Genomic DNA, 61,749 nt, shown 5'->3' with positions numbered 1-61,749 from the left:
CACACACACACACACACACACACACACTTTAAACTGATTTTGCATTGAACAGCCTTTCAGATAGAGGACTGTCTCTGTATAGTTGGACACACGGCCACCCTAATTCCTGCACTGTGCTGAATTAATAGGTGGAATAGAGCTGTAATGTATTTATTTATACACTTACGACTTGCCTTTCAGCCCACATAGCACCTGCAGCTGACTTATCCACACCTCTGACTGCTGCTGCTTTGGCACAAGGAGGTCTCCTCATCTCCTGAACTTTGAAATAAACTCCAAAAGGCTGGTTCATGCGAATTGGCTCCCCACTGCTAGGAAGGTGTTGATTATGACCGATAAAGCCCTAAACGGCTTGGGTCCTGGCTGCCTGAACGAGCGCTTACGTCCGTATATGCCCGACCGCCCTTTGAGATCTGCGGGAGAGTCCCTTCCCGGGAACCCTCCATGAAAGAAATTAGGAGAGTAAGTACTCGGAGGAGGGCTTTCTCTGCGGTGGCGCCCAACCTATGGAATTCACTCCCCAAAGAGGTCCGCCTGGCACCGTTGTTACTGGTTTTTCGGCGCCAGGTAAAGACCTTTTTATTTAAACATCATTTTAATTGTTAAAATATATGATCTGGCCAGGGCAACTTCTTCTTCCTTCTCTTTTCTCCTCCTATATTCTTTATTTACTTATTTTATACTGTTAATTTTAATTTTATATTATTATGTTTGTATCTCAGTGTATTTTTTTGTATTTTTGTATTTAATGGTAATTTATTATGTTCTATTGTATTTCAATGTATTTTATTGTGTTGTAAGCCGCCCCGAGGCTTCGGCAAGGGGCGGCATAGAAATGTTATAATAATAATAACAACAACAACAACAACTTTGAATTTTGTTTCTGACTTACAGGGCATTAGCTGTCCCACCCAATCTTATGTTGTTATCATTTCCTGAACCTCTTCATCCAAGTCGTTAATAAAAATGTTGAAGCGCACTGGTCCCAGGACTGAGCCCTGCAGTATCACATTCATTCCCTCTCTGCAGCCCGAGAAGATGCCACTGATGAACACTCCTTGAGATTGATTCTGTAGCATAGTCTGGATCCATCTGGTGGCTGTTCCATCTCGTCCATTTTTAGTTAGTTCGCAGAATGCCATGGAGCATGTTGTTAAAAGCTCTGTTGAAGCCAAGACGGATTATGCCCACAGCTTTCCCAGTCCGCAAAAGTGGTTACCCAATCAAAACAAGAGATCAGATTAGTCTGCTAATATGTGTTCTTGCAGAATTCATGCTGACTTCTAGTACTTACTCCATTGTTAAGTGCTTACGGACTGACTTATTATCTGCTCTAGAATTTTGATGGGATTGGTGTCAGATAGACTGGTCTGTAGTTAGGATCCTCTTTTTTGCCCTTTTTAATGATAGAGACACTAGCCCATCTTCAACCGTCTTGCACATCCCATCCTCCATGATTTCTCAAATATAATAAGACAGTGGTTTTGAGAGTTCTTCTGCCAGTTCCTTTGAGACTCTAGGATGCTGCGGAATTGAACTAATTCAAAGAAATTAGGTTCCTTGACCATTTATTTATTAATGTCAAGCTTCAATCCTGACCTTACAGTTTGTACTTAATTTCTGCCTGGGTGGTCATAGACCAGCTGTTGGGAAAAGACTGAACCAAAGTAGGAATTTAACATTTTCACCTTTGTCATTAGGAAGTTTCCTCACTGTCAGAGCAATATGGAGCTACCAGCTTCATCTTCCTGTATTTCTGTACAGGGATAAATAGTTTTAGCAAATATTGCACGTCCTCTTCCTTTCTTCTGTTCTTTTTGAGAGACTAAGAGAACTGGGCATGTTCAGCCTTGAGAAGAAAAGACTGAGGGGGGACATGCTTTCCCTCTATAAGTACCTCAAAGGGTGTCACAAAGAGGAAGATCAAGATCTCTTCTTGCTGATGCCAGAGTGTAGGACACGGATAATCAATTCAAGTTGCGACAACCCAGATTCAGGCTGAACATCCGGAGACACTTCCTCACTGTCAGAGCAATATGACAGTGGAACCAGGTGCCTAGAGAGGTGGGGGCCTCTCCCACACTGGAGACATTCTAGGTGAAATTGGACTGTCATCTGAGTGGGATGGTGTGACACGGGTGTCCTGCAACAGCAGGGGGTTGGACCTGATGGCCTTCATGGCCCCTTCCAACTCTACTCTTTAATTCTAATTTATACTCTTCACAGACAACCCAGGGCTGCAGTTGACAAAAGCTTATACCATCATAACTTTGGTTGGTTTTGCAGGAACGGAATAATAAAGTTTCCTCTCTGGATATGGAATGTATTAGTTGCCCTTTAATCATTGTGTTAGATTTATGCATGCATTTTCTCCATTTTTTTCACTTTATATTTTAAATAGGGGAACTAGAATAGTAAAATTTTCAGTCTTGGATCAGGGAATCCCAAGTCTGAATCTTGGTGCCCTTGTCAGTCTCACATCCTAAACATTTGACAAGGTGTTGTGAAAGTAAAATGAGAATATAAGGAAAGCAGGATAAAAAATTAATAAACCCTTGAGTTTTTTCTCCAGCAATTATTTGTACATTGTATACAAATTATATGTGTTTTCTACACACCTATTCATTCATTCATACAATTAGAGCAATGTATAATTGTTTATTGCATAGATTCAGGGACTGAATCTTTGGCTCTGGCTAAATGAGTATCCATCACACAAGTACGCAATATTTTGCACACGTGGCATCTTATCCTCAAGATCCAATCAAGGCACTGCTTATTCTGTGAACATGTCTCCTGATGCCAAGCTCCACCTGAATCCTTCACCTTCCCACCCCGACTTCACCTGCCTCTTGCATTACATGGCCTTTAGCTACCCTAAACTCCCCAAAGCGGTAGTATCAGATATACTTAACAGAATACATTGTGTGCAAACTACTCAGATGATCTCGATCAAGAGCACCTATATCTCACCTGGGTCTTCTGTGCCCTTTATGATGAAGTCTAGGGTGTATTTAGCTAGGTCACATGAAACTAATTCTGTGGAGCCTACAGCTTTTGAAAGTACTGTAGAGATTTTCTCAGGAAGGGCTAAATACAAGGGCACATGCCGCAGTTCAAAGATGAGGGTTCCAATCTTTTCCCTCTTTGCGGCAAGAGGCTCCATTGAGCCTGATCAGGATAGCCTCTATTAACTCTGGAGAAAGAAACCTACAGATGAACAACACTTTTGTAAAACATCTGTTTATTCACACTTTTTCAGGGTAAGGAGGAGCCATCATAGGACGAATGAGGCAGTCCAAGGCCATGGAATGTCCAGTGACGCCTTCCAGCTGCCTGCAAAACTCAGGTTGCAGGAGCGAATAGTTCCAGAACCAACATAACGTAAGTAGGTACGGCTTTTAGGGAAATGCCTCATCCCATCAGATTTACTTTGAAAGCCACAAGTCCACATGCCTCAGCACCTTTCAGGAATCCTTACTGGATAGAAAAAAAGCTGGCCTTGTTTTTCATTATGGTCTTTTGTCATTTGCAGCCAACTTGGCCATCAATGGCAACTGCAAAGCCACCACACCAGACAGCCAAAGCCAAGACGTTGACCATGCCCCGTCGCATAGTGAAAGCCGACACGGGGAAGGCTTTTTCCATATAGCATTCATTTGCCCATTGCAGACAAAGAGCCGAAGAAGAGGCTCTTCTGAAGAGGCAGCTGAAGAGGCTCCCAGGTGGAATCCCACACTTTGGCAGGGGGGCAGGGAAGAACCCACTAAAGGCCAGGTGTGGCTGTATCATTTTGGAAAAAGCCAAACACCCAACCCTTCCCTCTGTTTCTAATGTTCAGGCTGTATGTGCCATTGGTTTCCATAGGTGAAATGGCACCCGCCATGCAGAAGAGAGAGGTATCAGCAGGCTTAGGATAATCCCAAGGATTCCAGAAGCAACAAAAAAGCTCTAGGAAAGAATGCCCTCAGTTCATGGGGGGAAGAACCCCGAGAACAGCCCAGTGAGACTGAGCATGCTCGGTAGCCACGGACTGCTCGTGGAATGCTGGGGAGAATGGGAGGGACTGGCTGGATGCCTGAGCCGGACCCAGGACCATCCCCAGGCCTCTGTGGCAGCTCCTCACTTGTGCGGTGAGCCCCTTGCGGGAGGGGGAACTGCTCCAAGCCCCGCCTGTGGGCTTCCCAGAACCATCTGGCTGGCTGGTCCAGTAAGCAGGGCAGGGCGTTCCCTGGTCCAATGCATCCAGCCTCTTCTTAAGACTGCACAGTCTCCGTGGGGATTGAGCAGAGCAACACTCACCACTTACCCAGGTGAGGCCATCCCTAGGCTAGAACAGGCTGCAGAACCAATTTCAGCTCGAGGGCCTAATTCCATTTTGGGAAAGCTCTTGGGTGCAGCGTTCCAGGACCAGGCAGGATCAAAGCAGCACGGTCAAATTATAACTTGAAGCTCTTTCGGCCAGCAACTGACCTTTAGGGGAGGGGGGAAACCTTGCAAAACTGCCTGGAAACCACCAAACAGGTGGAGGAAAAGAGATGCTGCCAGAGAAAGAGGAAATGGCCATCTGGACAACCTGGGTGGCTGGAGAGAAATCCTAGATTGCCCCCTGCAAGCTGGGCAGGAGTTCTGCATCCCTGGGCTAGAATGACAGGAACAGAAGAAGCTGCCTGGTTCCTCCAGCTCAGTACCGCCTGCACCAAATTGCAGCTCCCACAATCTCCAGCCAGCATAAGCACTGGAGGTGCTGATGGGAGTTTCAGTCCAATTCTTCTGGAGGACACCAGGTTGGGGAAGGCTTGTTTACAGACAGGTTGGAGCTCTCCGGAGGTTTTCGGAGTCCTTTCCCAGCCTTGTGAGAAGGTGCCAGGGTTGAAACATGGGACCTTCTGCATGCAGAACTCCTGGCCTGGCACTCTGCTATAATCCACTCGTGAATGGATGGCCTGCCCTATCCCAAAAGCTCAAGGTGGGTGAAAGCAGTAATATGACAACTACGCAAGGTCCTAGTTACAATAAATTAAGCTGCCTTTTGCACCCAGATCCCCAACCACCGGGCAGCACCGTGATTTGAGCTATGGTTGCCCAGCATTCCTGCTTGTGTACCTGTATGATCATTAAAGGTCTGGATCCCTAATCTTGAGAAGCTGGCTCTCTGCACAATCCGGCTGCCAGAGCAGAGCAAGGGTTGCTTAGCCAGGAAACTCAGGGCAGGTTCAGCCTCCCAAGGAGCACCTGCAGTGGGTCACTCAGTGGCCAGCACGCTTTGCCGAAGGGAGCCTGCCTGCCTGCCTGCCGGCTGCGTCGTGCGCATGGCTGGGTGCCCTGCATCAGGCCGGAGCTCGGCGCTTGTGCTCCCCCTTAGTCAGGAGCGGGGCGTGTATTTCTTCTCCCTTGCGTGAGTCCTCTGGTGGATAGTGAGGTTTGAGGCCCGGCTGAAGCGCTTCCCACACTGCGGGCAGGGATAGGGCTTCTCCCGAGTGTGGCCCCTCTGGTGAATGGTGAGGGTCGTGCTCCGCGTGAAGCTTTTCCCGCAGTCGACGCAGCGGTAGGGCTTCTCCCCGGTGTGGGTTCTCTGGTGCGCGATCAGGTTGGAGTAGTCGCTGAAGCCCTTGGCACAGTACGCGCAGCTGTAGGGCTTCTCCCCGGTGTGCAGGCGGTGGTGTGTGATGAGGACCCCGAACTGCCGGAAGGTTTTCCCACACTCGGGGCACGGGTAGCATTTCTCGTTCCTCTTCCGGACGGCTGCTTCTCCGCAGCCGCGCTTGGGCCAAGCGGACTGACTGCTGCTCTTTGCCAGATGGTACCCCTGTTGCCCCTTGAGCGTGAAGGGGGTCTGGCTCGCCCCTCTCTGCTCACAGCTCTGGGAAGCCACACCTTCTGGCCTTTGCAGTCTTGGGCCGGGCAGTTCCACCATCTCAGGATGGCTCTGCTGAGGATTCTCTAGCTTAATTTCATCCAACAGGGTCATGTCTACTGGAATGACAAGCGAAGTTGGGAAAAGAGGTGGCAGGAGATGGACAGTAAGATGTTTAACATCACGAAGGGAGTGGGGCAACTTGCGTCTTGGCCTACAGCTCTCATCAGATTCAACCAGCATAGTCACTGGTGAGGGATCATGGGAACTGCAGAGCGAAACACCTGGATGAAATGAACGCAAATGAACCGCCACTGGCTCGCACCCCCCCGCCTGCCCCTGACATCCAAGGGGGCAACCGGTCGTTCAGGAGGTGAAGCAAATCCAGTTCTGCCCCACGCCTCCTTCCCGGAACAGGAAGCCGCCAAGATGCTCCCCTTAACAGAGATCCCAGCATTCTCAGCTGCACCTGGTCATATGCAGTTCCTCTGTTTGCAAATTTGGCTACATCACAGGCATGGGGACTAGAAATTTGGATCTTGCCCTTGTCTGTTAAATCTCCAAATTTATTATTTTCCGTTTCCTTTAGAATACCCTATTAGATTGTTTCGGTGTCCTCAAACGTTCCTATATCCCCCGGCCTTGCAGCTGCGCAGTATCTGCACTGCAGTGAAAAGGACGGGGTGCCAACCTGCAGTGATGCCAGCCTCCTCCTCCTCCTCCTTGATCCTCCTGGGGATGGTGGCAGTAACCCCTGGGAAGTCCACCGGCGACTCCTGGGAATACACTGAGGTTCTCTTGAAGGCCGTCAGCTCCTGAAACACCAAGAGGCTCAATCAGCACCTGCTGCTCCAGTGGCAAGAGCAAGGTGCAAAGGGATTCTGCCCAGTTCTTTACACAGGCAATGCCAGGATTCTCATCCAAAGGCTAAATAAAAATTTCCCAGGCCTTCCAAACTTACAGATGCAGAGAAAAATAAGAACTGGGGCAACATAAGCTTCACAGTCCATATGTAAGGAACAGTGGCACCCTGCTATGGTAGATTATTCATTCACCTACTTAGCATTACATATACATCCTGACTTTTTTTCTCTTGTGAAGAAGCAAAGGCAACATACCTGGTGTCCCCCCCCCACTCACATTTAATTCTCACAACAACCCTGTGAGGTAGGTGCTACAGAGTCAGTACCAGGCCCCAAGTCACGCTTTGCGCTTCACGGCTGAGTGGAGACTAGAAGATGGGCCACCCAAGCTCTTAGGCCAAAACTGCAGCCCCTGCTCCACTCTGTCTCCGTGGCGGAGCTCTGTGCTTTCCCTTCCTGAAGAAATGGCATGCATGTTCTTAATACGCTGTTTTGAAGCAAAGCGAGAAAGTTTTTAATTAAGTTGCCACACAGGAAGGAACGTTGCCCTGGGCAGGGAGGTGGGAGTGACTGGTGAGGGGAGACAGCTGAAAAAAAATTCATGCTGGCTTCCAGGCAGTATCATGCTGGCTTCCAGGCGTAGGAAGACAGGAAGGAAAACATCCAAGAGCTGCAGGGAAAGCTTTCCAATTAACTGTATAGGGGGAAACAATTTGCAAGGCCCTTCATTAGCTGTCCGGTCTTCAGGTGGAACCTCAGATGGAAACTGATTACCTGCAGCTTTCAAGATGCCCCTGACCCCTTCCCCAGTCCAGCCCTTTTCCCCACCCACTGATTGTTTGATGTTTTTCTGGGTCGAGTGCTGCTTTTCTAAAGTTTGGTTACTGGCAGTAAGAGCTTTAGTTGAAACAGACTGGGTATTTTTGGTTGTATTCTTTGTGCCTTTAGCTCTACCCACGACTGAAATGCTTCCCCGGCAGCTTCTCCAATGCAATAACTGGTCCCTGGCCTAAAACCTGGCGAAACACCCCTGCACTAGCCCCAACACCTGCAGTTTTTAATTTTCCCAAGGTAGGGGCAGGCATGAACCTGTAGATTAGAAGGTCTGTCCAAAATGCCTCCTTTTACTTCTTCATCAGATACACGGCGCTTTTCAGAAGTGTTTCTCTGCAATCAGGAGAAGTAAAGGGCATATATTACAATGAAAGCAGAAACCTTTGCTTTATTCCTTTAATAGTATTCATATGGCACTGTCCATTAAAAAAAAGCTCCCAACCTGCTCCTCAAAGTGGTTTACAATGAACTGTAAAAGAATACGTCTTCATAAAAGAACACCAATATTATGGGTGCAACCCTATTCATGGCTGACCAGGGAAGGCTGCGGGTTGAAGGACTCTCTGGTCCTTCTAAGTATGCATCAAATTAAGTCCTAAGGTAAGCAAACAACGAACACAGAGTGAAAATAGACAGCATGACTTGGAGAATATTTCATGACCTAAATTAAGTGTCTGTTATTCTGACTGAGCAGGGCCCAATTCTAGCCAGTGTCAGGAGATTTAGTTCATCTTCCATCATCCCTCACTACCCCTGCTCAGTCTACACAAACTCACTTGTCCATAAAACAATTATCACAAGTGAGGCCTGCAACAAAATGTTGCAGCATGGAGTGCTCCTGTGCAGCGTTCAGCCAGGAGTCTCCATTCCATTTGCAGTCCCACGGCCCCAGCACTGACCTAGCAGTCCATGGCAACTGAGCACCATCCCTAGGGTGCTTTGAGTGTCCCCTACTGCACTTTTCTCCCAGGGTGCTGTGTGTGTGTGTGTGTGTGTGTGGGTGGGTGGGTGGGTGGGTGTGGAGGGGGGGGACGACGCCTGGAAACCTTCGAGTTCCCTCTCACATACGCAGCCGTTTATGATACAAAAGGAGTCAGACTCACCTCCAAAATCTGAAAATTAAAGAGAGTCACCATGTTAGCCACTCTCAGGAAATCAAGTACCTGAATGAACTGTGCTGCAGCGGTTTCCCTCCTGTCTTCCTGAGGAGGGTGGATCAGTGCGGACTGAAACGAGGATGCTATTCTGTAGCCTGAGCACAAGAGGGAAAGATTAGGCTTTAGTTTTAAGAGCAGAGTGGGGAAAGAATGGCTGATTGCCGTGGCTTGTAGACGGGACAGGTATTCGACTCAGCACAAGGGGTCAAAATGAGGCATCTGCTGAAAAGAGAAGCTATGTGGTTTGCCAGGTGAAGTGAGGCCCTTGGTTTGCACTTGCATTTGGGAACTTGTCTGTAACTCATTAAGCCCAATTCACCTCAAGAGGTCAGAATGAGACCTGGTATGCCCATTCTGGACAGAATTCAACATTTCAAATGCCAGCTCCACCCCCTTTCCCTCTGCTACACTTTCAGTGAAGCGGGGACAGAAAATCCAAACTAAAGCTCTCTTCAGTATTTCCTCTGTGTATGCGCGCCCACATGCATCTTATACACAAGATATCAGAATGGAGAGTTTATGTGCAGGGCAACATAAAGCTTCCTCTGCATGAACCCAAATGTAACCCAGCAGCCCACTTCCAAGAAGGGCTGCAAAGACGCAAAGCAGAACATCTCCCTTGGAGAAAGACTTTGTCGTGTGGCAAAATTCAGGGATAACCCACAGCACTTGGCTGTTTTAAAGCAGCTATTCCCATCATGGCATCTTCCACGTGTGCTGGACTATAACTCACATCATTCCCCAGCCAGATTCCTTGATAAGGTGGGCCCAGCCTATCTTGGTCTCTCAATTCTGCTCTTTCTACTTGTTTAAAATCCCCTTTCTTGATGACAAAGTCTGGTTCTAATAATTGCTCTGGCTAGAGGTTGAAATGGGGAAAGTGATAGAACTGTTAGCCTAAGAGCTTCCTTTCCCATCAGGCAGCCCCCCTGAGACTCTCCCCCTTTCTGTGAGACCCTGTAAGGCTCAAGGGCCTGGAAAAGAGAAGGATTTGGCTCGGAGAAGCCTATGATGCCAGCGACAGCGACAGCTTTAAAAGCCTGTAGGAAGTGTGAAACTCTGAAATGAGGCAAGCTTGCCACTTTAAATTCACACAGACTTGAACTTCAGGAGGTGAAGATTTAGAACTTGCAAAGATCAGTAGTGTGTTCGTTCCCCATCCAAAGGGCGCAGCTTTGTGACACAGTCCGCACTCTGTGTGCGGAAGGTCTCCAGTTCAGTCCCTGGCATCCCTGGGAGTGCTGGAAAAGACCCCTGTCTGAGACCCATTGCTGCCAGTCAGTGTTGACAGTACTGGGCTAGATGGACCAGTGCTCTTGACTTGGTAAAAAGGCATCTGCCTATGAAGACAAGGAGCAAACAAAACAGACAAACAAAAACAAATATTGGGATGGCAGGGTGATCATCTTCCTTCACCATTTCTCTTTAGGGTGATCTCTCCATTGTCCCAGAGACAGTCACGTACCATTTCCATCCATTTCCAGCCGGAGATCCTCTGGGATAAAAAGAAGAAAGCCAAGAAGGAGAGGTTTCAGGTGCCTCATACTGGAAGGTGGATGCCCAAACCCTCCATTACTAAACTCATTATCCAGAAGGCCACACAATCCTAGTGGCCTTCCGATCCAGCTAGGGTTGGCCCAAGACATTTTGCTGCCTGAGGCAAAATACAATATGGCGCCCTTCTCCATTCCATCTGCTGAAGCGGACCGAATTGACAGTCAATGCTTATTGCAACCCGGGTAACTGGATCACCCTCGACACCATCTCTTAATTGCCGCCTTTCCTTTAGGATTTGAAGGGCTTGGACAAGTCACACCCAGGATGGACAACGCGTGGCCTACAGGCTGCACGACCAACGGGGTGGGGGTTGAGTGGCCCTGCTGGGTGCATCCCACAGTGGATTCCAGAGGGCGGCAACGCTTTGGCCAACCCACTGAAGTTGCCCATTTTGTCTCCGTGACTGTACGCAGCTCTGATGTACCTTGTCACTTCAGCACCAGGCAAAGACTTTTTTTTTATTTTTGGAGTGTTTTAATAGCTGATAGTTTTAATTCAATTTTTAATTCTAATTTTAAGTTGGTATTTTAATTTATGAATTTTAAAATTGTACTTGGTATTTTAAATATAACATGTGTCTAATCTGGCCACTGTGTGAGGTCAACACAGTTGGTGTCCCTGCTGATGGGATTGATGGTTTTATTTATTTAATTTGTTTATAAAGGTGATGGATTTTTAGGCTTTGATTGATTGTATTTTAATTACTGTCAGCCATCTAGAGAGCCATGTGGCTATTGTGATGGTCTATAAAAGCATGAAATAATTAATAAATGAATAACCTTCTTTGTATGTTGCATAGGGAAGAATTGGACCCCCAAAAGTGATGATGTATAAATAATAGAAATCAATGAATCCCCCAGTGAATGAATAAATATAAAATTTATACCCAGCGAGATGGGTGAGTTAGCAAGGCTTCTCCTTACCTTTCAGCTGCAGCAATGCATCCTGTAGGACAGCCCGTTTCTGGGAGAAGTTGCTGAGCCTCCGCTTGAGCTCTGCCACAGTGAGGTCGATCTGGAATACTCCATCCTCCACACTGGGCAGCAGGAGGGAGGGACGCAAGAGAGAGAAGCAGGATAATCGCAAACCTCATCATCCACGTCTCTGCTTATGACAAACCCAGAAGAGCAGAAGGACTAGACCGAGACTTACCTGCCCCCAGTGCTTCCAACACCCTGGGAGGAAAAAGAAAAAGACAGAAGTGGTGTGTGCTTGTCCAGGCTCACCAGGGAGACCAGCTCTGCTGAGAACCCACAAATATGGGCTCTCTGGTGGTCGCTCAACAAAGCAGTCATTAGATCATCGTTAAACATTGCAGCAAATGCTCCAACACGGAGGGAGGCAGCCTGCAGCCCACACGTGGCCTTTAGCTTCTGCTTCTCTCTGCTGCCCACTCCTGACAGTCCCGGTATGTTCATGCTGCTACCCTGAGTACAAGGCAGAGAATCAGTGGTGGATGAACAGTTGCACACTTGCACGCACATGGCTGGACAGATTGCGTGTGTGTCTGTAAAACACACAAAGTGAACGAGTGGGAGAAAGAGTCCAGGAGACAAGAAGGAAGGTCCTAATCGACTTCTGGCTCCATCCTCATCCCACCCCCTAACAAGGGGCATGAATCAGACACACATGCAATCTGTCCTGAATCCAGAAATGCTGCCCTCCTCTGTTCCAGAAAAGCTCAGCCACAATAGCTTACAGTACAAATATGGCTTGTGTCTAATATTTTATTGGCATCACCCTGGCACCTTGACAAAAGAGTCCACCTTCTTCCAAGGAAAGGCAGCAAGAGGAAGAGGCTTGAAGGCTGCCAGGCAACAGCACTGGGGTTATTACCTAATGCTCTATGCAGAAGTATTTTCCTCTGAAACAAGGCAAGTATGACTACCTGTTTCCTCCCTGAGGCACCTTGACGTACAAACCGCTTGGCTAATAGCTCGCTACAAGAAGCTGGTGAGCTGAAGACTGTGGCTCAGTGGCAGAGCAAATGACTGCATGCAGAAGGTCCAGGTTCAATTCCCGGCATCTCTGGGTCAGGCTAAGGGGGAACAGTGCTGGAACCCCAGGCGACAAAATGGCAGGCACGTGTCTACAATTCTGCAGAGGGCAGGTTCCTATATTCCCATGTTATGTTCTTCCTTGAAAAAAAGCTGGCTCAACAAAAGCGGCCCCGCCTCCTCCTGTGCTGTTAACAGTAAATGGGATCTGCAGAAATCGGCTGCTGAAACCAAAGGATTACATGCTAAACAGTGCAGATTAAATGGCTATCAAGCAGCAGACTCAGGGGCTGCTCCAAAAGCTGGTAGCTGGGATCCTTGGGTGAAAGAACCCGTGGCCTGACAGATGCTGTCACACTACAACACCCATCAGGCCCAGCCAGCCTGTCCAATGGCCAGGGATCATGGGAGGGCTGTAGGCCGACATCATCAGGAGGAGCAAAAGTGACCTCCCCATGAGCTACGCAGCCTCACCTGCAAGGACTGGTCCAACGGATGCTCTCTCCCTTGCTCCCCAAGCAGCTCCGGCAGCAGGGGACCCTCGCTGGCCACTCTGGAGACTTGCCCGTAGCACGCCTGCACAATCTCTCTCTTGAGCGCCTCCAAATGGTTCATCCAGTGCCTTTCCCACTCTGCCAAGTACTGGCGCAGCTCCTTCCATTCCCATAGAACCTCTTGTTCTTCTGCCTCCATCTGCTTCTGCAGGTAATAGTCAAGCAAAACAAATCAAGCCAGGAACAAAGGCTGCGATCCTGAAGGGTCCAGGGTGCCAATGTTTTTTCATGACCTGGCTTTCCTGCCTTAAACAGCTGCCCAGTGAGCAGAAATTCAGCAGCTAAAGTGCTTAAGAACATGAGAAGAGCTGGATCAGACCAAGGTCCACCTTGCCCAGCATCCTGTTCACACAGTGGCCATCAAAAGGCGCACGGGAAACGCACAAGCAGAACATGAGCACAACCACACCTGGGCACTCATGCCTCCCAGCTGCTGCCACACAGAGACACGCTGCCTCTGATCCTGGAAGGAGCAAACAGTAATCAGGACTAAAAGTGTATCCTCCATGAATTTGTCTGGTCCCTCTTTTATCTAGGTTGGTGACTATACCTTGGCAGAACAAATTAAATAGTTTAACCATGTGCTGTGTGAAGAAATCCTTCCTTTTATCTATCCTGACCCTCCCATCAACCAGCTTCATGGGATGACATTGGACTCTAATATGATGAAAGAGGGAGAAAAATGTCTCCCTAGCCACTTATTTCACACCACACACAATTTTTAAACCTTTATCAAGTCTCCTCTTACTCTTCCTTTTTCCTGCTCTGAACAACCCCAGCTTTTCTAACTTTTCCTCACAGAGGAGTGGTCATTTAGTTGCCTTCTTCTGCACCTTTTTGTATGCAGCGTATCCCTTTTTAGATGCAGCAAGCAGAACTATAGACAACATTCCAAGAATGATTACACCACAGATTTGTATAAAGGCAGGATGATACGGCAGCTTTATTTCCAATTCCCTTCCTAATCATGCCCAATTTTTTAATAGGATTTCTCTTAACCTGAGAAATTTCCTAACCTGAGAAGAGACTGACCTGGGACAGCTACATGGTCAACAAACTAGGGCCAAGAGGGGCCAAATTCAGGCAAATCTGCACTCGACCAAAGGAGCCCACTTAGGCGACCTTGGGCCAGCCACTCTCTCAACCGCACGAGTGTTGTTGCAAGGTATTATATGTTGCCCAGAGTTTTTTGATAAATGGTGGGACAAACATATACATTAAAAGCAAATAAACAAGGACAGAGAAGTTCTGCAAGGGGTGGGAAATTACAACACTGGTTTACCTACCAGCAGCTCTTCCCTTTGCTTCTCTTCGTTAGTCTTGGCTTCTTCCTCTTTCCTCAAGGCAGCCTCGTGCTCCAGTGGTTTACCCTGGAAGAAACGGGGTGTTATTTTTTGTAGGCAGCTGCCTTTAGTACAGCGGCAGGCACCTCAGGCCCAGGGGCCCAATCCAGCACTCCTGGGGTTCCAATCCAGCGGTACAGGATTGTTCAGATGGCCATGCCCCCACCCCCCCAGGTCCTGCCCCCTTTCCCTACCATTGAATCATTTGATGGTTTCTGAGCTCTTGGGTATTTACCCCAAGCTAAAAGGTTGTAATGCCTCTCCAAAGGTTTAGTTGTTGGCAAAGGGAGCTTTAAGCTAAAATAGGCTGGCGGTTTTGTGCCCACCCTCTTGCCTTTGGTGCGGGTTCCTTTGCCGCGAGCCCTGCCACTCACAGGAAGGCAGCCCCAAGGACTGACTGTTGAAAACTGAAAATAAAATGTGGCCCTCAGTGAAAGAGGTTGCCCACTCCTAAAGATGGTAACCCTTGTTTCTCCCTTGAGAATCTCCACCTGCACATGGCTACACTTCATTTTCTAATAAGAGCTCTAGGAGCAAGCTACTCTGTTTTGTTTTCCTAGTGTGATGGCAACTCGGGATGTAAGAAGTTGCAGGTTTCAGTTGTCCTCACGCTTCGTTTGTCGCTGCTGCCTGGAATACACAATTTAGGCTGCCATCCCTCCTTACCTGGGAGTAAGTCCCACTGGAAAGAAGATGACTTAATTTGGCAGAGACATGCATAAGGACTGCACTATTAGACATCCTGTAATCATGGGCCCTGGTTTATTGTTTAAGTGAGACCTTGCTGCAACTTCCAGCATGAAGCAGCTCAAGGCAAACTAATTAGTCTTTGACTTACTAATCAATGGAAGTACAAGGAGCAGCCAGGAGAAATTCCCCATAGACCATTAGTTCAAACCCCACATGTACCTACTGAATTAATTCTAAGCAATATCTAAGCCACACCTACACAACCAACTAACACTTCTGCTGTTTGGTTGTGTATGTAGCATCAATCCTAAGAACTGCTGTACAGAGAACTTCTGCACTCTACAATCCAAGTAGCTCACCAACGCCACCTCTGCCAGGAAATGGCTCTCGGGGAGCGATGGGCTTTTCCCACCTGACTGGTCCTGAGATCTTCTGAAAGCAAGGCCTGTGTGCTAAGCTATCTGCATGGAGCCATGGCCCTTTCCCGGTGGGAAAAAGGGAATTGCAGCACAAATGCTTTTCAAAACATGCATGTTTTGGAGCTCTCTTTAGAGTTATGAAACAATCTCCTCAAGGCTTGACCTGCTGAGGTGCAGGCACCAGGCTAAGGTTTTTCTTTTCAGGGATGGGGGACACATGGCCCTCCCACACCTGGAAGGCCACACCTGCCCAGCCCTGGCTTCAGAGGGACTGAGTTTAGTGCTGCTCTTAATGATGACAGAAGGATGATGCATGTGTCCCCCATTCACCTTGATTTGTTATGGCTTGTTCCGTTTGGTTTGTAAAATCCCAATTTAGCAGCTGGATTCAAATGCTTACATATAAAAGAAATCAGGAATTTGAAATCTCAGCTTCCAATATGAGCTATGAACGCACTACTTGTCTTTTATGACATTTATATCCTGCCTGTTTTCCTCTTGCAAGGAACCCAAGGTAGCTCCATGGCCATCCTCCTCTCTATTTTTCTTCTCACAACAACCCTGTGAGGTAATTAGACGGAAAGTCAGTGCCTGGCCAAAGTCACCAGGTGGGCTCCCAGTGAGCAGGGACTAGAACTCAGATCTTCAGAGTGTGAGACCAGCTCTAACCACTACATCAGACTATGCAGCCATTCACTTTTCACACGCTTTAGACACTTATAGACAAGCCTCGCCTAGCCTGGTGTCCTCCAGACACTTTGGAAGGGAAGAACATCTGAGTCTTCATCAATGGGAAGTAATGCCGGTAGTCACAGTCCAAAGTACCAGATGAGCGCTAGGCTTGGGAAGGATGTTTCCACCCTACTTTCCACCAGTTATAAAATGTGCAGCACTGGTCTCCCTATAAGTATTGCCGTGATAAATTGATGGTTATCACTACAAATGGCAGTGAACTCTAAGAAAGTTTAGAAGATATTGCATGTGTTTTGAAAATAAGAATGCAAGCGATTTTCTGTATGTTTAGACAGGGATGGCTGGGGAAGGATGGGAATTATAGGGCTTTTTTCCATTTAGTACTGAACTCTAAAAATATCTTTGCTAGTGGATCTAAACTTTATTGATCTGTTTCTCAAGCAGAAATTAAAGTCTTGGTTTTATAGCAGGCTATGAAAACTATATTCTTGGTTTTACAGAAATATTTTTCACGACTGCTAAAAAGTTTGAGGTTTGCTTATTTTTTAAAAGGCAGCTGGGAACTTCAGCATTCCTGGTGAATATTACAACCTTATAAACTACCCAGTTTCATTAAGCCCAGAAATATGCAAATGTAGGCGAGCCAAGGAAAAAGCATCACCAAGACAGAACAACCTGGCGCCTTCCAGAAGGGCTGGACTACAGCCCCCATCACCATCCTCGTGGCTATGCCGACGGGAGTGATGGGTGCTGTAGTCCCACCCAACCAGAGGGCCCCAGCTCGGAAAAGGCTGCCATAGGATTAGAAATACGTCCCGCCAGTCAACCCACTTCACCCCCCGCCCCCGCAAACCCAACTTCCATCCATCAATTAATCCCATTCCGGAGTATCTTTCCTGCTCACAGACATTCCCCAAAACACCCCCGCTGCCGTTCCCACGATCGGGGCCGAACCAGGCGCAATGCTGGACGCGGATCCTCCTTGCCAGGGTCTCCGTCCCTCCGCGCCGCCGCCCGGACCGGGGGCCGAGTCGGGCAGCGTCCCGCCCTGCCCGCGGACGCGCTGCGCGAGGCTGCCCAGCAGCGCGTTGGGCTGGAGCAGCCGCTGCAGCGGGAGCGGCTCCAGGCACTGCGGGCAGCGCAGGCTCCCCTCCAGCCGCCCCCAGCACTTGGCCACGCAGTCCCGGCAGAGGTTGTGCCCGCAGCCGGAGACCATCACCGGGTCCCGGAACAGGCCCAAGCAAACGGGGCAAGAGAGCGCTTCCCGCAGGCCTCCTCCGGCATCACCAGCCATGGCTACTGCTGGCACCGCTTGGCGAGGCACAAAAGGATCAATAGACACCGGGGGTGGGATTTTGGGGAAGGGGGCGCGTCTTCCTCGTAGCCTCGCCCATTCCTTTGGAGCTGGGGTTACAAGGGGTTTGCGGACAGGCGCGGCGTTGCTGTTTTCTTGCGCCGACGCGTCAAGAACTTTCACAGAGCGAGAGAAAGGGGCCTGCATGGATCAAACATGTTTAACGAAACAGCAACAGTGATTAGGATCCTGATCGTGATCCAGCTGCGGCTATGTAAAAAAAAGCTCCTTGGTTATGCCGTAGAGAAGGTGGGCAGAAGGTGGAGCACCAAACATTTTGGACTTCAATTCCCAGGAACCCCTCCCAGCATGCCCCGTGTTCAGGAATGCTGGGAGTTGAAGTCCAAAACATCTGGAAATCTATTTCTACCCACCCCTGTTCTAGACAGCAGCCTTCAACAGCCTGGTGCTCTCCAGATGTGTTAAGAGCACTACTGGGAGAAGGCTGAAGTCTACTACACCAGCACCCTTCCCCCAGGGACGATTCTGTTTATTCTCCATGAGAAACTTTCAGAAGGCAGTATCGGATCCGTTGTTAATTAAAAGCCTCACCAAGCCCCCTGAAAAAATGTTTACCTTGCTTTAAAAAACAGAAAATTAGGGGACTCTGAAAAGCAATGTAGGAAGAAATAACATGTCTTGGAAAAGAAATGGCCTTACAGCCCCATGCCTCATCTTTTAACCAGATCCATTCAGCTCCATGCGCTCCCCCCCTCCCCCCGCCCCTGGTGGCTATTTGCCCTCTTTAGAGCAGAAGCAGGCAGCCTTCAGGCTTGTGGGATCTGATTGTTCACCTCCACACTATAATTCTGTGGTCCACCAACCCCAGCCAGACACCTGATGCTGACAGAGTGTAGAATCATAGAATAGTAGTGTTAGAAGGGGCCAGAGGACCATCAAGTCCAGCCCCCTGTTCCGTGCAGGACTCCAAGTTAAGCCACCCCTCTCAGATGGCAATTATCTGTGGCACCCCAAGAAATGGCATACGTGCACATCTGCTTTTGAGCTTACAGAAGCCATGGCTTCTAACACAATTCTCTAAACTAGCCAGCAGAGCTGAACAAAGACATGGTCAAAATTGATACTCCTGATTTATAGATGATGACTTCTGAGGCTGAGACATAATCCATTAATTTAGCACATTTGTAGCCGTGGCAGATATTTTTTTCTTTAAGGTTTACTTGATCATAGTGAAGTGCATCTGACATCCCTGGAGATCTATTACAGCAAAACATCCAAAAGGTTACCGTCAATCCTGATCTATCTTTCCTGAGTTAAAGAAATGCGCATAGCTGCTGTGCTTAGGGGTTTGAGAATTTTCTTCCAAGCAAGATAAATGTACTTTGCTCTTCTTTAATTGCACTTTGCAATGTCACAATCACATTTTCTTAGGAAGGCTTTGAAGCTGCAAACTATTCTAGTTTTGCAGGTGTTATTCCCCCTCTGCAGGATTTCTAAACTTAGTGTTTCATAATTTCACTACTTGTATTGAACCATTTTTATTATAACAATGAAGTCTGGTTTTGTTGGGAGAGGACACAGCTCGAGTACAGGTGCTTTGCAAGCAGGAGGTCCCAGTTTCATTTGCCAGCATCTCCAGGTGGGGCTGGGAGAATCCCTGCTTGAAACTCTACAGAGGTGCTGCCAGGCAGTATTGACAAAATTGGGCCAGACAGACCAAGAGCCTCACTGCAGAGTGTGGCAGCATCCTACCTTCTAGCAAGAAAAACCAGAGAGAGCATGTACAGTCCAAAGAGCATTTGCAGTTCATTCTGACATACAGGAAATCCATGCAAGTAGCCCCCAGAGAGACTCCAAAAATGGAGTTTTTCTTTACACTTTTATAACCTGTAACAAGATTCTTTTATAACCTATCCACTACACAGTTTGGAGGAAGGGTGGTGGATTAGGTGGGGGATCGGGTAGGCAATTTGCTATAGACACATGAGAGTGAAGCAACAGGGGTGAATGTGATTAAGACACACAAAACAAAAAGAAGAACCTTCCGGGCAGGCAAACAATTAGCATATCTAAGAGTGTACTGAACATGACAGAAAACTATTAGCAGTTCTTTATTTATTAGATTTCTATCCTGCTTTTTCTTTTTTTTTTTCTTGCACTGGACTCAGAGTGGCTTCCATCATTCTCCTCCTCCTGCTCTCAATCTTATCCCCACAACAGCAACCCTGTGAGGTAGGTAGGGCTGGGAGTCTGTGACTGGCCCAAAGTCACCCGGTTGGCTCCCTGGCCGAGTGGGGACTGGAATCCGGATCACCTGAGTCCCAGTCCCACTTTCATGACCCCCACACCACACTGGCTCACATTTCTAAGGTATGCATGGGGAGCAAGACTTGTGACATGGATTCCTATTCAGATCAGGAATCCCATCTTAAGTCTAAAGCTGTTCTTACGACATAAGGCTTATAGCAGCTATATTATGGCAGGGCTTTCACTCATTTTGTCCTGACAGTTCCTATGCTGTTTATTAATTATTCTTCTTTTATTCTTGTACTGTTCTTTTATTTCTTCTCCTGTTTCATTAAGCAATCCTATGCTTATCTGCTCTAAAGAAAACCCTGTAGAGTTCACCTTTCCACCAAAAATGGCACCCAAGGAGGCTCCCAGGCAAAAGTATATAGAATTACAGTTTTATCCTTGTTAGTTGACATGAAGGGGGGGGGGGTCTCTGGCTCTTCAAATGGACTGCAATCCTCATTAGGTCAGGCCAGCATCTGGAGAACCACAGGGTTTCTAGCCCTGTTTTTTTTAGAAAAGATGAGACAGAATTTTGAAGAACAAATGAATATTGCATAACATCTCAGTATGCTCAGGAAAGAATTCTTGGATAAGGGGAAGGTACAGAAAATGGCAATGACATAATAATAATAATAATAATAATAATAATAATAATAATAATAATATAAAACCACCTTCCATATATGGAAATCATAGATCAGGCTTCCCCAACCTACTTCCCTCCAGATGTTCTAAACGACAAATCCTAGCATTCCTGCCCAGTGGAAGTGATGGCGTCAATGCAGACTGAGAGCTCCCAAGGTGGGAAATGCTAGGCTAAAGCATTTGAGTTGGTGCCGTTTTTTCCAATTTAGAACACAACTAAGGGCACAATCATATTCAAGTTTAGTCAGGAAAAAAGCTTTCGGCTCCCAGCATGCCCCAGTCAGTCTAGTATTGCTAACTCGAGCATGCTGGAAGTTGTATTCCTTATTATTCATTGAAATCATTATAATTAATAGTATTTATTGTAGCAGTTGTATTTAGTATTGTAGGCCTTTTAATGCTGAAATGTGCATTGGATTGCATCTCAAGGCTTGCTTACCTAGAAGCAAGTTCCATTGATCTTCATGGGTTTTACTTCACAGTAGATGTTTATAGGATTCTACTGGAAGGAGAGGCGGTATGATAAAAGTTTATATATTATTATTATTATTATTATTATTATTATTATTATTATTATTATAACAACATTTCTATGCCGCCCCTTGCCGAAGCCTCAGGGCGGCTTACAACACAATAAAATACATTGAAATACAATAGAACATAATAAATTACCACAAAATACAAAAATACAAAAAATACACTGAGATAGAAACATAATAATATAAAATTAAAATTAACAGTATAAAATAAGTAAATAAAGAATATAGGAGGAGAAAAGAGAAGGAAGAAGAAGTTGCCCTGGCCAGATCATTTATTTTAACAACTAAAATGATGAAAATGAAGGAAGGATTTCTCCCTCTCTACACTGGGGATCATCCATTTAAATCACTTGGCAGGAGATACAGGACAAAAGCAAGAAAGGTTTTCTTCCCTCCATGACAATACGGATTTTGCTGCAGTGATGGCAATGGGATTTGGCAAATTAATGGAGGGCTGCTTGATAGAGCTATCAGCCATAATTATTAAATGGAACGTCCAGTGTCAGAGGCAGTAGTTTTGGAAGACCAGCAATGGCCAGGCAGGCTATTGTCCTCCTGGCTTACATGTGGGACATTCATTCTTATAAAAGCACTTACCATCTTGCTATAAATTTAACAGCAAAAGCTGTAGAGAAAACCAAGAGTGCCATCTGTTGGTTTCTTATTGTTATATGCCATTAAGTCATCTTTGACTTTTGGAAACCCTATGAATAAGTATCCTTGAAGATGACCAGTCCTTGACAGCCCTGCTCAGCTCTTGCAAACTCAAGGCTGGGGCTTCTTTCATGGATTTGAGCATCTCACATTTGATCTTGAGTGATCAAGCATCTCACATCTGATTTGATATGCATGTCAGGATGGCCGAGTGGTCTAAGGCGCCAGACTCAAGGCTTGTACCTTCCCTGCTCTGGGTGTTCTGGTCTCCGAATGGAGGCGTGGGTTCAAATCCCACTTCTGACAAATCACATTTTAGGTTGAAATTTTTTATTTAAATAAAAACGTACTACAAAAATCACATTTTAGGGCTTCTATCAACATGTAAATAGCAAGAGGAAGGGGAGACAGGCAGTGGGACCACTTAATAAGGAGGAAGGGCATCCAGTGACTGATGTGAGGGAACAGGCACAGATGCTAAATGATTATTTTGCCTCTGTGCTCTCCCCAGTGCAGGGTGGGGGAAATCTGCATAGGAGATCAGATGAGACCAGGGGCACAGATTAGAATCACCCCCCTAGAAGTCGAGGAGCTCCTCAGGGCACTGGATGTTACAAAGGCACCGGACCCTGATGGGTTACACCCGAGAGTACTTTGGGAGTTGGCAGGGGTTCTCTCATGCCCGCTGGCCTCAAACCATTTTTGAGGTCTGGTGGAGAATGGGTGAAGATCCAGAGGACTGGAGGGTGGTGTCAGTAGAGGGAACATGGGGAATTACAGACCAGTTAGCCTTATGTCCATTGTAGGAGAAACAATGGAAAAGTTCATAATCAAGAGATCTACTAACCCTAAATAGGGAAGGGAGGCCACACAACACACCTTCTGCAAAAACAGCTCCCACCAGATGAACCTTCTGGAATTCTATGACAAGGTTACGAGGTGGCTAGACAGAGGGGATGCAGTGGATGTGGTTTACCCGGATTTCAGCAAGACCTTTGACAAAGTGCCCCATGATATCCTGGTTGAGAAACTGAGGAGTTTTGAGATAGACCAATGCACTGTCCGGTGGATTAGGGCATGGTTGACTGACTGAAAGCAGAGGGTAACCATTAGTGGGGAATCACCAGGTTGGCGGCCAGTGACAAGCGGGGTCCCCCAGGGCTCTGTCCTGGGGCTGATCCTGTTTAATCTTTTCATCAATGACATGGAAGAAGGGGTGAACAGTCTGCTGATCAAATTTGCAGATGATACTAAAATAGGGGCAGTGGCCACAACTGAGGAGCAGGTACTCCAGATCCAAAAGGATCAGGACAGACTATGGAAGTGGGCAGGAGACAACAGGATGGTGTTCAGTGTGGATAATGCAAGGGCTTGCACTTGGGGCATAGGAAAGGGTGTCATAAGTACAGGTTAGGGGACAAGTGGCTGGAGAGCAGCACTTGTGAAAGGGATCAGCACACAGGGGAAGGAGGCAGCACAAACTTGTAACATGAGCCAAACTGTTCGCATTTATACCATTTCAGGAAACGTGTCAATTTCAATTCTGAAATTACATTTTTTTCAGTATTTCCAAATTTTACCACTGCCCACACTGCTGCTTTTCTGCCATACTCCAAAATGCCCCTTCCATTTATTTTATTTTATTGGCTCTCTGTCACCTGGCAAAGACCTTTTTATTTTAACAGACTTTTAAACTTCATGTTCAACTTACATTATAAAGTTGCATTTTAAAGCTTTTTTAAAAAATCAGTGGAAGTTTATTTTGTCCATGAGGCTGATGATTCTAATTGACCAGGCAGTGATGCTTCAAAAAAAATGTCTTTCTTTGCATGTAATGTTTCCTAAAATGCTTCTTTGGGCTATCTGTTTTGGTAAACCAGAGATGTGGTTGTTTCAAGCAGCTCTTAAGGAAGCATTAGAAATAAGTGAAGACTTTTCCTTTAGGGTAAAGGACAAAACTAATACATTGAATTGAACCCAAAAATGAATAAATACCCAATGGAACTGATTCAGAAAGCAAATCTGAGTGCCTTGCTCAGGGGTTCCCAAAATGGTGTTCATGGATACCCATAATTTTTGTTCTTTTCTAAAAGATATGTACACCGATTTGTATGACATGTATACAACTTTCTAGCATTTATAAATAGACTTCAAGAATAGACAAAATACTAAAATAAGTATCAGTTTGAAGCTGGTTTCTATATACCACCTGTTCAAATACTGAAAGGTCCTCAGTCTGTTGTTTTATAGGAGGTGAGTGCTTATCCATCCAGTCTTGTGATATCAATCTTTTACTTGTGAAAAGGGTACAGAGAATCAATTTGTAGACCATTTGATAATTTCCTTGAAGCAGATAAATACTTTAAAAGACTGTGTAAAACAGTTAATATGTTTTTAAACCCATTCTAGCACAAAATGTATCTGTATAATAATCTCCCCTCAAAAAGGAACAACTAGAGAACATTGTCAGAATGTATGTTTAAAAGTGGCATTAGATGTACTGTACCACCATCAATTAGCTGAATCAGACAATCCCTTATTAAAGTACACTGTGTACAATAGACACAAAAGCTTTTGCTGAGTAGGACACAGCCTAAGTTCCATAGACCTAGGCCTAGACCTTACAGGTAGAAACCAAAGTGGCAATCCACTGATAGGCATTTTTGTAGTGATGCTCACAACAGTTTCTCAAATTCCCAAATATGTCCATGGATTCCAAAACTTTGGGGACTGGTGGCCTGGATTATCCTTCTATAGAGGTTAGCTATCAATGGCTATTAGTCATCATGGCTGTCTATAGTCCAAGTGTCAGAGGCTCCAAGTAGCGGTTGCTGGGGAATCCAAGCAGGAGGGTATTACTGCGCTCGTGTCCTGCTTGTGAGCTTCCAAGCAGCATCGGTTGGCCCCTCCAAGAGCAGAAGGTTAGACTAGATGGCCTTCGCTCTGATCCACACAACTCCACTTCTCTTAGTCTTAGTTTCCAAACCATCTTCAAGGATAGCCACATGTATAGCGGCTACTACTCTATCCTGGACTAGACCAGACCAAGGCATGGATTGTGGCAGCAGTCAAGCATTCCCCACTCCGGCTGCAGCTGCTGAAGCAGCTAAATCCAGCACTGGGTCCAAGAACCAGTTCCAATTCCTCAGAAGCAGAGAGAAGGAAACAGAGGCCCCCCCTTCATCTCCATTTTATCTACCAGCCCCAGTTAATCCCATGCCACTGTGTTTGATAAAATTTGCAACAACATTTTATGCAATATTGGTGGCTGTCTCTATAGCGTCACTACAGCTAAAAAAAAAAAAAAAAAAAACTCCTTTATCACAAAGTTAGATTTCAGCACTCTCCCAGATAAAGACAAAAAATACCTCAGTTGTGTTTCTGTGTCCAGCACTGACCACAATGAATTCTGATGCAAAGAACTCTTGGCTTCCCCTCAGCCTCCCTGCTCCCACTCAGTCTTTCCACAGATTGGCCATCTGATTTTTCTCTTAGCTCCTTGGATGCCTCTCCTCCCCTCGATGCTGTTAGGGCTCTAGCTCCAGGGCCGCCAGACACTGTTCTTCCATTTCACTTCAATGTAAATGGGTGCTGGCCCCACCCTTTACATCCTGTTCCCATGCCGGGTATTGGGGCCGAAAGCCTGAAGTGGGAGAACTGGCTGTCTGCACACGGGCTTTCAAGGTTGATGGGGGAGTTGCACTCTCTTTGCACTGGGGGAGTTGAGCTTCTTTCTCCCCCAAGGCCAAATTGCCTTTGGGCAGAGCCAATTTTACCTTGAAGCTCTTACTGCCAGTTATGAAGCCTTTGCAAGGCATTTCAACCTTTTAGAATAGAAAGAGGGCATACAAATGACTCGTGACCTGGGAAAGAGGATGTGGCCTTCTCCACATATTTGTAGGGACCCCTGTCGGGCCAAATTTGGCCTGCAAGTCAAATTTCCATTCTGCATTTCTGCTGTAAATGCATGGAAAATGCTTGAGTCCCACTGAGTGGATGGCGGAGCGCATGGCCAGCAAGTCACAGATCAGCAGGGATGGGGCCAGCAAGCCCTGCCCTGCCCTCCCCATCCCGCAGTGGCCATGACTTGGGGAGAGAAGAGCTAGAGGGGTCTGCACTTGCACTGAACACCATTGGACGAGACAAAACTACACCAAGATAGTTGTGGTGGTCCACACGGAAGAACCCACCCAACCTCAGTTCATTGTTACAAACTTTTCATTGGTTAGGATTTAACCCTGCTCTATGCACTTAGCAGAAGGAGGTGGCAGATGCTGAGGGGGATAAAACGGACAGCATGACGCCAGAATGAGAGCAGGGAACGCTCCTTATACTGAGAACTCACTGCAAATAGAAAGTCAGCACGAAAGGTAGGGTTAGAACCATTCCTCTGATGTGCCAGTTTATCGATGGACAAGGAGTCTATTGAACGCAGGTGGGCATTTGAAGATGGTCTTATTCTACTACCTAACCTGGCACTGTCCATTCTCCTTCAGTACTTCACTGCATGTGGAATCTAAATATTGGATTCAATATAAGAAAGTAAGCAAAGAAGGGATTTGAGGAATCCTATTGCTGTTTCCAAAATTTCTGCTTTGCTTGCTTTGGAATCATAGAGTTGGAGGGACCTCAAAAGTTCCTTGGATTTTATTTATTTTTATTTAAAATTTTTATATCCAGCCCTTGTCTTGAATAATATTACTCTTATTCTTTATTATCAACACTGGCTGGTTTTGGCCTGTAAAGCCCTGAATAGTTTGGGACCATATAATCTGAAGATCTGCCTTATACAATCCAAACATTAAGATTAGCATTGGAGATTCTATGCCCTGGCACTACTTAGAGCCCTTGGATGTGGGATTGGTTTTCTTGGCGGTGTCCACAAAGTGACTCTTTTCTTTAGAGAGATCATATACCTTTACCACTACTTAATTTGGGGGGAAAAACCTTAAAAACTATCATGTTGTGCCTCCGGTGCTTATAAACCATTAGTCATTGATGCTACTGCTATGCTGTGTGTATATTTTATTGTATATTTATACCTTTGTGACTTCCTAAACTGTCTTGCAAAAGAAATGTAGGACATTCACTTACGCTTCTTGTCCACTTGAACTCATTCTCTGGTAGAATGAGTTTAAGTGGACAAGAAGCATCAGTTTTGTGCTCAGTCCTATTTCCCTCAATTGGCTGCATTCCCTGACAAAAATAAATGTATAGGGTGGGATGGGGGAGGGGGTTAGGCTGCTTGACCTAAACCCATTCACCCCTATTGCCCAAGCCCCATGCTGAGAGAACTAATTTGTTGAAAATGTTGCAATACAGAGCCTCCTGTCTCTCAGCAGGGGTTTGGCTCAGAGGGCTAAATTGTAGGAGCTTCTATTATTTTGCATTAACAGCCCCATTGGAAACAAGCCCCATTCGGAATCTATGTGCCACCTGAGTACACCTTCTTAACAAGGAGGGCTATGAATTAAGTTACAAGACAACCTCAAATCCTTAGGCAGGCTGGAGGCTCAAGGAAAGTCAAGAGACTATAGGGGTAACTTGAATAATAAAGGAGAGAGGCTGAAAAAAAATTCAGCAGCACAATCACAACCAGGAAGAGCAAAAGGAAGTTATTTTTCTCGGGATTACTCTCTTCATAAAAGAATGCAGGCTCACAAGAAGAAAGCAATTAGTCCCTTCAAAAAGCAGCTCTTCTCAATCAAAACAAAGCACTTGGGGCACCTTGTCAATCAGCTCACCCCACCTAGAGGGCCGAAAGCCTTTGGTATGAAAAATGAGGACGCAATCCTGAGCATTTAGACAGAAGAAAAGGCCTACAACTGCCAGCTTTGTATTTTGTCTAATGCATATGAGCTCACCCTTATTTTGGGGATGGGAGGAAAGAAATTATATCCTTATATAATGGCCCCTCCTTACTAAGGCCAGCCTTTCTTTGCTTTTCTTGCCCCTAGCAAGTAAGTGTCTCTTTTGCCTTGCTGTGCACAACATTTTATTCAGGTGAGCTGTTTGGTGAGGAGGGTGGGAGTTGTAATCCAATACATCTGGAGGGAATTGAATGAGAGAGAAGACCGCTGCAAGTTAAAGGCAACTGCATGTCAGCGGCATATGTTAACTGAATGTGTTGACATTTTCCATCCTGCAACTAGTAAAGTTCCTTTTGAACTGTTGGTGTCATATTCTAGAGGGTGGGAGTTGGCAATCAAGCCTGCACATTACTCAGAAATAAGGCTTACCATGTTCAAAGGGCTAAGAAGTGGCTTGGACTGCATTTATATCTTTAACTAAAAAAGGACAGATACCCTCTTTACATTTAAAGAAACAGAGAGAACAGGCAGAAAAAAACTATTGTGCAGGGTGAGCAAGGAAATTGTAAGATTACTATTTTTCTAACCAGCCTCTGAAGCTGTGCCTTTAACACAGTAACCCAGTTCTCATGATTAGCTGGGCTACAGGTTGTAGAGTGTGATGTACAAACCTGAACCAGGTTCAAGTCCAGGTTCCCTCATGAAATGAGGAGAGTTGGTGTGGGGGGGCAGTGGTCTTCCTTGTCCTTTGCACATTTGTGAGTTCATTCGTTGCAAGCTGCCCTAAAAATCTCAGTTGTTGAGTTCGTCAGAACAAATCACACAGGGCTGGCTGCAGTCAACAGGCCCCGCTCCTCAGTGGTCCTTCCTCTTCCTCTGTGGTCACCAGCTGCCACCACTTCCTCTCATCATTGCTAGTTTGGTTCCTTGATAAGCAGAGAACTGGTGAAGACACAGGCAGTGTCACTTAGTGCTGCTCCTCCCCTTCACCACCAGAACAAGAGGCAGGCGCATAAGTGGGTTCCAGTAGAGAAGAAGAGATCTTGGCTGGGGGAATCAGTTGAAGTATGGGCCTTCAGCAGTTGCCCAGTCATGCTTACCTTTGACACTGGCCATGTGACACAGGAATGTACCAAGTTGTGATTTATTCATCCCCCTTGCCATCAATTAACATCCCTGTAGATGGTGCGGGACTGAGCTCAGATATTTCTGCAGTGTTAGAGGGAACGGGAAATGATTCTTTAAAAGGGCTTATTATACCTCAAGCATTCCCTGCTATGGAAATAAAATTGATAGGGGGTTTGTTTTGGTTTTTTTTTTTTTTTTGCACTGCTGATGAGTACATCAGAGATAAGTCACACGAAGTAGTATGATTACAACTGTTCATACAACACTGTCCTTACTAAAAGGAAATTCAGCTTAAATTTCCTCTTTTGGTGTAAGGGATATTTAGAAATATGGACCTCTCTAAGCTAACACAATACCCTGCTGCATTCAACCCAGGAGGGGGCTAACAGCGACTATTAGCCATGCTGGTTGTGTGCTACATCTGCTATCCGAAGTGGTACGCCAGCGTGCACCAGTCACTGAAGAGCTCGGGAGGGCAGAGGTCTCGTGCCCATTCTACTTGAGGGATCCTGTGGGCAGCTGATTTGCCCCCCGTGAATGGAGTGCTAGACTCGATGGACCACTGGGCTGATCCAGCATTGGAATCTTCTTACATTCTAATGAGGACTCGGCCCACTCCATGTGGCCAGAATGAAAGGAACCTGAAGATCTTCCCCAAAGAACCTCCTCTGAGCTCCCACACTAAATGCAGTAAGGCGGTGAGCTATGAGGAAGAAAGCGTTTTGGTAGTGACTGCCATTTATGGATGAGCCTTTCCAGAGATCTTGCCTGGTGCCATATCTGTGGTCCTTCCAGAGCCAAGTGAAGACTTATCTGCTCATTCAGACCTTTTAAGTAACCGGTTTCCTAATCTGGGAGCCTCTGGTTTTTAAATCAGTTTTCCTTGTTAGTCTTTGATAATTCTTACTGCTTGATACTATGTTTTAATGTTGTTTTGGAGCTGCTCAGAGAACTTGTGTTATGGGACAGCCCTATCAATACACCAAGTAAATAAATATGGAATATGGTGCAGGGGAAGAATGCTTGACTGCATAAAATACTGAGCAGGAGCACATTTTCCTGCAGGACCACTGTCTGCCCAATGCCTTGACACAGATGTTGCAGGCAGAAGAGATTACTGACCCCCCCATGCAGCCTGCCCCACAAATGGTCCGGAGTTTGGGGTACATTCATATGGCTGCAGGGGTGGGAGGACACAGAGCTCCACTTGTTGGAACTTAAGTGTCCTGACCTGCCATACAGAAATCTCCACCACCCACCCTTTATGAATGAGTGCTCTGTCAGACTGTAGTCAGCTTTCAAACTCAGTTGCAGATTCTTCATATATCAAATTTGAATATCTTCAAATATTCTTCATATTTGCTATATGATCCAGTACCCAAAGCTATCTGCAAGGTTCACCATATGATAAAAGAAAATAGCAAAGCATTACCATACTTTGAAAACCCTGTTTCTTAATCCCCAAAGCATATATATTTTTCTAAAATCAAGAATTTGATCCCATCTTAGGGAAGATGCAAGAATCAACCAAAAACTTTTGTCTGATTGAATGCTCTTTTGCATTTTTAGAAGGGATATAGATCTATATATGACTTTCTTATAATGTCACTAACCACATTATAACCAGGGACATACATGGAATCGGAACAAGCTACATGCCCAGACTACCCTGGGAGCAACAGGGAAGGCAAAACTTGTCATGTGTAAAGCAAGTCTAAGCATACAAGATTGGCTGAAAAACTGCACCGGCTGCAAATGAACCAAAATGCAAAGAGCCAAACTCACAGTCAGCAGTATATTGGCCATGCTTTCTTGGGGATGAGGGGTCATGTAGTCGAACATATTTTGAGGGCTCCAAGTTGAGAAAAGTTGCATTATTTGGAGTGGTGGTAAGAGAAATTTTATTCAGTTTGTGAAAGACCACCTCCTCATGCATATCCAGGTGCAAATTGTTTAGTTATCAGAGGCCTACTAATTTGATGGGCACTTGCGACAGTGCTTTTTCTCTGTTGTAGCACTCCTACTTTTGCCCTCCCTCCCTGAGGTTAGACTTCTCTCTTATTTGTTAGACTGTGTTCCCTTGTGCTTTTAACTGTTAATACTATTCTCAGTGTTTCATGCACTACATTCTTTTCTCCAGTTTTATTTACCTTTATGAGGTATTGTTTCACTTTTATTTCATTTCATCTAAAATTGTATGCCAAACAGAAGAGTGGGCAATTCATAAATATATTAAATATTTCTATCTTGTAGTATACTTAAAAGCTTAAGTTTGGTGGTTAGAAGCAACATTTTGCAAAGGATACTCATGATTGTAACTATAGCCCACTTCTGCTTCTGAAGAACTATAAGCATTGGGGGAAATATAATTTACAAAGTGTTGCACCCTCCTTTTATCCCGCTGTCTTGGCTGGAAGCTTTGGGGTGAAATTATGTTCCTCAGTTTAAAATCCTAGAAATGCATTCTCTATTTTGATAGGCTGCATTTCTCTGATTTCCAGGGCCACTGCAGACAGGTAAAGAAGACATATAATGCCCACGTGTGCCCTCTTCTAGGGAGTTTAGTTACCCGTTGCTTTTTTTAAATAATGCATGTATTAGAACAATGATCTTTTGAGCATGCAAGAAGCAAGAGCGAAGGTTGGATTTAGGCTCTGATTTGTAATTGATTTTTATTATATTAAAGGATTAGCAAAACATATACAAATGTCATTTACTACAATCTATCTATTAAAGGCAAAAGTTCTTTCAGATAATAGGAAATCTGTTTTTATGACAACTGTCATAATAGGCAGGGAGTAGGAAGTAACTTCAGCCAGTCAAAAAAGTTTCTGATCAAGACTGTAGCCCAGATTGGAACAAATTTTACCTCAAATACACTTGGTTCGTAAAAGGTTTGGTGGGTTTTGTTCGTGCTTTAACTATTGTTCAACCCCAAAGGACACACGCTCTTTTAAGAGAACAAAGGGATAGGGGGGATGAAGGCAATGAAGCTCAACCAGTAGAACCTGTCTTTTCCAAAGTTAAATTTGGACACTATTAAAACCTAACTTCCACACATCTTAGTATCTGCAAGGACAGTCGTGAAGGTTGAAATCCATCTCAAAGTGCAAGGACACAAACAGGACACTTTGCTCTGAGACATAATCAAAATTCTCCCCTGCAATGAAATGGCAGTCTGCATTACAGACTTGGGCTCAGGCAGCCCAAAAAGGAAGGAACTGTAGGGATGCTTCATTTTAAGATAGTGGTTTTAAGACTGTTATCCATACATCTGGACGTGACACATGGTCAGAAGAACTCTTGGGCCAAAGCAAAACAAACTGTCACTTAGCAGTCTCCATGGGGCTGATTTGCTTGCTGGAAGGAAAGAAGATGGACAGCATTAATAAGCTTTGTTTTAATGCGCAGAGCAAGCAGTGAGGACAACAGCTACAGAAGAAGTCCTCGGCATTGGAGATGGCAGCATTGCAGATTCTGTCCCTGCCCTCTGCTCTGACATCCTCTGCAGATTAGTGTATTGGGCATCTTCCACCAGGAGATTCAAAGGTGGGTGAAGAAGGGGATCATGTAAAAACAGCTTTAAAATTTTTTAATTGAATAAAAATTGCAAGAACTAGGAGCTCATCTACCATCTGGCCAGAGCAATATGTCATATGCAGGCAAAAGGAGACAACAATCTGGCTCACACTATAGAACTGAAAGGTACTTTCCATACTTTGAGAAAGGGACAAAGTTAAAATGATGTAAAGATCCATATGGCCCTCCCACGATACCCAGCAAAGCAGTCTGACTCGTGTGCACATAGCCAAAGGGGATGAAAGCACAGACAGACGGGCAGAGACAGGCATTCTTCCCCCCACCACCCCAGTCAACAGTTCCAAAGGAAAATATCCTAACCATCTTGCCAAGGTGCTGACAAGGAGATATTTGTGGCAGTCCAACCTGGATTGCTGATGCTTTGTGCAGGGACAGAAGAGGGAGATGCAGTGAGCAGTGCTGCCCCAGCCTGTGGATGTCACAAGATGCTGACAGGAGCAAGGCAAGGGGATGAGCCACTGCACAAGCCCCCTCCCCACCATAATGCGCTACTTGTGCGGGAGAGAGTCAAGGCAGAGGGTCCTGTGCATGCTCGTGCCACGTCTAGTCTCTTCAGATTAGGCGGTGGGATGTGTTATGATGCTTCTCAGTAGCACCAAGCATGTGCACTAGGGATGCGTGCACAGCCTGAGGTCATCGGAGGAAGGCTCCTCATTTGAAGGGCCCAATTCAGTGGATTCCAAGCTACGTTTGCACCCCTTCTGCAGCTTGAGCACGTTCTTCTGCTCAAAGGCTTGCCTGCAGTGAGAGCCCACATAAGGCTCCTTCTTGTTGTGGATCTCCAAATGGATAGCGAGGCTTTGGCTGAACCAGAAGCTTTTCTCACACCTCCGGCAAGGGTAGGGTCTCTCTCGGCTGTGTATTCTCTTGTGCCTGCTGAGATTCGAACTCACATTGCAGCAGAACTCACACTCGGAACATTTGAACGGCTTTTCTCCTGTGTGAATTTGCATGTGAACTTTGAGGGACTGCACAGCATAGAAGCTTTTCTCACACTGTGTGCATGGAAAGCGTCTGCTCCCACTGTGTTTTTTCTCATGAGTCAAAAGATGTCTTTGGCTTCTAAAGGATTTCCAACACTGATTGCACACAAACTTAGCCTGTGCTTTTTCGGACTGATGCTGGCTACCAGCCGCCTTTTCCTTGGGAGAATGTGCTATATAGGGTTCAGCACAGTCTCTCCCATCTTCACCACTTTGGGGAAGAGGTCTTCCTGCCGTCCCTGACAGCACTGGCTGTACTTCTTGCTGCTGCCCAGTGGCTGCTGCCTCCAAGTTCTGCTGAGCTGCAGCCTGGAGTTCATTTGTGACTTGCGTTCTTCCACTGCCCTTCGTTTCAGGCATTGTAAGCATTTCTTTCTCAGCGATGTCAAGAGCCACGCAGTTATCTATCCTGCAGGTCTGAAAGTCAGAAATCCCTCTCAGTTCCCTCCCCGGTCCTTCCTGTGGCTCGCTTTGCTGTTGGTCACAAGTCACGCTCCCTTGTACAGCGCCCTCAATAGCCTCCATTTTGTATTCCCTCAGAAAACATTTCTGGGATGGTGAACTGAGGCAAGGGCTGCTTGGCTGACAATTCTTTGGTGCACTTCTAAAGAAACTGGAGGAAACAGCTGTATGCGAGTCCTTTTGGGGAGCAGCACAAGTATTTAGTTTCCTGCAGGTCTTGGAGTTTTGGGATTTATTTCTCAGTGACATCTCAGTTCCCTCCTGCTGACAGAAGCAAGATTTAGTCTGCTTTCCAGCCAGCTGCATCTCCCTCTTAGATTTTCTCTTTGACATGGCCTGTGATCTCAACTTCCAAATGACACAGGCATTTTCCTTCTTGTGATTCTTTTTGGAATGTTTCCTTAGCTGAATCTGCTCACGGATGCACTGTTTGTCTTGTCCATAACATGGAAAAATGGAGCCCTTTCTTCTTAGCTTTCTCTCTGATGTTACTCCCTGGCTGACAGAGGCTTCTACTTTCCTGAGTTTTGGCAGAACATTTCCTTTGGATTTTCTGGTTAGTTCAGCTTCAACATCAATATGCATTTCTCCCTGCTCAGAACCCTCAGGAACTGCAGTATCGGTATCAGATCCTTTGCCTAATATCACTGGAGGCTTTGATTTTTCCTCCACAATGTCCCATAAAACATTATTGGATGCTGTCAGTGGATCAACATTTACAAGTGACTCTTCTTGAATCTTTCCCTCAGGTGAGATGCCTTTTGTAGACTTGGAAAATGCATGGTTTGCCTCAGCCACAATGGGCTGTTTATAGCATTTCTTTTTCAGGTGAATTTTCTCATGTCTGTTCAAATGCCACTTTTCAATGAAACATTTTCCACACACAGTACATTTAAAAGGCCTTTTCCTCAAGTGAACCCCCTGTTGGTTTACCTCAGTCACAATGGGCTGCGTACGACATTTTTCTTCTAGGTGGGTTTTCTCATGCCTCTTCAAATGCCATGCCTGAATGAAAGTTTTTCCACACATAGCACATTTGAAGGGTCTTTTCCTCAAATGAACCCCCTGTTGGTTTATCTCAGCCACAATGAGCTGTTTATGGGATTTTTCTTTCAGGTGGGTTCTCTCATGCCTCTTCAAAGACCACGTCTGAATGAAAGTTTTTCCACAAGTAGCACATCTGAAGGGTTTTTGCCCTGTATGGGTATTTTGATGCCTGGAGAGAGAATAGTTATCCTCAAAGCGGTCTCCACATTTAAGGCATACACACGGTAATTTTCTTTTGTGCCCATGCTTGAGGGAGGAGGTGTGATTTTTTGCGGTCGTTTTTTTGTTAGAAACGGAGCATTTTGGGAGCTTTCTTCTCCCATGGGTTTTCTGGTGAAAAGTAAGATGGTTCTTCCGAGAGAAGCTTTTCCCACATTCCGAACACTGATTATGCTTCTCTTTCCTATGAATTTTCACATGATTAGAAAATGAACCCTTTGTTCTCATGCACTTTCCACAGTATTGACATTTAAAGGGCTTGTCCTCCGTGTCTATTTTTGGACGCCCACCAACACACGACCTGCGAGTCATGGTGCATGCACGGTTAAGGCCCCTGTGAGACTTCAGGCCTGTGTGGACTGCCTCAGGTACAGGGAGCTGCCTCTTCATCTTCAAGTTTCTGACGTGCTTGATACGCATAAAGGGTTTTTGTCTTGTGTGGTTTGCCTGGTGTCGGATAAGGTGGTGTTTTCTAATGAAACTTTCTGCACATTCATTACATTTATAGGGTTTCTGCCCTGTGTGGAGTTTCTCATGATTGGAAAGCGCAGCATTTGTACTCAACAATTTCTCACAGTATCGGCATTTGTAGAGTTTTCTCCCTTTCCAACTTTTTGAGCGCTGAGTGAAGCAAAAGCTGAGAGCAATGGGTTTCCTACCAATTCGACCTTTAGAGGAAAGTTCTGTCTTGTGGGAGACGCCAGAACTGGAGGGGGGACTCTTTGCACTCAATCTTTTCACCCTCTTGGAAAGTTTGCAGGCTGCCTGCTTCTTATGATTTGACTCATGTGTCAGCCAACTTTGCTTATGATGGAAGCTTTTCTTGCACTGGGAGCATTTATAGGCCCTTTCTTCCCTGTGGATTCTCTCATGGTCAACAAGCAAGCATTTAGACCGCATGCATTTCCCACAGAACTGGCATTTGTAGAGACTTATCTCAGCTTCCTCATGTTTGGCAGGATCAATGTCCACTGGAGTAGTTTTCTCACCACCGGCAGCTTCAGGTTTCTTTTCATCAAGAATTTTAGGTGAATTTTCCACCCTTGCTTTCTTCTCAACCTTAGGAGGGTTAGCAGGTGCACCCTTAGAGTGGTTATCACATGGTGGCCTTGTGTGGATTTTCTGGTGTCTGGTGAGATGATCCTTTCGAATGAAGCTTTTCCCACATTCAAGACATTTATGGGGCCGCGCTAGTGTGTGGCTCCTTTGATGGAGTAGCAGGTGGTTCTTCACCGCGTAAGACCTCTTGCACACAGGACATTGAAAGGACCCCTTTTTGGGGTGACTTTTTTTATACTTCACAGCACCACCAGGATGTTTATAACCCCGCTCTCCTGCATGGCTTCTCTGATGACTAGCAAGGACTTTTAGGGATGTGAACCTTTCTCCACAGGAAAAGCATTTATAGGTCTTCTCCCTAGAGTGTATTCTCTGGTGATTGGAAAGGGATAATTTTGACTTGAAGGCCTGACCACAGTCAGGACAAGAGTTTGGGAGTGCCTCTCCTACAGCCATCTCTTTGGTTGTACTCTCACTGCCATGACCAGCTTCTGTCAAATTGCTCTTTATCTTGCCTACCTGACTTCGTGGAAGTTTCTTCAACTGAGGCCCAACCCTGCAGACCTCTCTTGACTTCAGACTGTGGCATCCAGTCCCCCTAGAACTGTCTGATAAGTTCCTGTGAAGAATTATCAGCCTACGCCCTCTACGCTGAGGTTTCTCTTCTTCAGCTTCACTCTCCTGTTCAGCATCTACAAGCAACAAAAAGGGAGGAAAAGATTCAATGGCAGATTATTCGAGCAGCAAAAGTGCTCAAAGGACAAGAGCTCAAAGGGGAGGAAAGCAGTAAAAGAGGCGAGCTCAAAGGGGAGGAAATCCTTAAGAAGAGTCCTGCCAGATCAGACCAGAGGCCCATCTTGCTCAACTCCCAATTCCCCATGGTAGTCAACTAGATGCTCACAGTAACTCCACAAGCAGGATGTGTGAGCAAGAACAGCCTTCTGCTGCTTCTCCCAGAAACTGGTCATCAGAGATCTGGGAGAAACCACTTGCACTGTGCCTAGGCGCCTCCCTACCAATTTACCTACCATCTTTTTAAAGTACTAAGAAATAGCTATTAAACCCAAAAAAGAGTTAAGAAAAACAAATAAATGAAAACAGTGCAAGATCCTTTTCCAATACATTACTGTATCACATACGTATAACACAGATATAGTTATACATACATGGTAAAATACATAACTGTTAGTTTATGGTATTCTTTAGCAAGGGCTTACCCAGTTTGGATGGCTTGAAAGGGGGATTGGACAGATGCATGGAGGAAAAGGTTATCAATGGGTATTAGTCCTCCTGGCTATGTGCTGCCTCCGTTATCAGAGGCAGTACGGCTGTGCATGCCAGTTCTTGGGCAACTTGTGCAGGAGGGCACCATTTCACTTATTCTTGCATGGGGGACTAGTGGGCCACTGGTGAACAGAAGGTTGCACTAGATGGACCACAGGAAGCCATGCTGGATCAGACTCTTACATTCTGAGTGACCATATCGCCCAGTTTAATTTTGGTAGCGTGAGTCCTCAAGAGTTTTAAGATTTTTACAAACGTTGCATTTTAACGTATTCTCTTTATAGAGTGATTAGAGATATTTCTAAAGTATGGTAAGCAGTACGTACATTTATCGATTATGTAAATGCATATTAAAGGATCCTGTTCAGTGTTTACTAATTTGTTGTTCCCTAATTATGTTTCTGGTTTAGCTCTCTTCTAAACCAACAACTATCTTCACATCTTGAGGCAGTCTGTTCCAAGCATTAATGATGAGTTAAATGAAATAGCACTTCCTTTCATCTGTTCTGTCTTTTGCCAGCCAATTTCACTAGTTAACTCGCAAGGTCTAAGAAAAGGAGAGAAAAATTTTTCTATCAATTTTCTTCACTCCTTGATAAAATAATTTTGTAAATCTGTATCATATCTGCCCAATTATAGTGCAATTCTATGTGTGCCTTCATAGAAGAAAGTGTCACTAAAATCAGTGACTCTTACTTATAGAATTTTGGTTGCACTTTTCTTGTCCACCTTTTTCCGGTTCTGCAATATCCTTTTTCGGGGAAAAGCAACTAAACTATTATATACGATTTCAGATTTGGCTGCACTCTACAAAATTTGTATAAATAATTCAAAATGAACTATGCAAGAGACTGAAACATGGTCAGACTTGTAAACCCTTTGCAAGGCCAAACCATAAGGAATTTGATTCAGAATCTGGTATACTATTTTTTAAAAATCCTCCTCAGCATTTAATCATAATGAAGCAGTATGAAGAGGCATCCTTCTGGTTCAAACCTGGGCTCAACAGAACTGCCCAGGCCTCTGAGGTAAGCTCTTGTTTCCAGTGGAAGAGGCATTTGCCAAATAACAACTTTCACAAGACCTTCCTGATAAGTAGGTTTTGGCCTAGCTAGCATGATTTTCCTAGCAATGTCACTGGACAAAGGCAAAAACAGCTCACTGCCAATTTGCCTTTCCAGCAAAAACTAGTTTCCTAGGTAGCTCATAATGCATTCTTTTACATCAGCCATTACAATACATAGAACAGCTGCGTAAATTTTAAAAAACCTTCCACTCTTAACTACCACAAAAAGCTTGAGCAAATGGAAGAGGCTTCCAAGTCAAAAACCTAAAAAATAGGAAAGCAACTGCCTGCCTGATGAACAAGCCTGGGAAGGGGTCTCCTGAAATTATGATCTCCCCCGGGGCATCTGCTTGACCACCCTGCCAACAGAATGCTGGACTGAACAGGGCTTTGGAGCTCTTATGTTCTGACGACTCCAGCTGCCAGCGCTAAAGAGGCCCTGTTCACAATACCCATGCTGCCACCTTTTTTGGAACGTGTGGGGCATGCAAAACGGGGCTTCAGCAGATCTTAACACATGGGCAGGTTGGAACACATTGCAACTCAAGACTCCAGGAAGGACCTCCTTGGTGGCTCATCTCAGGCTTTGGAGCTCCCTGGCCAGGGAGGTTAAGCTGTTCCCTCCCTCTTTCTGTTTTTATGTAAAAGCTCTTTAGCTTGTAGGCTGGTCTGTTTTATAATTGCATTCTTAACTGCCCTTTTCATTTATTTCATGAATGTTTTATTTTACATTTTGGGTTTTATTATTGTCATGTGCCTCGAGTGCCATTTCTTTGGTAGAAAAGCAGTGTGTAAGTCAAATAAATAAAAATGACATACATGTCAGGCATCCATCCCATTAAGACTTGAGTAGTTACCCTGGAAGTACCTGGTTGCATAGCTATACACTGAGGTAGTATGTTGAGTCACCTTTACTAATTTAGAGAAGTTTGAGCCTGCGACTGGATGGGTGATGGGTGACCTCTGATGTGGAAGCAGAGCAGGGGGTTGGCCCCGAAAAATTACCCTTGATATTGTACAAGCTGATGAGCTGGTGTTGCTTCACATTAATTCTTACCTTTCCATTGTGCAGTGAAGTCAGGACACTGCCATAATGAATTGGACCAGGTGCAGCATGGAACAGTCTTGGGAGCTGAATGCTGACCCTCCATGGCCTTGAAATGGTGGGATTTTGATGGAACTTAACGACTACCTTCACTGAAGCCTTTTAAACCCAGACTTTTTGCAAACAGTTCTGACCTGAGTCTGTAGAGTCTGAACTGGGGTAGGTCACAGGACTTCGATACCGATCCCACCATGTCCCTCTCTTCGGCAATCTCTTCAGTGTTGGCTTGACGGGGCTGTCATCCGCACTTTCATCAGAGCTCTGAAGATCTGGCACCCAAGCCTCTTCCCCTCGGTCCAAGCGGCTGAGCAGATCAGAGGTGTGAGCAGGGAACCCTCCTGCAATAATAGGAAGTCGCAGGTTAAAGGAATATATGGGAGAGAGCTGGCCTAGTATAGTGCCAAAGACCGAGCTACGAATTGGGAAATTCTTAGTTTAAATCTCACAACTGCCATTAATTTATGAACTGGACAAGGCTGCTCTTTTAAGCTTGGTACTCCCTCAATCTGCAATATGGCAGATTGAGGGAGTACCTTACAGGGGTTGTTGTAAAGATTACAACTAATCACATGCACTTTATCACATTAAGTTATATCAGTAGTTTTACCTCAGAAGATGCCTGGGAGGGGAGGGGAGGGGAGGGGAGGGGACACAAGCAGAAGGGAAACTTTGGCTGGGGTTACAGCCAATGTTGTAATAAATGAGAGATAAGTGTAGGGAAGGGGGAAGAGAGTTCCCTCAGATTTGTGAAAATAATGAATACAGAAGACTGAGGAAAATTTCATCTCACATTTCCCAGGTGCACTCAACTTGTGGCCCTCCGGATGTTTTGGCCTATAACTTCCCTCAGCCCCATCCAGTATAGGCAACAGTGAGGCATGATGGAAGCTGCAGATCAAAATGTCTGGAGAGTCTTATCTTGCCCACTCCTGGACAGGAAAATGCTGACTGTGTGCAGCTTTGCACTCCTGAGCATGCCTCCCTGGGTGGCACAGAAGGAACATAGCAACTTGCCCTGCTTCAAGTTGGACCACTGGTCCATCAAGCTTAACATCGCCCAGTTCACACCAACTGGCAACAGCAACCCAAGAGTTCGGGCAGTGGCCTTAAGCAGCCCATCTGGTGATCTGAGGGCTGAACCTCAGGCCTGCTACATGCAAAACCAATCCTCTAAACACCAAGCAACTGTTCTACCAAGTAAGGATGCGGGCAGAAAAGGCAGACAGTCGCAGTGCTTACTTGATGTATTTATAGCCTGCAGTTTTTTTCCTTCCAAGGAATGCAAGGCTGCTTGCATCATTCTCCCCCTCCAGCTCTCAATCTTGTCCTTACAACAACCCTACGAGGTAGGTTGGACTGAGTCTGTCACTGTTCCGAAGTCACCCAGTGAATTCCATGGCGGAGTGGGGACTAGATCTCCCAAGTTCCAGCCCTGGACTCTTAAACACTGCACCACAGTGTCTCTCAGCTGTTGATGCTCCCTGATGTTTGAGGGGGACTCTGTGTGACCACCATGAAGCCAAAAAGTGAACACATTTCGATAGCCATATTGTTGTTGTTAAGGAATCCATACCAAGGGAGGCCATAATCCCATAGTTCTCCTGCATTACATTCCTGCAAAATGCTCTCTGACGACGGCCTGCAAATGAACAGTGCCCTTCATTTGAGTATACAGTCACCTCCACAAAGGCTTCTGGAACCTGGGAAACACAACAAGGAAGACCATCATTTAGAATCTGCAGAACTTAGTCACCAGATGGTTGCGGGGAGACAGAGCAGTGTGTTGGTTACAGTGCTGGACCAGGACTGAGAAACGCTGGGTGACCTTGGGTTACAGGGCTGGCAGCAAGGGGACCTTCTGAGGGCCCACACCCCAGCACAGACCCATAGAGAAGCACCCCTTGGAGTTGCTCCTTCTCAGAGCAACTGATGGGCACAAGGGGCACATGCTTTATCTTTGGCTATTGCTCTGGACTTCAAAAAAACTATAGGATTACCTCCTATCCAAGTTGGAGGAAAGATACTCTTTCGTCAGGATTGAGAACATCACATAGTGGTAAAGGGGTTTTGAAGAATACCTCTAGGATTGGTCCCCTTCAAATGTGCTCTAGAATCACACACAATATTGCATAATTGCACATACAACTTTCATAACACTTCCACAGCAATGCTTTCAAAATGGAGCCAGTTCTTATGATCAGCTGCCAGTCAACAAGCATACAGTACAGTAATCAAAGTACTGTCTGGAAAGCCTCTGAATGTGTGTGTGAATGTGTTATTATTTATCTATTTAGGGAACTTCTATGCCGCCCCATTCGCCGAAGCCTCGGGGCGGCTCACAATCATAAATAAATAATATAAAACAATATAATTTAAAAGTATAAATTAAGTCGTCCTGGCCAAAGAATAAATAAATAATATTAACAATTAAAATAACGTTTGAATAAAATGTTAGCAGGATTATGCCCAGTGGTTCCAGCCCCTAAAAGCCTACAGGTATATGCATTGTTCCTTTCACAGCTAATGAGCACTGCTATTGGACTGCACTCTCCGTGACCACAGACAAATGTTTATTTCCGCAGCTTCAAGCTTTTAATATCAATACATGGCATATAATGGTTTATCCTACTGGGGGGGTGGGGGATACATTGAAAGGCAAGTGCTTTTTGTGTTTGGTTTGGGTTTATCATCATAATCCCTCCAGGGCAGGTATCTTACATCAGAAAATATGAGTTTCAGGTTAATATACATAACATGTTTGTCTGGCGTGATAATAATTTTAAACTGTGAGGACAGAAGGAAATTAAGTACAAAAAGTGGCACATTGTTAACAGCTGCACTCTGATAACACATGTAGTGTGATTAAAAAAAAAAAAAACTTTTACCCTGATGATAAAAATCAAGATAACTGACTTACCTAGTGTCCGGGCATTTGTGTTATGAGCAGCAACTGCACTGTGAATGGCCACTTTTAATAAGATTATCTTTTTTTGCTCTTAATTTTCTTCTCTCCTTCCTGTTTACCATTCTTCCTTCACCCCAATATATACTGTATAAAAGCATGAAATGTTTCATATGCTCTACAGGCTGTAGCCAGCCAGAAGTTTTTTGGGGGACCATCAAAAAGCTAGGGAGGATGTTTACCTTGTTTTCCAGCCCTTTAAAGGCAAAACTGAAAATTGTTTTTACTCATCCCTTATTTTTGTAGTCATCCTGCCATTTATATGCATTCAAATATTTCCAATAAGCAACTTGAGTAATTGCTATGGTTCTTGCCACCAAACAAGACAAAGGTTTTAAAAATTAAAAATAACCAACTAACGGAAAATCAAAAATAAGCTGCAGCAGGAATATTCTTATCATGAACAGAGCTGGAAAGGGCCATTTAGGCCACCAAGTCCAACCTAATATTCAATGTAGGAATCCAGTTAAACATCTTTGCCAGATACCTGTCCATACCCTGCTTGAATACCTCCAGCAACAGAGAATTTGGCACCTTCTAGGCAGCTGGTTTCACTGACCCAGTATGTGTAATTGAAGAAGAAAAATAAAGTAACATGGCTTATTTTTCTGTCCCATGCATGCTGGTCACACACAACCAAATTACCATAATTTCTGAACTCCCTTGCACTTCAGAAAAATGGATATTAATAAATGCAGAGGTAAGGGCAAAGGTAAGTAGGATTCTATGCCAGAGAAACCCAAGAGGAAATAGATGTACCAGATACTGGAAGGCCTGTGGACATTTAACTTGAAACAAGAGAAGTGGGCAATTCTTTTTGACATGGAAACTTCATTTCCATATTCCATTTCCTTAACGCATGAAAAACCGTCCACCCCCAATTCTGGAGGCCCCCTCCAATGCCATACCTGCTCCTGCAGCCAGCTTTCCTCTTCCCCACCTCTTCCCCCTGAATCTCTTACCTGAGCCGTCTCTACAACAGCCATCTCGAGAAGCCGGGGATGGTCGAGAGTCCTATGTTCTGCAGGCCTGTTGAAGATCAAGAAAAGCATATTTCAGAAAGGGCTTCCTTGAACTCTTGTATCCAAGAAGTGAAGTTCTGTTCAAAATTTTATCCCACACACCCCACACCAGAATTCCTGAAGATCTGGCGCATGTTATACTGGAAAACAAATATTACCCCACTCACCTACCCACCCAAATACCGCTTCACCAAACTGGATCTACCCTCACTGCTTTTCGAACTCAAACCCGACCAGAGAACAGTTCTTTAAAAAAAGAAAAGAAAAAGCGCAGCTACAGGCTCCAAATCACACCCACCCACACGCAAATCCCCCCACCCTCCTTTCATTCATAAATACAGCCGTCCCATTTTGGCATGTTGAATTCGGGCAGTTCTGAAGAGCCGTCCCTTTTGAGTCCCTGCCTCGCTCCCTCTGAGCCCCACGTAGCAGCCTTCCCCGGGTCGCCAGGCGGTCCACGTGGCCCCGCTCACCGGGGGCCTCCAGGCCTAAGAGGCGAGGCTGCAGGGAAAGGGGCCGGTCCCACTCTCCGGGTCACAGGTGGCTCGAAACGGGTTGCAAGGGGCGAAGGCCTTTCCCCTAGTCCCACGCTGCCTCTCGGGAGCCGGAGGGGTCCCAGCGACCCATTTCCTCGGAGAGTGGCCCCAGCGACAGCAGCAGCATCCGACCCAACAGCCAGCCGGGCATCCAATCGCCCGGGGACAGCGCGCGGGGAGAAGAAGGCCGCCTTCTGCCGCAGCCAGAGCCCTCTGGTGGCCGCCTGAGGTTGCCACCTCTCTTTCTTGACGGGGCTCCTATGCTTTCAAGAGCTGTGTGCAAGCAGAAAACCAACAGGTGCTGTCGTCCCCCCCCCCCCCCCCAGCATCTTCGGGGTTTATATAGCCGGCTCTCTCTCATTTGTTCGTTCTTCTTTTTATGAGTACATGCACACGCCTATCAGCCAAGACTGGCTCCCAAAGCTGCTGATAATTAAAACCCAATCCGCCCGGTCAATACATGAGTGCATATATACGAATAGCATGGATATGCGTCCGGCAATCCCCTCGGTGAGAGTCGATGACAAAAGTCCAGATTCTTCCTTCCAGAGAGTTAGGAAATAGAAGGGAGTGCCTTATCATAAAAGTATGCCTCTGAATGAGTGCAGAATTCTGTTACCTACACGCCCTGCCAAACTCTCTCCCGCTCAATAATCTAGGTTCAACGGATGCCAGACATGCAGAAAGGAAAGAAGAGGAGGCTGCTGCTATTCAGGTACTGAACCATCTCTGGGGATGGGACTTGCCAATACAAGTAAGTCTAGGAATTGGAAGGATCCCAAGAATTTATCACTCACTTGTTTTGTACCCTGCTTTCCTACCAAGAAAAATGGCACTCAAGCTATTAAATAAACACATACCATAAATAAAACTTGATTAAAACAATAATAGAAGTAATTATAATTATAATAATTAACAGAATTGGTTGGTTTCTAATTGTGTGCACTTGGGTGGACAGACGGAGGAGGTGGGTGGGCCAACTCCATATATGGATCAGCTTTAACAGTTGCTTTCTGTCTTGAAATAAAGCCTCATCAATAAGTATATTGTACATTTATTTCAAAAGCCTACGATGGAGAAACAGCAAGCTGCTGATGGAAAATCTATGCCTTCACAGCTACTAGGCTTGCAGGAATGTAGCTTCTCCCTACCATGGGACTCATTAGGGGACATCAGGGGAGTCACCATCTCTCAGCCTAGTCTACCTCATAGGGTCGTTAAGAGGCCAACGGAGGAGGAGGAGGAGGAGGAGGAAGAGAACTATGCCACCTTGAGTTCCTTAGAGGAGAGGCAGGGTAGAAATGTATTCAATAAATACAAGGAGTAGTATCTAGACAAGTTCTAGAGAAGACACACTGAAATCAATAAGACTTAAGTCAGTCATGACCTGACAGGTCTGCTCTAAGTATGACTAACTTTGGATCCAGCCCATAATATATTAGTAGTAGAAGTTGTAGTATTTATTACATTTCTATACTGCCCATAGCCAAAGCGCTCTGGGCAATTTACCACAAATAACCCTATATATTTGTATGCCAGGCTGCTGTCAACAGTGCTGGAGCGATGCCTTCCTCCCTCTCTCCCTAGAATTCAGGCATTCCACACCGATTGCTCCCTTCCTCTTGTTTCATTCTCACATATTTTCTCTCCAGGAGATACTTTGAGTCCAGCAGCTTCCACTCTGCTTTATGATTGAGTGGACCTTTGAACTTCAGGCCCCTGGGTTCTCATCCAGTGTTCTAACCACTTGGCCATACTTGTATTCATTTATATAACACTTGATTTAAGGCAAATAAAGTCCTTGAATTTCATCCTCATAACAACATGATACCCTAGTTATAACATTGTCAATTTTTCTTTCTTTTTTCTCCTCCTTACAGGGTTATAAGCTGCATTTTGGCCCAATAATCAAGCAGGTCAAGATTTTGGTAATGAAAATAATTTTCTGAGGAAAACTCACATGCTGAATTCCTGCCTGTCATGCAGCAGTTAAAAGCACAGGTGCTCTGCCAAAGTAAGAGGTAACAATTTGTGTTATTAAGGTTGTAATTTAAGCACACTTATCTATTACACACACTGCAACCTTTGTCAGCGTTGTTAATATAAAAACTATCTATTTTGTGTTTCTCTCTGCTAAAGGAACATGTGGATGTATATTTTTATTTTATAATTTTCCTAATAAAAGTACAGTGGTGCCTTGGCTCATGAACGCCTTGGTTCACAACCAAATCGGGTCACGGACAAAAATTTCATGAAAATTTTGACTCGGGATGCGAACTCTGCATTGGGTGGCAACCAAGATCGCGGCCATCTCCCCACCCCCAACCAGCATGATTGCGGCCATCCCCCCCGAGTGAGGAGATGGCCACGATTGCAGTTGCGTTTGTGCAGGGAAGACATAGAGGAGCTGACGACAGAAGAACTTGTTCAACTCCAGAGTGAGCAGCAGAAGGCACTTGCTGAGGAGGATTCCACTGAGGAAGAGGAAGACAGGGATGTGATACAATCCATTATGAAAAAATGAAATGAGTGCCAGGATTTCTTTGAGAAGCACCACCCCAACATAACTGTAACGAACAGAGTGTTGAATCTGATGAATGATAACGTGGCCTCTCATTTCCGGAGGGTTATGCAGCGCAGGAAAAAACAAGTGACTATAGACAGATTTTTCACCAAAATTGACCCTGCAGCTCAGAGACAAAGAAGAGAGGAAACCCCTGAAAGAGATCTCCCCAATGTCCTTATGGAGGGGGACCCTCCCTCAAAACAATAAGCTCCCCCACACCTAGGTTAGTGTTCTCCACTGTACTGTGCAGTACTTTGTCACTTTGTTGTTCTTTGTCACTTTGTTTTGACTTTTTCTGATTAAAAAAAAGTTACAGAATGGATTAACTTTATTTACATTGAACCTTATGGGGAAATTTGACTTGGGTCACAACCAGAGCCGTGGAATGGATTAAGTTCGTGAGCCAAGGTACCACTGATAGGGTATTATGCTGATAGGGATTTTGGAATGCTGCTTATGGATAACATGACTACCTTTTAAAAATGACATGGGAATACTGAATTTAACAATTCAACAGCAGACCCAGATCCTGAACCATGAGGATTTTTTATCACCTGAAGTTTTGACATTGTTTTCTGATTAGGGAGGGGTTATCCCCTCCAACTATTAGGTAAAAACACCCAATTTGGTTTCTGCTGAACTTTTTTTTTGCCTAGAACAGCATCTAATATATCTAGCTGTGTTAATATCAAGACTGGCTGGCCTGTTTTCTGTTTCTACTGCCAAAACAGCCCGTGTGCTTTGTCCAAGATGCATATGGTTTTTGAATTAACAGCTGGATTTTATATTTTTTAAAATGGGGACTCAGCTTATCTACTGATTTTATCCTAGCAGCCACAAGGGCAGCTGAAAGTAAAACCTGAAGCCATCACATCATCTGCTAGAACCTTTAGAGCTTTATCTGAATGTTCACAGACTGTTTTGCTTCCCATGGTCCAGTCAAATAAGTCATTATGAAGATATCATGACTTCAACACAAGTTAGGATTGTCTTCCTCTTTCCTCCCAACAAGTCACATTTTGCCTGATGAGGAGATCTGCATATCTTGAAAGCTTGTACATGTAGGGGTGATCGTTTTGTGGCCGAACAAAGCATTATATTGCTATGCCTGTTCTTATGGCCAACAATGTTACCTTTGTTTTTTGCCTTCTCATAAAGAGGTAAATCCCCAGATGTCTTGGATATTAAGTCCCAGAATCCCTGGCTATTAGCTATGCAGACAGGGGCTTCTGGGAGCTGAGGTCTGAAATATCTTGTGCCCACCTGCTATAAAGTATTCTCTCTGTTCAGCATTATTTTGTGGTCAATAAAGTCTGGACCCTCTAGCCAAAATTGAAATTATCTCACAGTCAGGCTATTCATAGGTTTTCCTTACAATGCAGCTTCCTTTTTTGGGCAGAGCAAAACCAAGAAGAGCATTTTCTCAGCGTCTGTATATAAGGAATCCAGTCCTTAGCTGATTCTGGGTGTGGGAAGGGGCATGTGAATCTGATCAACAGTAATCTAACCAAGCATGCTAGAACTGAAACTCAACGACAAAGGTTGGCAGAATGTTTGTAGAAGCTAAAGGTAAATCTACAGGTTGCTTTTAGTATTTTTAAAAACATAAGAAGAGCCATGCTGGTTCGGCACAAAGGACCAGCTCGTTCAGTATTCTGTTCACCTGAGGACCAGTTTCCCACAGGAATCCACAAGCAAGACAGCACTTTCCTGCCCAGGTGCTGCAGCAAATGGCATGCATATGCATAGTACCTGGGATCCCGAAGACAGTGTAGAACCATCAGGACTAGTAGTCATGGATAACTTTATCCTGTCAGCTAGTTATATTCTGCCCATTTTCTGCCTATGCCTCATATTTGGTGGAGCTTGCCGTATTTCAGTTTGAACTGATTTTGTACCAGCAGGTGGCAGTAAAAAGGGGGGGCGGGCACCTTTGAAGCAAACAAGGGATCTTCCATTAAGGGCAACTTTCCCACCATATACTCACAGTTAAAGTAATCAAACCAAAACCTTGTAAATGTGTGGCCTGTCCAACGTATGTTCTCAGAAGGAAGCCATTTTAAAACCTCACCTGAATGTCTCCATTTTGTACCTTTCTCCTAAGGCTCCCAAAGTTTTGGGCTGGATTTTAAATGAATTTCCCTGAGTCTCTGCAAAGGAAAGCAGTAAGATCTGATAATTCAAAATTCTGTATGCTGGTAACTGAAACGTTTCGTAGTGGTAAGCCCAGTCCGCGAGCAAATTGTGGGAAGGAAATCCATAATGAATCCCTACAGTTGCGACTTTTTGGGTGCTCCCAGTGAGTGACAATGTGCTTCTATATTTTTACAATTTGGCAGCAGCCTTGTAAATAATCCCTAAGGAATATTCCTCTTTTATCAAGTGCAGCTTAATTCAGAGTAAAGGTTTTAGAATGTAATCCTATCTAACTTCAGACAGGAAAAAAACACCTTCAACTCCTAACACACCCCAGCCACAGGACCATTGTGAGGAAAAGTGGAGAAAAGGATTATTTACATCATATAAATGAAACAAAGAAATGAATACTGGATAAATACAGGAAGCTGCTTTGTACTGAACTAGGGCCACCTCCAGGTTTGAAGGGATCCTGGGCCAAGTGCACTCTGGTTCAGTCTGCAAGGCTTACCTAGAAGCAGGGGCAGCTGGAAGCAGGAGCATCAGATGGCCAAGGGTTGTTACCTTCTACCAGTGACCTTGGCTCACTTCCAGGTCTCCCCTCTAAGATGCAGGGGCATTCCTGGGGGATGTTTTAAGATTCTCCAGGCAAAGTGGAACCAAGCCAAAAGTGGGATTATTTGCGACATAACTCATAAGCTTCCTTCCACATTACGGGATTGCAACTGCCATCATTCCTCACCTTTGGCTATTCTGGCTAGGGCAGATGGGAATTGTAGTTCAATAAAATTCTGGTAGCCTACAAGCTGCCCATCCCAGATTTGCACACATGGGAGCAGGAAGTCTAACTGGTCTCTGAAGGGAGTTTGCTGTTAAAAACAGTAGTTGAGCAACCAATGATGCAATTAGATGGCTTATCTGAGGCTTTTAGCACGGGCTGTTTGCCACTTGGTCCTCCCTCATACAAAAAGCCAACTGGACAGCAAACCTACTTCTAGACCATAACACATGGTTCTGGATGTATAGCTGCACAGAACTAATGTTGCTTCATTAAAAACAAAACCGCAGTAACTTTTTAACAGAAAAAAACTAGCAACTAGCTTAGAAGCATTCTAGCTTAACCTTCTTCCTGAGAGTTTTCTTTGTGTCTTATCTTAAAAAATGAATTTATAATGCCAAGTTCTTATTTGTACAGTCCAGAAATTGGTTTACTATCTTCTCTGTGAAGTAGGGCAAAGAACTATACCTGCCTGGCCTGAGGGGCAAAGGAGGGAATTCCCCAAAGTTGTTTAACTTACATTACACATGGACACATGCCAATGGGAAAACTCAGACATTCCAAAAACAGTTATAGCTTTTCATTTTTATTAATGTCTGGCTTGAGACCTGTAGGATTTTTTTCTGCCAGGCACACAAAATGTAGGATTGTGCTGTATGTTAACCTTTGCTATGGTTCAAGTAAATACCTGAAGAAAATGATCTATTTTTCAATCAGCTTAAAAAGATCAATTACATGCTTCTCTAGATGCCTCTGCTGTTTTAGTTATGTACTGTTACTTCCAGGTGATCTGGAAGCATACTGAAATGGCTCACCTTTTCTGTGTGGTCTTTTAAACCCTCTTGTATGTAAGAAGTCACATTTAGCTATGTCTGGGCAAACTATAGCTTCTGTTTCTTGCTAACATCTTCAGGCCCATACATACCTGGAAGCATGTCTTTGCATGGCCATATCCACATAAAATCCAGAAAAACAGATGCTGACAACAAAAGCTTTATTTAAAAACATACACACTGTAAATAATTCAGCCTTGTGATTTAGGATTAACTCAATCATCTGTGATCAGCACCAACAGTTCCTATATGCTGCAGTCACAAAGCATCCATGTGAGAAAAATGGGCTCATTAGATTCCTTCCGAAGATGGTGACAATTATTCTCAACAATCCTGTTAGGTCTTTGTGCCATATAAAAACCCAGTGGTTCAAATTTTGTCCCTTGCTTGCTCTGTGAGCTCTCTTACCTTTTATCTTGCAGGACACTCCCCGTTTTGCCAATAAAGTATTTGCCAAGAGCAGGAAGAAACAGCTGCACGTGCAACAACCTAGTCCATGCCCTATTTAAGAAAGGCCTTTGCTACGGAAGCAGTTCCTGTCTGCATCCACTTTCTCCACCCTGGTGTGCTCCTGCTGATGAGAGGGCAATATCCACAGTGTTCAGCTAGGATGATTAAGAATGATGAGTGATACTAACAAATATTATCTGGAGGGCACCAGGTTGCAGAAGACTGGCCTTTATCTGCCCTGCCAGTCCCCAAATAGGACAGAAATTTGAAATACTTTCCTCCCTCATCAGATATAACATGAAAGCAGCGTGTGTGTGCGTGCATGAGATCACCGTAGCTAAGGCTGAAACGACCAATTTTAATTCCCAGTGCATTAAAACGGACTGGGAATTTGTCTAAAATGGAAACAAAACTACCTCCCAAGGTCATTTATCTATGATTCCAACTGTTAACTCCCTTGAGCAGATGTCTTTACATTTAACATCATGGTATTTTCTGATAAATTACTCTTGAATTAGAGTTTTCTTTATAACACAAAATATACGGCAATTGTTGATCCTTTCATTAGATTAATAAAATGGCAGTATTCTCTGTTGTTTCTTAGTTCTCATGATCAAACAACTGGATTGATGCCCCCTACTTCATCTTTCTTAACATCCTTCATTTTGGGGCACAGAAATGTATTTCAGAAGATGAAAGAACTCTAAATCAGAATTCAGACAGTTTCAAAATTAAATCAAGCTTGTCAGAAGTAGCCATATTTTGCAACACTCTTTTGAATGGGCAGTGGATGTTTTAGGAGGAATTATGCGATGGTTCCCCCTTCCCTACACAATCACCCACATCTTTTGACAAGCTAAAATGGCCACTTCATCTTTTCCATCATTTTTTCCTTTACCACCCATTACACATGCATCTCCAGTCAGGTTCACAAATTCAAAATGAATTAAGCCAAAAGGCAGTGGAGGAGGAAAAAGCCTCTATATCAGAGGTAGCATAGAGGTCCATTACTTGAGCTAAGACATCTGAATGATTTGAGGCTGAACAGATAATAGGTTCATGTTTCAGTTTCTGAGGTAGTTTATCACCATTGCTTACATAAAGAACCGGGGTCACCTGGAGATGCAGGTGCATTTCAGCTCAGAAAGATCCTAGGTTGAGTTCCACAGCAGCCCTCTTAAAGTATCAGCAATTGTCCCCTTTCATCTCCAAAGACTGTAGTAAGTTGTATTTAAAAAATGGATCCAGCTGACCAGCATTACAGGGGGCCTCTTATGAGTGTGTTTTTAAATGTGATTCCAAATGTTTTTTAAGGGACCACTTTGTCAAATAGCCTTTGTCACACACTGAACATTTATATGGCCTTTCTCCTGTGTGCATTCTCAGGTGAGAACTAAGAATTGCATTTGTTGTGACTCTCTTGCCACAGTAAGAACAGCAATAAGGTTTCTCTCCTTTGTGGGCCTTCTGATGTTTAAGAACAGCTGATTTTGACTTAAACTGTTTTCCACATTCAGTACACTGATAAGGTCTAAGATCTGAATGGCTTATCTGATGCCTTGTAAGGTCCTTGGGGTGGTGGAAGCTTTTTTTACACACTTGGCACTGATAGGGTCTCTCTGGGGAGTGCATTTTTTGGTGCCTATCAAGTGAATATTTGCGCTTCAAGGATTTCCCACAGTCAGAGCATGTATGACTTTGTTCATCTGTGGCAATCCCGTGATCACTAGTGTGACATGAGCTGTCCTTGACAGGTTCCTTATCCACCAACCCATTAATGGAATTTTCTTCAGCATGGTCACTCTGATGTTTAGCAAGAGTTACGTTATCTATGAAGGTTCCCCCATTTTCAGAGCACTCCAGAGGGTTTCCCCCTGCGTGGACTCCTTGATGTCCAGAGTAGACTGAAGTGTCAGTCCATTTGTTGGAATTTTCTTCAGTAGTGTCTCCCTCTAAATAGGGGCTCTGATGTTTAGCAAGGTCTGAACTGCCCACACTCTCAGAACACCCAGGGTTTCTTCCTTCCAGGTGGCCTCCATGATTCCTAGGGTAGACTGAATTTTCTAACCATTCCCTGGCATGACTAACTTGACCTTTAGGAAGCATCAAGTTGTTATTTACTGTGCTCTTACATTCTAATCCTTTACCGTTTTCTTCTAAGTGATGCTTAGTGCAGGTGGCAGTACCTACACATTCAGAACATTCCGGTTTTTTCCCTTCCATGTGCAGCACCTGATTCCCAGAGTGGGTTGTATTGTCAGACCAATTATTCGAAAGTCCTTCTATATTTCTTGTTGGATCTTTAGCCATGTATGAGCTGTCAGCAGGCGTTCCCCCACTATTGGGCAAGTCACCGGGTTTCTCCATGATATGCATTTCCTGATGCCTAGAGAGGGAATATCTTGTTCCAAATGCTTTCCTACAGATGGAGCATTGATACGACCTGATCTCCATGTGGATGCGCTTGTGCCTAGTGAGAGAGTAATTGGTTCGAAAGGCTTTCCAACAGAAAGGGCATTTATGGGACTGTCCTTCTATGTGTATCTCTCGATGATGAGTGAGGGCGTATCTGTAAGAAAAGGCTTTTCCGCAGATGTCACACTGATAGGGTTTGCTTCCCATGTGCAGTTGCTGATGCCTGCGGAGGGATGAAAGCGTTCTGAATGCTTTCCTGCACAGCGTGCATTTATGTTGATATACTTGTTCTTGCACATGGACTTCCTGGTGATGAGCAAGAGTATACCTATAAGCAAATGCTTTCCCACAAACACTGCATTTATAGGGCTTACCTTTTATATGGATTTGTTGATGTCTATAAAGGACACTTTTAACTCTGAAGGCTTTGCCACAATAGGAGCATTTGTGCTGATAAAGTTGTTGTTCTTCAGCATGATTCTTCTGAAACTCTGTGAAGGACCATCTACAGGCAGAACCACTCACCTGGTTGGAACCTTCTTTGGTGCTGCACTCTGGATGAAACTGCTGATGCCTTCTCAGATTATAATCAGTTGCGTAGACTTTCCCACAGTTAGGACACCTACAGCATCTCTCTTTCATGGAAGCTTCCTGTTGGTTAGCAGATAACATGCTTTCATTACAGAGTTTCTGAGAGGCATTTTTAGATTGCTCTTCTGTGTGTTTTCTCTGATGATTAGCAAAACACTGGCTGTTGCTGAAGATTTTCCCACAATCAGGACACTCATGGGGATTGCCTTCTGTTTCAGTGCGAAGGGGTTTTCCACAGTCAAAGCATGCATTGTGTTTCATATTTACTTGAATTATCTGATTTCTGGTGAGCAACCCTTCTTCTTGTTCTTCTTCCTTGAAGATGCTCCCTTCGCCTGTCTGCTTATATTGTTGCTCTCTTATGTGCATTTTCTGATGATTAGCAAAACACCTCTCATTCTTGAAAAATTTCCCACAAGTATGGCACAGATGGGCACTTTCTTCCATGGTGCTTTGCTGATAAATACTGTGGGACAGCCCCTCCACAAAATGCATTTTATGGTTAAGGTTTTGATCTGGTGTACCTTCTGCATGCATGTTTTGATTGTCAACACTTCTGTTGTCTCTAAAATTCTTCTTGTAACCAGTGCCTTTACATGGAATTTCACTCCCCTGTAGTTTCTGTTCTTTGATTAGGAAGGATTTCTCTCTGCAGTTTTTCCCACTGTCAGAATAGAGAGCGCTTTGGTCTTCCATGTGAGTCATATTATGCCTAACAAGAGCTTTCTCTTTTAGGAACCCTTTTCCACATACAGAGCATTTAAAGACATTTGCTCCTGAATGGGTTCCCATCAGATGCCTGACCAGGTATCTTTCCTCCATGTAACTTTTCTCACAGACAGGACATGGATAGGTTGTTTCATTGGTATGTGCTCTCTGATGCTCAGAAAGAGAGGTCCTTGTAACAAAGCTCTCTCCACACTCGGGACATTCATAATGTTCCTTTTTTGATTGGGACTTGTGCATATGGATTTTCTTTATATGCACAGTGAGTGCTGATTTCTCAATGAAGCATTTGCCACAGGTAGAACACTTATAGGGTCTCTCACTGCTGTGTATTTTGAGATGTCTGTTGAGGGATGATCTCCTACTAAAGCTCTTCTCACAAACAGAGCATGTGTTCTGACTTTCCCCTGCATTTATTCCTTGCGGGTTGTTTTTGCTGGTGTAACCCATACTGCCCTGCAGTTGACTGTGCCAATGGTCACAGGGTTCTCCCTTCCAATGATTGCCGTCACATTTACCTAGCAGAGCTGCACGTGGCTTTATGACCCTGTGACCTTTGATTTGAACATTCCCTTCCTCTTCTTTCTCACTTCTTGATTCATCATCTGCTTGAATAAGGAAAGAAAAGAATAATTCTATAAGCAACCTGGATAGTGGTCATCATTTCGGAATTTTAGCTTTACAAAAAGGGTGCAGAAGGCATGCTCAGGAGTTATAATATGCATGGTGTGGAGAGATGGTCTTCTATGCCACTAGAACTCAGGGTCACCCAGTTCAATCAATTGTCAATCAATTCAGGACAGACAAATAGAAGCATTTTCTTAGACAACATACAACTGGATTACGGACTTCACTGCCACAAGAAGCATTAACTGAGATTATTTGACACCTGTCTGGAAAGATATGCACTGCTTTCCAATACGTGGCTTTTATATTTAACACCCAAAAGGTGCAGTCGGATGGCTGCCAGATGCTGTATAGATGACCATAGGATAATTTGGTGTCCCAGCTGTGGCCTCAGAGGGGACCTCTGGCTCCCCTCCTCACAAGCTGGAATAATGCACGCGGACAGCCAAAACTGGCCATCTGAATGTTTGGGTGTCTGCCATCCAGTGGATGTCAAGAATCCTCTGAGTTTACAAGGCCAGTGGCAGCCTAAGCAGCTTAGGATCTGACTGTCTATGGTGCAGCCTGCCTTGTTTTGAACCTGCCGAACTATTAAGATCTGTCAGAGAGGCTTTTATGATTGGTCCCCACTTGGCCTTCAGACAGGGTGTAAACAACCAACTTTTTCAATTTTCCTTTTCAAATGTATAGTTTTTAATATACCAGTTTCTATTGCTGAAGCGTTTTATTGTTTTAAATTGCTGCACATCCCCTTGATGGCTTTTTAGCAGATAAGGCTGCATTAAAATGTTAATAAATCATAATAAAGAGATAATGGCCACCAACACAGAGGGCTTTAAAGGACGACTACACAAATTAATAGAGGAAGATAGGTTATCAATAGCTATTTACTGCACAGCTATATGGAACCATCACATATTTGATTCCAACTGCTACAATGGGGAGAATGCTATCACCATCATGTTCTGATTGTGGGCTTCCTTTAGCTGGCCAAATTGTTAATATTTTGGTCTTGACTCTTTTTCCATTGACTCCACCCACCCTGGGATACAGCCCCAAAAAGCTGCTCTGAAATGGAATTTGCTCCTCAGGCTAAATGAATTCTGCACCCCGGTCAATGGAAACTGGAAGCTCAGCTCTGCCCCGCCAGTTCCACTATATACAAACATATGACCACTGCAGCTGGTTAGGAGAAAGCACAACTGAGGAAGCAGCTCCTGCACAGAGGTGTGAACTATGGGTCCCATCAGTTGTGCACATAACCTTGATCCACCAGAGAGATATTCCATCTATCCAGTGGGCAGGCTGGATCTGAAGACTGAATATGTATGAAGAAACATGCAGTGACCACTTCAGAGGCAAAGTGTTTCAGAGGCAAGCCTGACCTGAACTAGATGAATCGGAAGTGGGCACGCTTATGGGACTCCGGTAGGAATTCCACCAATTCCTTGTCTCTGGCCATTGTTTCAGTGCTTGGTTAACCAGCCCTTCAGTAGCATCATTGCCAGAGCACTGGATATCTGGGACCCAGGCCTCTTGTGTTCGTTCCAGGTGAGCTAGCAGTTCAGATCCTTGGAGCTGAAGTGGGGAGGCTGAGAGGGGAAAAAGAATGGGAAACCCAAGTGAATTGTGGATACTTGCTTTAAAAAGTGTTTAGGGAGGGATCAATTCTGCCTTGCCAAGAATGTCTCACTTTCCAACTTTCACTTTCCAAGCAAGCAATCACTCAGTAGCTGCAGGAGACCCAAATCAGCGTCATATTTAAGGAGTAGCCTGGCAGTCATAGGCAACTAGGAATTTTATGCAGGCGAATGAATGGGTTGGCAGAGGAGGGACAGATCTCTTCCTCCCACCAGCGCACTTGGGTTCTGTGGCAGCCATGGGGGAAAGGAATCCTCTTCCGCTGCCAGTCTGTTTGGGAGATGGCATTTTTACTGGCCTGCTAACAACTTAGTGTTCTGCATTTCCATGGTGGGGAATGCCCTGTAGCCAGCATGTTAAGGACCCCATCAGCAAACTAGTTTCATGCTCATAAATAAGCCTACCAAAGTTACAAAGCTAATCAGAATACTCATAAGATTCATGACCTGGACTGCTTTGGACATGACACATAACTACAATGCAGTGTCTCCTCACCATGGTTTGATTCACAAGGTGCCATAGCTCAGAGGCAAGCCATGTTCTTCATATTGCAAAAGGTCCCAGGTTCAATCCCTAGCATTTAACTTGAAATCTCAGGTAACAATTGGCAGAAAGATCTTGGGATCTTAGGATGGTCAAGTTCCATATATGTGCTAACAACATATGTTTAGATGTAAGAGCCCTCTGAACATAGTAGAAAGGATATGATCAACCCACAACAGAAATACAGGAAACCTGTAATGTAGCCCTTAAGAGAGCAGCATAAAGGAAATTGTATTATTTAAATAGTGTGCTCATTTAACCAAGAGGTATGCTTCCACTGCTGTTTGAAAGTGATTTTGCTATCAATTTTATGTGGTTAGAGGCTTTTATCCATGCAAATTTAGAAAAGCAGCACACAAATATATAAAATACATGGCAAACACTTTTTTCCTGAAACTTGTCCAGGTGTAAAATAAAGATGAGGAATATGTAATCCTCCCAATGTCATTGGTTCACAACTCCTTATTAGCCTTCAGTATTGACTATGCTAGAGCTGGTGGGAGTTTTGAGTCCAACAACACTTAAAAGAACACATATTCCCTGCCCCTGCTGCAAAGATAAAAATAGATTAACTTATTGAGGATTTTAAAAGACAGTGTTTATTGGAATTGTTAGAATGGCTAGTGAAAAATGGTTAATGTTCATCTCTCAAAACAAGTCAGTATTCCTTGTTATGAAATCCCAAGTGATAAGCTATTGAAGATGCTTCATGTTAAATGCTTTGAAAATGAATTAGTAAAAAAGCAGTGACTGTTTTTAAAGGAAAATACAAACATGTGAAGCCTGTGTAACTTATGAAAACTTTTGGCAAAATGACCTGCAACCTATCCAAAAAAGAAAGTTGGACTGTAAAGCACAATCACTTGTGTTGTTCTTTCTACTGATTTCTAATTTCTCTTCAAGATCTTTTGTAGGCTTTTCTTTATAGTTCAAAGCACATTTTTCATGCTTCAGCTAAGCATTTCAGGAAAAAACAATCTTATAGCAAAAAATGGAATATGCCCAATTCTTGTAAATGGCATCAGTTGGCGATAATGAACATTCACCAACATCTAATCAATTAATCAATGAAATGAATCAGTTAAGATGTGTTGATTGAAAATACATTCCTGATTAATTAAGCAGTAGATTTTTTAATTTTCTAAAATGCAAATACTTGCTGCAGATGACAACACTATCTATGAAGAAGCACCCAATTCTGCTTAAGAATGAATCTTCAAATATTATACATCCTATAGCACTTGAATGCATCAATAGAAAAGATTTTCCTTGAAACTATTTTTCTTATATACAAATGTCTGTGTATTTAAATGATCAATCAACTCACTGATGATGAATCATGTGCAATCCTATGAACATGATTTTGGAAATAACCTGCACTGGACATAGATGGTATCACTTCCCTGAATATATTCACAGGATTATCTTACATGTGCAACTAATTTCTAAGATTCTATTAGTAACAACCCTAAATTTATGCACATTTTTCTGCTTTGGAACATCTATTTCATTTCCTAAGGGTTCAGGAGGAAACAAGTTGCAATCTAAAAATAACCCATCATGCATAAGATTAAACTGAAATATAGGCTCACATTACAAATATATGTATATATATTCTTAAAATGTATTCTTAAATGTATATATATTCTATATATGTATTCTTAAAATGAAGTCTTATTGAGAGCATTGGTCTTAATTATTTGATATACTTAATTTATCTGCCAAGAAAATCTGAATTCTAGGATTTGCACAAATAACATGTTAGTTTTAAAGCTGGTACAAAGAGTATGGATTTCAGTGCAGTCCTATCCATGTCCACTAAAAAGCAAGCTCCACTGAATGTAATGGAACTTATTCTCCCAGGAGAGAAAAGGACTTCATTTTAATCAATTGTGAATGCAATCCTATGGAGGCTTAGTCAGAAAAAGTCCTAGCATTCCCTATCCACCCGGACAGTCTAAATACACAGGAATGCATCCTTAAATATTTTGATTACAATGGTACCACCTGACAACAGACTTTCATTTAAGTCGATCATGTTGCACACTACTTATTTATACTTATTAAGTGCATTCTTAATAAGTATAAATTGTGATTTTCATATCTCAGTGTTTGAATATGACTTTATTGCTCTTATTGTTTTTATTTGAATTGTACCTCAGCTTAGAGGCATTTGTGGAAAGAGAGCTTATAAAACAAGCAAATGTCACTTTTAATATAACAATATTGTCAGAACAGCTTTCACCGGTAAACAAAGCAAGTTAGCCTTAGGAGAGGCCTGCTTCCACCTCCCTCACAGAGCAGCTATCCATTACCCTGTATATTATTTTAATCTATTGTTCTGAGAAAGGGTTTTACAAAATTCTTTCTTTAGGAAGAATAATTATGAACCACTTTAAGGCTGCAGTCCCATGCGTTTATCTGAGTGTAAGCCCCATTGAACAAAATGGGGATTGCTTCTGAGCAAGTATGCATGGGATTGCACTGTGAGTCCATGGCGAGGATATGCCCAACAAATGCTACTTTCATATATAACCTACATGGTTTTCTTGGGATGCTGCTGAAATCAAACCAGGTCAAAGCCAAGTTAAGTTTGCATTGTTATATAAACTGTACCCTTAAACACTGAAGCAAAATAATGGGCAGAGGCCATCTCACCCATGAAGATGGTGTTGTAACTCTCTTGCATCACTTCCCTGTAGAGGTTTTCTTGATCAGGGCCCAGGAAATCCTGCTGGATCTGTACCAAACAGAAAACCCCACCCATTACTCACAAAAGGCCTCAGGCCTAGCAGCTGTATGCAGGAATTCCACCTCCCCACCCCAGCAGTTCAGGACAGCCCCAGGGGGTACATGCGGGTTCCCAGAGAGAAGTCACTTATTTACCTGAGCTGACTCCGCTTTGGCCATTTTTCCAGACGGGGCTGGCTTTTATACAGCGAATATCTGATGGAAGTTGAGAAGGAATAGTGCAAAGATTTCAGAAAAAGGCTTCTGTTTGGAGCCAAACTCTAGCCTATTTTCTGTAGGTCTCGTTTCTGCCCCACTGGATGGATAAGAACATGAAGGCCTTTACTCCACACCCTCTCTCTGAGGAATGAATCTATATTTGAATCCTCTGAGGTAAAGCAGTTTTTCCAGAGGGGGATCATCTTTCTCATTCAAAAGACCTACTGGCTCTCTCTTTCTTTAAATCCCTCCTCAAAACCCACCTCTTCCGCATGAAACACTTGGTTTAACCCTTTAGTCTTCATTTCCTCTTGAAACAAAGCCTGCATGTGTATAAATAAAAAACAAAGGAAGCTTTGTTGGTCCATCAAAGAAACAGCCTCCCAAATCCATAGACAAACTATGATCATTATGATTATATTATATTACACTGCATTACACTAATATGCTGTCCTTAGGCCTCCTCTTCATGTTATTTTCACAGCACCCAGAAAGGTAGGTGAGGGGGAGTCAGTGATTGGCCCAAAGTCACAGTGAGCTTCATGGCCCAGTGAAGATTAAAACTCTGACCTTCTAAATCCCAATCCAACACGCTAACCAATACACTGCACTGGCTCTCTTTCTGAGAAGCAAACATTCACCAGAACTCTTCATTTAGTTGAATGTTAAGCAAGGGGGGGGGGAATGATACCTTCTTGTTGGAGCCACAAAATCTCATGTAATCACAATGTAACAGTAAACTTGCAATGTAATCACATACATATCCACTCAAAAGTAAATCTTACTGGGGTTAATGGGACTTGCTTCAATTAGTGTATGTATACAACTGAACCTCTAATAGAACTAATCTAGTGTAGTGATTAGGCTGAGAGGAGGAACCCATGGCTTTCCAGATGTTATCTGATTACACCCCATCACCCAAACATTGACCTTGCTAGATGGAGTAGATGGGAACTAGAGTTCCACAACATCTGGAGGCTACAGCCAACTCACACCTGTGTCAAAAGTGTCAAACTAGAACTGGAAAAACCCCAGGTTTAAATCCTGCCAGTCAGCCATGAGTTTACAGAATGACCTTAGGTCGATGTCAGACACCTTAACTTAACCTACCTCACAGGATTACTGTGACACTCCTTAGGGGAATGATGAATACAAATACGATAGATACATGAACAATGCCTAAACAAGAGCCTTGTTTAGGCACTATGCAAGGTTCATTTGTAAATTTCACTTCACTCTGAGGTTTTTATTTTCAAATAAGGCAGCTCAGCTGTTACCTCTTTTTTTGCCCCAGCATTCCTAGGTGCAACCTGAAACGTGCAATACACCTAGCAGAGCCTAATCCAATTAAAACGGCTATCTCCATGGATACTCCATCTTAAAACTGTGACTAAATGCAACACTGTGGCTTCAACATCATCCCAGCTTCTTATTTCCCCCCACCCCTGGCTTTGCCTAACATCCAGTCTGATTAAAAGTTCTAGAGAACTCAAAAGCTATTGTTTTTGCAGTATTATTATTATTGTAATTATTTTGCAACTCTAGAGCTGACCTTGACAAAAATGTTTCCAAAAAACTGATTGTAGAATACGTGTAGATGTTTTGTGCTCTCCCTTTTCTACCCCTGCCCTCTTTTGTTGTCTCCTACCTTCATTGGGTCTAGATTTAGAGCTCTTTGGGAATAGAACCTGTATTTTGTTTCTATAGCTCTGCAGAACGCATGGATGCATAAAGACAGAAAACCAAGGATCACACAGTTACCAAGAAGGAGCCCTCACGGAACCTTCTCTTCACCACAC

The 61,749-nt window shown here is 44.4% G+C and overlaps 3 protein-coding genes and 1 non-coding gene across 4 annotated transcripts; 1 reads left to right on the top strand and 3 right to left on the bottom strand.

Annotated features, from left to right (window-relative positions):
- Positions 1-5,030: 5,030 nt before the first annotated feature.
- On the bottom strand, positions 5,031-17,258 carry LOC123034392 (zinc finger and SCAN domain-containing protein 2-like). Its single transcript, XM_044451718.1, has 11 exons — positions 17,017-17,258; positions 16,919-16,964; positions 14,106-14,189; positions 12,740-12,964; positions 11,421-11,443; positions 11,192-11,304; positions 10,177-10,206; positions 8,718-8,806; positions 7,810-7,887; positions 6,549-6,672; positions 5,031-5,976 (listed from the first exon to the last, which is right to left on the bottom strand). The coding sequence occupies exons 1-11, from the start codon at positions 17,256-17,258 to the stop codon at positions 5,366-5,368; spliced, it is 1,665 nt and encodes a 554-aa protein (XP_044307653.1). The 3' UTR covers positions 5,031-5,365.
- A 4,351-nt stretch (positions 17,259-21,609) lies between these two features.
- On the top strand, positions 21,610-21,718 carry TRNAL-CAA. Its single transcript has 2 exons — positions 21,610-21,647; positions 21,673-21,718. It is a non-coding gene; the product is annotated as a tRNA-Leu (tRNA).
- A 10,840-nt stretch (positions 21,719-32,558) lies between these two features.
- On the bottom strand, positions 32,559-43,123 carry LOC123034391 (zinc finger protein 420-like). Its single transcript, XM_044451717.1, has 5 exons — positions 43,100-43,123; positions 40,749-40,875; positions 39,310-39,513; positions 35,034-36,412; positions 32,559-33,350 (listed from the first exon to the last, which is right to left on the bottom strand). The coding sequence occupies exons 1-5, from the start codon at positions 43,121-43,123 to the stop codon at positions 32,559-32,561; spliced, it is 2,526 nt and encodes an 841-aa protein (XP_044307652.1).
- Positions 43,124-51,258: 8,135 nt separating this feature from the next.
- LOC123034569 (zinc finger protein 11-like) lies at positions 51,259-59,941 on the bottom strand. The gene is made up of 4 exons (XM_044452013.1): positions 59,888-59,941; positions 59,660-59,741; positions 56,203-56,409; positions 51,259-54,795 (listed from the first exon to the last, which is right to left on the bottom strand). Exons 1-4 carry the CDS (start codon positions 59,909-59,911, stop codon positions 51,731-51,733), a joined length of 3,378 nt encoding a protein of 1,125 aa, XP_044307948.1. The 5' UTR covers positions 59,912-59,941; the 3' UTR covers positions 51,259-51,730.
- Between the last annotated feature and the right edge of the window lie 1,808 nt (positions 59,942-61,749).

The sequence above is a fragment of the Varanus komodoensis genome, unplaced genomic scaffold (genome assembly GCF_004798865.1).
Source record: "Varanus komodoensis strain SLA01 unplaced genomic scaffold, ASM479886v1 scaffold6_4, whole genome shotgun sequence".
Classification (NCBI taxonomy): domain Eukaryota; kingdom Metazoa; phylum Chordata; class Lepidosauria; order Squamata; family Varanidae; genus Varanus; species Varanus komodoensis.
This window is presented reverse-complemented; position numbering and strand designations above follow the sequence as displayed.

Bases quoted from the DNA above. Each gene is read 5' to 3' on its own strand.
- LOC123034392 (XM_044451718.1), bottom strand. From the start codon at position 17,258: ATGGCTGGTGATGCCGGAGGAGGCCTGCGGGAAGCGCTCTCTTGCCCC. The intron at 16,965-17,016 runs GCAGGGCGGGAC...GGCGGCGCGGAG, and splicing joins CTCGCGCAGCGCGTCCGCGG to GGACGGAGACCCTGGCAAGG. The intron at 11,305-11,420 runs GTAAGTCTCGGT...CCTGCTGCCCAG, and splicing joins GTTGGAAGCACTGGGGGCAG to TGTGGAGGATGGAGTATTCC.
- LOC123034569 (XM_044452013.1), bottom strand. From the start codon at position 59,911: ATGGCCAAAGCGGAGTCAGCTCAG. The intron at 59,742-59,887 runs GTAAATAAGTGA...TGTTTGGTACAG, and splicing joins CCAAAGCGGAGTCAGCTCAG to ATCCAGCAGGATTTCCTGGG. The intron at 54,796-56,202 runs GTCAGGCTTGCC...TTATTCAAGCAG, and splicing joins TTCCGATTCATCTAGTTCAG to ATGATGAATCAAGAAGTGAG.
- LOC123034391 (XM_044451717.1), bottom strand. From the start codon at position 43,123: ATGGCTGTTGTAGAGACGGCTCAG. The intron at 40,876-43,099 runs GTAAGAGATTCA...TGTGTTTCCCAG, and splicing joins CTGTTGTAGAGACGGCTCAG to GTTCCAGAAGCCTTTGTGGA. The intron at 33,351-35,033 runs GTACCTGAGGCA...TCTGACTTTCAG, and splicing joins AGATGAAGAGGCAGCTCCCT to ACCTGCAGGATAGATAACTG.